Source organism: Mya arenaria, chromosome 3, assembly GCF_026914265.1.
Source record: "Mya arenaria isolate MELC-2E11 chromosome 3, ASM2691426v1".
In the NCBI taxonomy this organism is placed as follows: domain Eukaryota; kingdom Metazoa; phylum Mollusca; class Bivalvia; order Myida; family Myidae; genus Mya; species Mya arenaria.
This window is the reverse complement of record NC_069124.1, coordinates 84739334-84804231: the sequence shown is the minus strand read 5'-3', so window position 1 is coordinate 84804231 and position 64898 is coordinate 84739334. Positions and strand designations below refer to the sequence as shown.

Sequence of the window (64898 nt, the reverse complement as noted above, 5' to 3'; positions counted from 1 at the left end):
ACACAGATGAGACAGCAACATGATTGTTGCGTTTACCATTTTTAAAGATGCACTCTTACTCCCAAAAAAGATTTACCACAATTAAAACAATTGTTTTAATATACCAAAAAAGATGAATAAATATCAAAAGAAATGGTTCTTATGAAGTATAAAGAGATTAATTTGAAAGAAAGGTGCAGAAAACACGGTATTTCTTGAGAATATCACAGTAAATCTTTTAGCATTCACCAATCATTTGATATTTTTGCGTATTCAGCTATTAACTACACGGTTACAATCTTGAGGTCAGTAATTAATATTTTCTATAAATGCATTATTTAGTAAGTAGTTAAGAACATAGATAGATAGATAGAAGTCAAGTATCATCGGTCTCCTACGACGTACTAGCTCGCATTGACATTTCTAGGCTTGTTTTGAGGAAATATTGTATTTGCCGATTTCTGGACCATCTCAGCATCTGCAACATGATCACTTCAACAATTGTAATTAATACCAAAATTATTACGTCCTCATTGCGTGAGTTACTTGACTTGCATTACACATTTGAATATAATGTGTCACATATAAACAATTCTTCTTTATTGAAGAATGAACAACTTAAAGTTTTAAACTGGTAAAGTTACTTTGCTAATATGAAGTTATTCAGTTGTTATAATTTGTGTCAACAAGATTTGCCAACGGCATGTATCCTTTAGTAACGCTAAAACTAGTTTACGTTTTTATTACGCTTTCATTGCAGTATATATACCATTAATAAGAGTCTGAACTTCAGAACAAATTACAATAATTTCATTTTTTTGGCCTTAAAATAGTTGGACGTAACCACTGTGTATTCGATAGTGACCAAATCCGGTGTATGCGTACAAACATTGCGATTGAAATGTAAAAAAAAGTAGATAAAGTAGATCCAGCATGTTTTTGAAATCACAAATCATTCTTCTTCAAAACCTATTAAACCTCTTCAACAAATGAACACACTTTGTTTGCATGTCGGGCGGAATAGTTTGTAATCTGGAGGGTTTATCGTCGTCGTACTTTACGTAAAATACAACTTCAAAACTGAAATAAGATAACCTGCTTCACCTTTTGCAAATATATCTAAACAAAAATTCACGTTCTGTTATATCTGAAACCTTACTACAAACATTACTGAAACACTGTTAGTGTAGAACCGTAACATTTACTTGGCTCTATTTCGTAATCAATCTCCACTTGGCTAGTTTAGTTTAAAATTGTGCATTTTGATGTATTTGTATCATCATTTCCCCACAACTTTGGCATGTTCACATGTTCACTTGAATAATTTCAGGATGGGTGGGGCTGGCGGAATCGACGGCGCTAGTGCATTAGATGAACAGAAACAGCGTTATACAAGGAATGAGTTTCGGGATTGATGTCATTATCGGGGTATGAACGCAATTGGGCTGGTCAAAGTGTGTGGAGGCCGAAGGACTCCACGCGTACTTTGACCAGCCGAATTGCGTTCATGAATATCCCCGATAATGACATAAATCCCGCGATTCATTACTTATATTTACACCACTAGTTCATTATATCATTCAAGAATTGTTAAAAAATACTTCATTTCATTTAAGAAAACCTTTCAGTAATCCGTTCTTACCCATTCTGTAAATAGAACGACCCGACTATAACCGGAAACATTTTTTTCAAATGACGTCACAATAACGCGGGAAAAGATCAACCACTTGAAATCACTTTAAAACGTAAAATTGAAACACTTCTGGTACCAATATGTTTAAAATATAATAAACTAACACTTTTAAAAATGTTAAACTATATTTTACGGGACCTGCAGACACAATACAACCAATAACAAGATCAATATTTTTCATGTATATTGTTATGCAATGAATTACGATCCGAACATATATCCGAAGAGGTTGCGTTCATCGATTGATGAACGCAATTGCCGAAAGGCAGTTCATTTAAGGAATGGAAGTTGAAGTGTAAATATTGTCAAATATTTAGTGCCCTGGATACATTTGTGATCTGCATGCATGCAGTGTTTCTAAATAAAAACGAGACACCTTTTACAGCAGTTCGTATTTTATCCAAACAGCATGTTACAAAATGTATTCCCTTAAAATATAATATTATATGAACTCTGTTAACAGCGTTTTCATATTTAACGAAATTCTGAACAATCGGCCACAAATGTCTATTGTTGTTTGTATACAATAACTCTGCGATTTTGTGCTCAGATAGTCAAATACTTATGGATATATATATAATATATATAATTTATATATATTCGATTTTGATGTATTTTGAATTACCAAATAAACAATGATAAATAGTATACCTTACATAAAAGTGTCCCTTCTTTGTGTATACATGTATAAAGTTGATCGGTCCGTATATCAATGTATTTTAATAAAAAATACCGTTTTTATGACGTCAGCGGTCCATATCATGTTTTGGCCGGTCCAGACCTCACCAAAAATAATATGGAGCGCTGGCGTCATACAATATGGACCGCTGACGTCATAAAACTGGTGAGTGCTGCTTGTAATTTTTACAACTACATTTTTTTTTCGCAAGTAAACATTATGAGATTTGATCAATAAAACACATCAAAGGCATACAATTATTAAGTGGTTCGGTATAATATAAGAAATATAACACACAACTTCGGGTCATATGGCATTATAAGGACCGGCCAGTCAGCCCCCGAAGGTGAATGGACCTTCTTAATTGTGTTTCTTTATGGTGAGCAGTTGCCGTATTCATTTTGGGTTGAATTTACATGGAAAATTGACTTTTGACTTACTACAGCTGAGTCGAAGTTATATAACATTTACTATGACCTTATTCGCGCACCATAGGATTACCATGCATCAATGGGATTAAAGCTCACTTAAAGTTCACCGAACAGTTTTTTTTGTTTTTTTGTTTTTAAATCAAACACTCATTTTATAATGATTGCTAACAGTCAATTATTCGCTACAATGACTTTCATATCACTTTCTATGGTGCTTAATTAATCAAATATTTATTAGCTTACCAGGAAAGTAAACATGTGCAGCTCCATGGCTGGATATCCATATGCATTTACACGTATACTTCTAAAATCTAAATATAATATATAAAAAATATGTATTTACTTCGCAACACATGCTATACACAGGACTGATTGATTATATTTTATATCTAAAATACTGTGTGTCAGATCTTTATGTAACGGAAGCAAGTCGAAAATTATATCGATAATTTTAAGCATTAAACATTTAGAAAATATATATCACGTTCAAACTATGTTTAAACTGTACATACTACTAATAATAATTATATACTAGTTTAACGCAGTCACTTACATTTATTTTGCAGCTTAATAAATATATATAAATTGTTAAAGTTAGATGATATGAATTAAAATCTAAATTATTAAGAAGTTTTTTTCATGTCATCTTAATTACTGACTCAGAATACGTCAGTGGCAGTTGGCGGACATTTAAACACGCGCGAAAGTTGAAATTCTTAATGATTAAGCCTAGTACTTAAAGCTGCACTCTCTCTTTTTTGCGAAAATCCATGGAAACCAGTTATTTAAGACTGCTGACAAAAAAATTAGATCGCAAATTTTTATATTTAAGTTAAAAAATTGATGTTTATCCATTTTTCTTAAACCGTTAGTAACGGTTTAAGCCATAAAACGGAATTATGAAAATCTGCGATATGATATTTTGTCAGCAATCTTTTATCATTGGTTTGCAGTTAATTACGCAAAAAATTGCTCTTTCCGTGGCAATAAATGAAAAAGTTGTAAAAATGTGTAAAAATGTAAATCTGTGAGAGTGCAGCTTTGCCTATCTGCAATTTCATTACCTTAAAATGAAGGTATTTTCTTGCGTGTCTTCACAATAAAACTGGCTTATTTTACAATCACCAATACCATTCAGAGGTCTTGCAGAACTTTCCCCGTCTAGAACGGGGGAGGGAGTAGAGCCATTTCGGCATAATCATATTGTCCAGGAGGACTGGGACGGCGAAGTATTCTTACTTGTATTCGCAAAAATACAAATTCCAGTCGTTTTCTTTTTATGTATGTCGTTTAATAAATATTACAGCAACCACAACACAAGCCGTTAAATAAGTATTACAGCAACCACAACACAAATCCAGGGAAGGAAATTTTGAAAAGTTTTGCAAACACAAAAACCATCCATAGCATCCAGCTCTCTTGAAAGGTGGGGCACTAACATCTGGAAACAAGGCAGACTTACTTGTAGAACTTGCAGCTTTGGTGTGACTAGTAGATGCAAACCCACAAGTTACTGCAAGGGTACTGGGTGGTGCAGTAATAGTTAAAATTCTGCCTCCAAGAAAACTCACCAACACTTGAAGACTATTCTAAAACAGTATTCATGGCATACATTGACCAACAGATGGAACATGCCGATAGGATTGATTATCGTGCTGGATGTTTACACCCAATTGGATATGGAGGAGGGTGGAGCTTTCATCAAATATGCCAAATAACAAATGTAACTGTAAAAGTTTTCTTCGTGTTAATGAGAGCAAGACAGAATTGCTTCACCTGTTGTTGGCAGAAGAGGCTTCAGACAGAGACCTTCCAGATAAAAAACAAGTTTTCAGCACATACGGGGACAACCGGCTTTCAGCACCCAGGAGATGAGATATAGTGCAGATTTGCAGATTTAACCATGCACGCAAAGGCGTACGAGAGTTGAACATCACTCTGGTCATGCTTAAGACATGCAACTCTGATATAGTCGTGACCATTCTGTCCAAACTAGCAAGCATTCCAATGACACATGAAGTCTTGATATCATTTGGTATAGGGAGGGACCATAGGTAATTGACATCACACACTAATACAACTTCTTTGGGCCTACCACAAGAACCATCATCGACCTAATGCATGCGTTCTGGGGAAGTGACGCAACGTCCGTCATTGCAGGCATCGGCAAGAAGACAACATGGAAACGTGGGATGTATTTCTCCGGATGGTGCATTCTCGTTACTCCCTGCTGCCCCTCCAAATATGCTTGTCAGCACAATTAAAGTTCTAGAGAAGTATGTTGTACTGATACACTGAAAGTGTCGCAATGCATGCAGGGGTTTGTGCAAATGCAGCAAGGCTTGTCATCAATGCAAGGCCCTTTGTCGTTGTGAAGGCAATTGTTACCAAAAGTAACTATAAATGTGTAGATACTATGTAGTGAAATAAACCGTTGTTCGTAATTCTCATCGGCCAAGTTAATAAGGGACGAATGCCGTATGTATGAAACCCCTTAGTATTCTATGTTTTCGTACAATGTAAATATAAGTATTGATTCTTATTTTTGTGCGTTCATGCAGTATGAACGCGCGGCCACGATTTTGCATATCCATAAACCGCGCTAGCGGTTTTTGGAAAATATGCAAAATCGCGGCCGAGCGTTCATACTTCATGAACGCACAAAAAATAAGAATCAATACTTATATTTACATTTTCCCTTTTAATTTGTTTATTTTTTTCGACCTAATAATGTTTGAGAACAAGTCTACATTCCACTAAAGTGGAACAAAACGTGTAGAGCGAATGTAAATGGTAAGAGCACTTGTCGCCCTTGGTTGTGTTTTAGCTGGGCGTTCTTTTTATCCTCCGCATAATAAGTAGTCCATAAGTAATTTGCAGATAGAAATAAATAATCAAAGAATCATTTGGTAGTTTCTGTTAAATATGTGGAGTTAATACTGATTTTTGTTGTAATATGGTCATTTAATCAAGAGAACTTTCGATACATTTTAACTCCTGTTTTACATATGCATGACCCAAGTGAGTGGGCATAAAAAAGTGGTCATGGTGATTGCAGGTAGAAATAAATAATCAAAGATTTTTTTTAATCATTTGGTAGTTTCTGTTTAATATGTGGAGTTAATACTGATTTTTGTTGTAATATAGTCATTTTAATCAAGAGAACTTTCGATACATTTTAACTCCTGTTTTACATATATATGCATGACCCAAGTGAGTGGGCATAAAAAATGTGGTCATGGTGATTGAATGGATGACTTCCAGTTCAAGGTAATTATAACGTCATATGTTCGTGTTTTTTGTTGTCTTTTAATTTTTGCAAAGATATTGAAGTGTTGTGATGTGCTAGTCTTCTCGATTTGACAATGTTAAGACGTTTGTTCGAACTCACGAAAATACATGACACTTTGACAGTCTCCAATCATTTCATGTATTTAATTGTAGACGAAAATATCGCCTAATTCTATCGTAGAAATATGTGTATTGTCTGAATCCGAAAATGGATCATTCATTTGTCCTAGAAAGAAATCGCCGAACTCAGAATCATCGGCCATGTTTGTTTTGACAGTTGTTGTAGACGAACCGTAGTAAAAACCGCGTAAATTTTGTTTTTATTATTTGTTCAATGCGTGTTCTTTTGTTATCAAATGCAAATTCAAGCATTTTTCAAATGATATTTCTAGAAAATAATGTCTTTCATTTAAATCTTCGTAAAACATCAAAAGAAACATGTAAACAAGCCGGCATTCAACATGTGCCCTGCTATATTTAGCAATAAAGTAGATTGTAGTAAGATTCACCAGCGCCCAATCAGAGCGTTGCTTTCTTGCCAAACTCCGCCTTCAAAGGTCACGAAAGGTCGACCAGTTCGTGCAAAATGAACTCAATTTTAATCGTTCAGAAAATAAAGTACGGATGTAAATATAAACTTGTAATGTCGTTCGTATGGGACATGTAAAGTATTAATTCGACACTGTGGTATCCGCACTGCTGTTGTAAAACAAATTCTATAATTGTTTCAACATATTACATATATATATATATATATGTGGGTTGATTGGTTGGCAAAATTCAAACAATTATTCTATTTTTACTACGGACAATGATTCACAAGTTGTATAAAACTGCCATTTCAAATGATATAAACGTTTTTTGTTTTTTTTAAGTAAATACTTAGAAATACTTAGATATCAAACTAGTTTGTGTCCAGTGGCTTCCTTGGTCTAAAATCTGTATATTGAGACACCAAGATCATGAGTCTATGACATTTAGTTACAAAGATAAAAGCATTTGAAGATATTGTCGGCCATTTCGGTGACAGTCACCAGGGGGCGCTGCTGACTTGGGTCCATATCTTAAAATAATCAGTAGGGGATGTTTTATATGTGTGCCAAGTTTCATGCTGTTAACCCAAAATTTGCCCTTAACAGCCCCACTACCAGAAACATACTTATAATTCATTTTGGCCACATTTGATTTCGTCTAATCAATGAGATGGCATTAAAGTGGAGCAACTTATTAGCTGCTTATTTATTGTGTGTTTAATTTAAAAGAACCAGTTTAAATGATGATTTTAGCTTCTCCCCCCAATCCTCAAATTTGGAGCTTGCCCACCGCCTGATCAAGTTGACAACTGCCGCCTACTTCTCTCCCTCCGCTTCACATCGGTTTTAATGTTACTTATTTTTTTCTTGCACTCTTCAGTGTCCTTGACCTTAATCCTAGAGGCACCGAATGCAACCCAATGTTAAGCATCCATAAACACGTCCTATATATACCAAGTTTGGTTGCAATATGTCAACCCTAACAAAATTTATTCAGTACCAACCATTTTGCTTTTATAGTAACAGTGACCATGACCTTGACCCAATGAATCCAGCACGCAATGAAATGAAAGGTCACCATAATATCTGCCTATACACAAAGTTTGATCACCATTTTTCAAACTAACTAAACTTATTCTATACCATAAGTTTGACGCTGCCCTCATGCCGGCCCACCCCAAACAACGGCGTACACCATTCTTATAACCAGGTTTCAGTTTGGTTAAAAATATAAAAAAATGAATGTCAAAAGCAATAAGAAAAGAGTAAATCAATGGTCATAATTTGTATTTAGAGTAAATATGGAACAAACCTACACCTATGTCCGGTCCATACCTTTCTCATTTATGGCCGGTTTTTAAAATGATATGGCAGAAGTGACCACTAAAGCATGGAAATGTGTCGCACACTAGACCCTTGACCCTACCTTTAAGGTGAAGGTCACACTTGCCTTGTAAACTTAGTATGTGTCGCACGGTCCATTCCGTTTTTGTCCGGTCCATATCTTTCTCATTCATGGTCGGATTCTAGAATTATTTTACAGAAGCGACCACCATATCATGAGGCTGTGTTAACCACAAGACTCGTGTTCCTACCTTCAAGGCCACGACAACCTTTTTTACTAAGTATGTTTTGTTAAATAAGCCTTGCTGATAAAAGTTCGTGTTTGGTCCATATCTTTCTCATGCATGGACAGTTGTTAAAATTATTCGGCAGAAGTGACTATCATAATATGAGGATGTGCCACTCACAAGTCCCGAGTTCTTTCTTTCAAGGTCACAACAACCTTCTGAACTATGTATGTGTATAGCATGAGGATGTGTCGCTCACAAGACCCATGTACCAACCTTCAAGGTCAAAGGTAAGGTTACAGCAACCTTCTTAGTATAAGTTGCTGTATAAGCCTTACTGATAACTTTTCGTTTCCGGTCCATGTATTTCATATTTATAGTCAGATTTCAAAGTTATTTGGCAGAAGTGACCATCATAGTATGGGGCCATGTCGCTCTAGAGACTGGTGTCCATACATTCGATTTCAAAGTCACAGCATCCTTCTGAACTGAGTTTGTTTTGCTATATAAGCCTTACTGATAATGTGTCCGGTCAATATCATTGTCATACAATGTCGGATTTGGCAGAAGTGACCCCACATAGAATGAAGACGTGTCGCGCACAAGACCCGTGTACCAACCTTCAAGGTCAAGGTCACAGCAACCTTCTGAACTCAAAAGGTTAAGCTATTAAAGTCCTACTTAAGATCAAACTCCAAGCAGTGTTACCTCCCTTTCAGTACAATTATCAGTGTCACCATGCCATCTTCGGCAACCATGGTTTTTAATTCCGTTCAACTTCATAAAAGCATAGTGTAGTCGAGCATTGGAGGTATGCGACGATCGGAAATCACATGACTTTGGATAAATACCACGTGATACATGGATACAGATGGTAAATCATCATTGATTTTGAAAGTTTTGTTCGTATTCCATCCACTTCGACTAATTTATATTTAATAAAAACTACCCCCCAAAAAAGATGATATGTTATTTTGTTAAAAAGAATTTATAGCTAAATTCCAGCTATGCATATATCTAATCCGCTTGACAGGGGAGATCACTGCGAGGAGATTAACTTTGTGTCCAATCCAAGGTCATATTTTAAAATTATTTTGCATTCCCACACTTGGGCATGCGGGGTTATTTATCGCATTCTGTGATAGCTCTAGTTTATTATGAATACTGGTAGAAATGATATTCAGTTTTATTATATGCTATCCGGCTGTTTATAGCGATTCATCAGTGAAATACAACTGAAGTTTTACTGTTACAAATATTGAAAATATCAATTTGATATTTTTCCCTGTTTTGAAATTTAAGCCCGCTCTCGGTTCAAAAGCAAACGCTAGCGTACGCAGGGCGGAGACACAACTTCAACGCCGTTATTTCAAAAAGACGTTGGCGCGTTTTTCTTAACAAATGTAATCAAACGACTATTAATTCCAATTTAAGGCATTATAAAAGTACGTGCTGGAACATTTTTTTTCATTGTTTATTTAAAGATTAAATTCAAGATTGTGTTCAAATGGGTTGAAGGGCAATTATGTTTTCTTCTTTATATTGTTTATAAAAAAAAATTTTTTTTCTCTCCTCCCTCGCTTTAGTTTTTATGAAAAAAAATGCAGCCAGCTCCAATTTTTTGGTAGAAAAAATCCGTGGAACCAAAAAATAATTTGTTGTGTGCATTTTTTTCTCAAATAAAAAGCAGCCATGAAAAGGGCGAAAGTCGTTGTTGTATGGAAGGGTTCGGGGAATGGTCTAACATGATTCATATTGGGTATTGTTCAGACGAAATGTTTCACCCCTCCTGTCTATGTTGTCTGGTGATTATCTTTAAGACTAGTATTTGAGATATGTTGTCATAACTTCGGTAGATATATTGTTATTTCGAAGAATCTTGCAATTTAAGTGTAAAAAATTCACCTCTATTTCGGAGTTTCGCTATGTTTTTATTGCCCGCTATTATGGAAAATACGTATAAGAAAGTTTACACACAGTATGACAAGGGCTGGATTGGCACGACATGCCAGTACTTAACCTGACCTTGGTGTTTACATTTTGTTCCTTATGTTCATGGTTTACGTACTTCATGTTTCGAATTTGATACCTAAATTGTTAAAATGGCAAAAGATTGATTGCTACAAATATTAATTGTACAGACAACTAAGTGCCTTCTTTCATGATAGAGACTGGCCAGTCGCTCATAAGCATTATACGTTTGTTCAGGAGATCCGAAGTCGTATAATATAAGGCACTTAATCACATAGCTTGGCACTTAAATGGGCAGTTCTTACTACATGGAAAGACATCTTATATTGTAAAACAAGCAGATAGTTATTCAGATGATAGTCTTGTCTAGACTTATATTTGTTTTGTATTTGTCTACCCTCTAGTTACACACAAGTTTTCGTAAAAAATGACCGGTCCGCAAAACTGCATATTGAAAATTATACTGTAACGAGGCTCGCTGTCACTAGTCCCGTACGAATGTAAAGAAGCAGCATAATTATGGAAGGTTAAACATGTAAATGTGTCAAAATAAGCATCCAATTATGCGACATTGGTGAAAACTAACCGACCAATGAATTCTTATAAATGTACCTACATCAGCTTTCTATATATCGGTGGCGCTGTGCTTTCTTATACGGAAGATTAGTTGCAGCAATGCAAAAGAACCAACGTGATGTGCACTGAGCTTGACTGAGCGGCCTTCATGTTAGTGTTGATGGCCCCTCTGACGCCCCCTCTATTTCCGGTTGCGAATAGTGTTCGAGTATGCACTGTTGTTACACGATCCTGATTTCGGCTTTGCCACTCCTCCGCTAATGCGGGAAATTGAGCCTGTAAGTGTCCGTAGTGCTCCGTAAGACCGCACCGGGGATTCGGTCGAGTCGACCCAACGTGCAGCCAATGAGCACGGGAAGACGTTATTAACTCTAAAACCACTACCACTATCAGGAAAAAAGAATTCGTGAAGACTAGGTGTCCAATTTGGGGAAAAAAACCAAAGAGACTGCATTGAAATGCTGATTTATTTTCAAATCATGGCACATTGATATCCATTCCAACAACGAACACTCTATAACAACAAATATTAAACTAAATAAACACAAATAAATATTGAAAGCATCTGTGTAGATATTGCAGCTTTGGTGTGACTAGGAGATGCAAACCCACAAGTTACTGCAAGGGTACTGGGTGGTGCAGTAATAGTTAAAATTCTGCCTCCAAGAAAACTCACCAACACTTGAAGACTATTCTAAAACAGTATTCATGGCATACATTGACCAACAGATGGAACATGCCGATAGGATTGATTATCGTGCTGGATGTTTACACCCAATTGGATATGGAGGAGGGTGGAGCTTTCATCAAATATGCCAAATAACTGTAAAAGTTTTCTTCGTGTTATTAATGAGAGCAGGACAGAATTGTTCCACCTGTTGTTGGCAGAAGAGGCTTCAGACAGAGACCTTCCAGATAAAAAACAAGTCTTCAGCACATACGTGGACAACCGGCTTTCAGCACCCAGGAGATGAGATATAGTGCAGATTTGCAGATTTAACCATGCAAGCAAAGGCGCACCAGAGTTGAACATCACTCTGGTCATGCTTAAGACATGCGACTCTGATATAGTCGTGACCATTCTGTCCAAACTAGCAAGCATTCCAATGACACATGAAGTCTTAATATCATTTGGTATAGGGAGGGACCATAGGTAATTGACATCACATACTATTACAACTTCTTTGGGTCTACCACAAGAACCATCATCGATCTAATGCATGCGTTCTGGGGAAGTGACGCAACGTCCGTCATTGCAGGCATCGGCAAGAAGACAACATGGAAACGTGGGATGTATTTCTCCGGATGGTGCATTCTCGTTACTCCCTGCTGCCCCTCCAAATATGCTTGTCAGCACAATTGAAGTTCTAGAGAAGTATGTTGTACTGATACACTGAAAGTGTCGCAAGGCATGCAGGGGTTTGTGCAAATGCAGCAAGGCTTGTCATCAATGCAAGGCCCTTATCGTTGTGAAGGCAATTGTTACCAAAAGTAGCTATAAATGTGTAGATAGTGAAATAAACTGTTGTTCGTGATTCTCATATGCGAAGTTAATAAGGGACGAATGCCGTATGTATTAAAATCCTCAGTAATCTATGTTTTCGATTCATATTTTTGTGCGTTCATGCAATATGAACGCTCAGCCACGAATTTGCATATCCATAAACCGCGCTAGCGGTTTTTGGAAAATATGCAAAATCGCGGCCAAGCCCCCAATCCTCAAATTTGGAGCTTGCCCACCGCCTGATCAAGTTGACAACTGCCGCCTACTTCTCTCCCTCCGCTTCACATCGGTTTTAATGTTACTTATTTTTTTTCTTGCACTCTTCAGTGTCCTTGACCTTCATCCTAGTGGCACCGAATGCAACCCAATGTTAAGCATCCATAAACACGTCCTATATATACCAAGTTTGGTTGCAATATGTCAACCCTAACCAAATTTATTCAGTACCAACCATTTTTCTTTTATAGTAACAGTGACCATGACCTTGACCCAATGAACCCAGCACGCAATGGAATGAAAGGTCACCATAATATCTCCCTATACACAAAGTTTGATCACCATTTTTCAAACTAACTAAACTTATTCTATCCCATAAGTTTGACGCTGCCCTCATGGCCGGCCCACCCGAAACAACGGCGTACACCATTCTAATAACCAGGTTTTAGTTTGGTTAAAAATATAAAAAAAATGCATGTCAAAAGCAATAAGAAAAGAGTAAATCAATGGTCATAATTTGTATTTAGTGTAAATATGGAACAAACCTACACCTATTCCAGTTAATGAAAGAGTCTGTTTATTTTGTAACTCTTTAAAAGACGAATTTCACTTTATTTTCGAATGTGAATGTTTCATAGAACTAAGACAAACACTAATAAACAGATATTACCGTACCAACGCTAATGTTATAAAGTTCAAAGATGTATTACAATCAGAAAGTTGTGTTGTTTTGAAAAAATAGCAACATTTTGTCATAAAGCATTTGCTGCAAGAAATTTACTTTTTTACAACTAGTATATATATATATGTGTGTGTGCGTGTGTGTGCGTGTGTGCGTGTGCGTGTGTGTGTGTGTGTGTGTGCCTTCCTAAAACTTAAACATTGAGTAATGCCTGAAATATTTATTTATTGTATTGCAAGTTACTCTCCTTTCGCTGTATCTTACTACATGTACACACTACTCATCGCCAACCATATGAATGTACTAACCATTGTATTTGTATACTGTACTTATGGGCTTATGCCTACTGTATATGTTTTCCCAATAAACCAAACTATGTTACCATAAACGTATATAAAATAATTTACTCTACTCTACTATATAACATGACTATTTTTCAAGGTTTACAAAGTCAATGTGACGAAACACGTAATTTAGTTAGTGAGATTCTATACTTTTCAATGCTAACAATATCTAAATATGGTTGAAATTTAAAATCAGCAAACAGTCTATACGTTAATGCTCTACTTGAACTTTCTATATCTGCATTCCATTTTTGCTTATATTGATCACTTATTCTTTGTTTAACATGATATAAAAACAAACTTACATTTCCTACAGTCTGGAATAACCAAGTCTAACATGCTTTGCCCAAGATGGCTTATTTGGATATATATCTAGGTCATTTAACATCATATTCAAGTTTAGCATACTTAATATCTGATGTACATATAATCTTAGTCCAGTATCTTATGACATTGTACATAGTTCTATTTTTACATGGCATCTTGCCCAATTCACCATAGACAAAGACATTTTGCGTCTGCAATTTGACTCCAAGTACATGTAATTGCTTATAAAATCTAAGGTATAATCTCTCTAAGACTGGTGCATTTGAATATTCCCAGATTTCACTACCATAACATATCACTGGGTCGATAAGTTTATCAAATAAATCTAATCTGTGACTTACAGAAATGTATGGGAATTTAACAAGATACGATTTCATCGTGTAAATTGCTTTCATGGCTTGACCGGCTATACTTTCAAAGGCCGTATTAAAAGATCCACCTGTGGTGAACACAATTCCCAAATAATTAAATTTATAAACAATTTCAATTTCTTCATTGTTATAAGTAAACATAATGTTACCTAATCTCCGCCCTCCTTTTTTAAATATCATGATTTTTGTTTTACTGACATTTACTTTTAGCTTCCATGTATTACAATATTCTTCAAGTATGGATAGACCAGTTTGTAGTCCCTTTTCCGTTTCAGAAAAAATACATATATCATCTGCATATAAAATGAGATATAGTTTAAACATACCAATATCAATGCCATCATGGCCTTTCATGATTAAAGTTTCTTCCAAGTCATTTAGATACATAGCAAATAAAAATGTTATATACTCATTGGATCTTCTACACATTGTTAATGTTATCAATGCGAATTGGTCGCATGGAGAAACTTAAAACATAACAGTGTTGTGGATTTTCAGAATGTTCTTTAAATCATAAATATATAAATATTCCGTGCTGAATTTATTTGGTACAGTTCATATATATAAATCTGGCAACAGCACCAGAGTGTTTGCAAAATAACTATGTAAAAAGTGGCACTTAATATATCACATACTTCCAATTTTTTGTCGGTATAGACATTGTAAACAACATTAAAGGTATGAGGAAAATGTCGTTATATTCAGGTGTCGTTATAGACTGTACAGTACGTGCTAGCTTGCTTGCAGTGTTTCATATTTCTCTTGCATTGATATACATAGATATACGTATTTTAATGTTGGCATGTATTTCAATTTTTCTTTCTATTGGGTTAGCACATGGGTAGTTCGATTCTGACGGAAATAATTCCATGGATAGTTGGGCAGCTATCTAACTTGTAAACAATTATAATTTAGTGTATTAAAGGCGCTGTAAAGCTACGTCTCGCTTTCTGATTGCCACCTAGTTTATTCTAACCTCACAACATTTATTCCATTATTCCTTTAGGTTGCAAGCAATTTTCTCGAACATCGACACTTCAGCAGCTTCGATACTTTTATTTATCTACGCAGGCGACACAACATGGTTTTGCCTGTTGTGTGAAACACTGCAGACTTACTTATCGTCTGTGTGTGTCAATGCATGCAAACGTGCATCTTTAATTGATTTTGCAGTCTGTGTTTCAAAAAATGGTCAAGAAGCACAATCAACACCGTTATCGTCATGTTTCCTTTTTCTGTCGTCATTTTTTATTTCAATAATGTCACCGGCGTTTGCAGTGAGGCGCTCTCTGACGTCACAAACAGTTTGTATGATTGTCGGAACTTCAGCCATTGCACCTTGCCCTTAAATTTGAAAATACTGCTTTCTAAGAACACCGTCAAGACAAATTTCGTAAAAGGTAAAGTTTAAGCTAGACGTAGCTATAAAATAACAAGAAACGCCGCAATGTAACGAAACCAGGTTTTTAATGATTGACAAAAGAACTTCAGCCTGTGTCTGTTTTTCTAGTTTTAGTAACAGTGACCTTGACCCTAGGGACCCCAAATGCAATCCATTGAAAGGTACCCATAAACTCTTCCTATAGACCAAGTTGGGTCAGGATATGTCAACCCTAACTTAATTTATTCAGTTTCAACCTTTTTTTATTTTTAGTAACCGTGACCTTGACCTTGAATCTAGAGATCCCAAACGCAATCCCATGATAGGTATCCATAAACTCTTTCTATAGACCAAGTTTGGTCAAGATATGTCAACCCTTAAGTTATTCAGTTTCAACTGTTTTTCTATTTTTAGTAACAGTCACCTTGACCTTGAACCAAGGGACCCCAAACACAATCCCATAAAAAATCTCCATTAACTCTTCCTATAGACCAAGTTTAGTCAAGATAAGTCACCCCTTACTAAAGTTATTCAGTTTCAACTGTTTTTCTATTTTTAGTAACAATGACCTTGACCCTAGGGACCCCAAACAAAATCCCATGAAAGATATCCATAAACTCTTCCTATTGACCAAGTTTGGTCAAGATATGTCATCCCTAACTAAAGTTATTCAGTTTCAACCGTTTTTCTATTTTAAGTTACAGTGACCTTGACCCTAGGGACCCCAAACGCAATCCCATGAAAGGTCTCAATAAACCCTTCCTACAGACCAAGTTTTGTCAAGATATGTCATCCTTAACTAAAGTTATTCAGTTTCAACCGTTTTTATATTTTTAGAAACAGTGACCTTGACCGTGACCCTAGGGACCCCAAACGCAATCCAATGAAAGGTCTCCATAAACTCTTCCTATTGACCAAGTTTAGTCAAGAAATGACATCCCTAACTAAAGTTATTCAGTTTCAACTGTTTTTTTCTATTTTTATTAACAGTGACCTTGACCTTAACCGACCCCAAACGCAATCACATGAAAGGTATCCATAAACTCTTCCTATTGACCAAGTTTGGTCAAGATATGTCAACCCTAACTAAAGTTATTCAATTTCAACCATTTTTCTATTTTTAGTAACAGTGACCTTGACCTTGACCCTAGGGACCCCAAACGCAATCCCATGAAAGGTCTCCACAAACTCTTCCTATAGACCAAGTTAAGTCAAGATATGTCACCCCTAACTAAAGTTATTCAGTTTCAACTGTTTTTCTATTTTTAGTAACAGTCACCTTGACCTTGAACCTAGGGACCCCAAACACAATCCCATGAAAGGTCTCCATAAACTCTTCATATAGACCAAGTTTAGTCAAGATATGTCATCCCTACCTAAAGTTATTCAGTTTCAACTGTTTTCTGTTTTTAGTAACAGTGACCTTGACCTTGACTCTAGGGACCCCAAACGCAATGTTAATAAACTCTTCCTATTGATCAAGTTTGGTCAAGATATGTCAACCCTAACTAAAGTTATTCAGTTTCAACCGTTTTTCTATTTTTAGTAAAAGTGACCTTGACCTTGACCCTAGGGACCCCAAACGCAATCCCATGCAAGGTATCCATAAACCTTTCCTATAGACCAAGTTTAGTCAAGATATGTCATCCTTAACTAAAGTTATTCAGTTTCAACCGTTTTTCTATTTTTAGTAACAGTGACCTTGCCCTTGACCCTAGGGACACCAAACGCAATCCCATGAAAGGTCTCCATAAACTCTTCCTATTGACCAAGTTTAGTCAAGATATGTCATCCCTAACTAAAGTTATTCAGTTTCAACCGTTTTTCTATTTTTAGTTACAGTGACCTTGACCTTGACCCTCGGGACCCCAAACGCAATCCCATGAAAGGTCTCCATAAACTCTTCCTATAGACCAAGTTTGGTCAAGATATGTCATCCCTTACTAAAGTTATTCAGTTTCAAAGGTGAGTTTGACGCCGCCCGGCCGCCCGCCCGCTCGCCCGCCCGAACAACGACGTTCGCCATTCTAATAACAAGGTTTCACTATGTGAAAACCTGTTTAAAAATGATTACACAGTTATGAACAACACACATATAATATTACTGTATATGAGTTTCAATGATATGCCCAAACTGGGTGCATTTGACAGGCAGCACGTACCTGAGTCGCCACAGACAAGTGTCTTCTCCACCACAGGGATGTAGATGTAGCCCAAGCCCCTCAGGCGAACCAGCTGTTCCCGCGTGACCGGATGTTCCCACATACACGTGTTCATGGCAGGCGCCAACAGTAGCGGCTTGGACATTTCCCACGCCCGAACAACGCATGTCTACAACGCACAAACACCGCAGCATTAGTATTTGTATATACATATCTTTTTATCTATACATATATATTAAATATTATACACTTTGTCATGAATATGTTATTACACGACCAAAGAATAAAATTGATTCAAGAACAATCAATAGCATATTTACGAGAAGGTTATCACATATTCCTGTCGCGATTTTAGCCATGGTGTTGGCGTCTAAGGGTGCTATAAGCATCATGTCCGCCCAGCGACGTAGCTCGATGTGCAGCACAGGGTCCCCTCGCTTGCTCCAGCCCTGTAAGTGTTGATATGTAGAAATCATTTGTAATTGACGTATATTGGTCTATTACGCATAATCCGAATACAACAAACATTGAAGCACAAACATTATGTGGAAAAAATAATATAAGTATTGCCCGTAAAAGAAAAGAGTTTGCTTTAAACTTCAATCAAAATATCCACAGACACCGCCTCACCTTCCACTCTTCCGCGTCGTCAATGACCGGCACGGGAAATGTCGGTATGTCCAGGAAGTGTTTCGCATTCTCCGAGACGACAACCTTCACGTTGAACTGAAGGGGAAATGCACACATTTATTAAATTTGACAATTTCACGTTAAGGAGTTTATTAAAGACGCCAATAACAATAGTGCTGCTTCTGTCCATACATTGAACATAGTTACCGATTTAAAATATGACAAGGCAGTCCGATGGACGGCTATATCCCCCGCCGTTGTTTTTTAGTATATTTTGTTTTTCTCACAACCTGACTGGTACGTTAAATCTGACCGAAATTGAACACATCCACTGGTCAAGAGTGGGAATATAGGAAATACAAGTTGTTTGATCAGTAACCTAAACATTCTTGGATATATGAACATATTATAAAAGGATATTTGTTAAAGTTATTCATATTGTGTGTAGTGTAGGTCAGATCAATGTCAAGTTTTTTTTGGCTAAAATAAAAGAAGGAAAATGAGTCCTTGATTTATAACATCGATGAAATAGCAAGCCTTAAGTATTTTCGATAAAGTAATATGGTAATCCATCAATGCATAAGTAAGTTATAGCGCGGACACGAGCATGTGTACTCTGTCCTTTAAGTGTCTCGTGTGACCTTGACCTTTGAGGTATGGACCCGAGTCAAGGTCACTGCACATCGTCTTAATGAGGACAACATTTGTACCAAGTAATATGGTAATCCATCCATGCATAAGTAAGTTATAGCGCGGACACGAGCATGTGTACTCTGACCTTTAAATGTATCGTGTGACCTTGACCTTTGAGGTATGGACCCGGGTCAAGGTCACTGCACATCGTCTCAATAAGGACAACATTTGTACCCAGTAATATGGTATGACCTTGACCTTTGAGGTATGGACCCGGGTCAAGGTCACTGCACATCGTCTCAATAAGGACAACATTTGTACCAAGTAATATGGTAATCCATCAATGCATACGTAAGTTATAGCGCGGACACGAGCATGTGTACTCTGATCTTTAAATGTCTCGTCTGACCTTGACCTTTGATGTATGGACCCGGAGCAAGGTCACTGCACATCGTCTCAATAAGGACAACATTTGTACCAAGTAATATGGTAATCCATTAATGCATAAGTAAGTTATAGCACGGAAGCGAGCATGTGTACCCTGATCTTTAAATGTCTTGTGTGACCTTGACCTTTGAGGTATGGATCCGGGTCAAGATCACTGCACATCGTCTCCATGAGGACAACATTTGTACCAAGTAATATGGTAATCCATTAATGCATAAGTAAGTTATAGCGCGGAAACGAGCATGTTTTCTCTAGCCTTTAAATGTCTTGTGTGACCTTGACCTATAAGGTATGGACCCGGGTCAAGGTCACTGCACATCGTCTCCATGAGGACAACATTTGTACCATGTAATATGGTAATCCATCAATGCATAAGAAAGTTATAGCCCGGACACGAGCATGTGTACTCTGATCTTTAAATGTCTCGTCTGACCTTGACCTTTGATGTATGGACCCGGAGCAAGGTCACTGCACATCGTCTCAATAAGGACAACATTTGTACCAAGTAATATGGTAATCCATTAATGCATAAGTAAGTTATAGCACGGAAGCGAGCATGTGTACCCTGATCTTTAAATGTCTTGCGTGACCTTGACCTTTGAGGTATGGATCCGGGTCAAGATCACTGCACATCGTCTCCATGAGGACAACATTTGTACCAAGTAATATGGTAATCCATTAATGCATAAGTAAGTTATAGCACGGAAGCGAGCATGTGTACCCTGATCTTTAAATGTCTTGTGTGACCTTGACCTTTGAGGTATGGATCCGGGTCAAGATCACTGCACATCGTCTCCATGAGGACAACATTTGTACCAAGTAATATGGTAATCCATTAATGCATAAGTAAGTTATAGCGCGGAAACGAGCATGTTTACTCTGGCCTTTAAATGTCTTGTGTGACCTTGACCTATAAGGTATGGACCCGGGTCAAGGTCACTGCACATCGTCTCCATGAGGACAACATTTGTACCAAGTAATATGGTAATCCATCAATGCATAAGAAAGTTATAGCCCGGACATGAAATTTTACGGCCAGACGGACGGACAGACAGACAGACAGACTGGCAGACGGACGAAGTGCATTCCTATAATCCCCTCCCCACTACGTGGCGTGGGATTAAAAATCAAATGATTGAAGGGGTACAATACAGGTTGATGCCCAAAAATCATTATATTGCATTATCATGGTTAACTGAATTGACATTAATGATCAAACAAAAAAGCATCAATGTTATGTGTTTAATAATTTTGTGGCCACAAATTCTGCATTTGAAAAGGCGCCAAAATATTGCATATGTTCCGTCATCTTTACACAAATCATATGTATTTATTTCTGTTTTGATCACTTAGTAAGATAAGTTTAACAGAGTAATGCACTTAAATTAAAAAAAATATTGCATAATCCTATTTTGCGCCCCTTTAAAACATTAAAATGCAAAGCGTGTTGCGGTTCATGAATAAATACATTAGCATAGCATTATTTTTAATTTCAATTGAATATTAGAATAACAGCAAAACATTCCTGTGAAAAGGGACTTATTCAATCTTGTTGAGAGATACTAAGTCATTCTTGAATACAGAGACCGAGTCATTTTTGAGAACGGAGACTAAGTTATACTTGAGAACATAAACTGAGTCACTCTTGTGAACAGAGACTGAGTCATTCTTGTGGACAGAGACTGAGTCATTCTTGTGGACAGGGACTGAGTCATTCTTGTGGACAGAGACTGAGTCATTCTTGTGGACTGAGACTGGGTCATTCTTGTGGACAGGGATTGAGTCATTCTTGTGGACAGAGATGGATTCATTCTTGTGGACTGAGACTGGGTCATTCTTGTGGACATAGAATGAGTCATTCTTGTGGACAGAGATTAAGTCATTCTTGTGGACAGAGATTGAGTCATTCTTGTGGTCAGGGAATGAGTCATTCTTGTGGACAGAGACTGAGTCATTCTTTTGGACAGAGACTGAGTCATTATTGTGGTCAGTGACTGAGTCATTGTTGTGGATAGGGACTGAGTCATTGTTGTGGACAGAGACTGAGTCATTCTTGTGGACAGAGACTGAGTCATTCGTGTGGTCAGGGACTGAGTCATTGTTGTTGATAGGGACTGAGTCATTCTTGTGGACAAAGACTGAGTCATTCTTGTGGACAGAGACTGAGTCATTCTTGTGGATAGGGACTGAGTCATTCTTGTGGACAGAGACTGAGTCACTCTTGTCGACAGGGACTGGGTCATTCTTGTGGACATAGACTGAGTCATTCTTGTGGACTGAGACTGGGTCATTCTTGTGGACATAGAATGAGTCATTCTTGTGGACAGAGACTGAGTCATTCTTGTGGACAGAGACTGAGTCATTCTTGTGGACATGGACTGAGTCATTATTGTGGACAGAGACTGAGTCATTCTTGTGGACAGAGATTGAGTCATTCTTGTGGACAGAGATTGAGTCATTCTTGTGGTCATGGACTGAGTGATTCTTGTGGACTGAGACTGAGTGATTCTTGTGGACAGAGACTGAGTCATTCTTGTGGACAGAGACTGAGTCATTATTGTGGACAGGGACTGAGTCATTGTTGTGGATAGAGACTGAGTCATTCTTGTGGACAGAGACTGAGTCATTCTTGTGGATAGGATCTGAGTCATTCTAGTGGTCAGGGACTGAGTCATTGTTGTTGATAGGGACTGAGTCATTCTTGTGGACAGAGACCGAGTCATTCTTGTGGATAGGATCTGAGTCATTCTTGTGGACAGAGACTGAGTCACTCTTGTCGACAGGGACTGAGTCATTCTTGTGGACAGGGACTGAGTCATTCTTGTGGACAGGGACTGAGTCATTCTTGTGTATAGAGACTGGGTCATTACTGGGGACAGAGACTGAGTCATTCTTGTGGACAGTGACTGAGTCATTCTTGAGCACAGGGACTGGGTCACTCTTGTAAACAGAGACTGAGTCATTCTTGTGGACAGTGACTGAGTCATTCTTGTGGACAGAGACTTGGTCACTCTTGTGGACAGAGACTGAGTTATTCTTGTGGACAGAGGCTGGGTCATTCTTGGGGACAGAGATTGAGTCATTCTTGTGGACAGAGACTGAATCATTCTTGGGGACAGTGACTGAGTCATTCTTGTGGACAGAGACTTGGTCACTCTTGTGGACAGAGACTGAGTTATTCTTGTGGACAGAGGCTGGGTCATTCTTGGGGACAGAGATTGAGTCATTCTTGTGGACAGAGACTGAATCATTCTTGGGGACAGTGACTGAGTCACTCTTGTCGACAGAGACTTCAAGTCATTCTTGTGGACAGAGACTGAGTCATTCTTGAGGACAAAGACTGAGTCATTCTTGAGGACAGAGACTGAGTCATTATTGTGGACTGAGACTGAGTCATTCTTGTGGACAGAGACTGAGTCATTCTTGTGGACAGGGACTGAGTCATTCTTGTGGACAGAGACTGAGTCATTCTTCTGGACAGGGACCGAGTCATTCTTGTGGACAGGGACTGAGTCATTCTTGTGTACAGAGACTGGGTCATTCTTGTGGACAGAGACTGAGTCATTCTTGTGGACAGAGACTTGGTCACTCTTGTGGATAGAGACTGGGTCATTGGTGTGGACAGAGGCTGAGTCATTCTTGTGGACAGAGACTGAGTCATTCTTGTGGACAGAGACTGGGTCATTTTAGTGGTCAGGGACTGGGTCATTCTTGTGGACAGAGACTGAGTCATTCTTGTGGTCAGGGAATGAGTCATTCTTGTTGACAGAGACTGACTAGTGATTCATTCTTGTGGACAGGGACTGAGTCATCTTTATGGACAGAGTCATTCTTGTGGACAGAGACTGAGTCATTCTTGTGGAAGCCTCGCTGTGTTCGGATAATGAGACTAGTTGGGAACAGGGACCGAGCCTTATTGTGAATAGAATCCCAATAATCTTGATTTCATAGAACAAATTTTGTTGTTGAAAGTGACTTGGTCTTGGCCAATAAGTAAGTCTAATATAATGGAAAGGGCCAGAGTCTCGTTGTGGACATTGACTGAGTTTTGTTAACAATGACTCCAGGGAATGAATCTGGCTGAGCAGAGGTACATGTACGTACATCTATATAAACTGAGACTCGTTGTGAGCTGGGTCTCGTTGTGGAAAGGGATGTAGACATGTAACATACCAAATACGAGTACAATTGCCTCAGTATTGTGACGCCTTAATATAGATAGATAGAGTTATATGACATGTCTTATATTGTAGAAGATTACGATCATTTATTCTACATTTAAATGTCAGCACTTGTTTTAACCCACCTTTTCGTCAATTAATGAAGATACAATCTGAGAAGCCTTTATACTTGCAACACTTCCAGTTAAACCAAGTAAAACATTAAATTTGCCGGAGTTGGCCATTGGGATCTTTTACCACAGTAACATTGAACGCTAGCACCGACAATTTTCTGAACCGAAAGTAGGTCGATAGCGATGGAATAAAGATAAATTTAATACCATACCATCGAATTGACAGATGTTTTGACAGTTTTCTGTACACCACATATCGCTTCGTCACTCTTGTCTGCGGGTTTGGTAGGTATATATTGATTTGCAGATTGAATACAACTAGTTAAATGCGTGATCCTGCAATACATTCGATGAACTTTATATCCATATTAGAAAAAATCATCACAAGAATCATTTTTAATCTACAATACGATACAATACAATACAATAAGTTTTATTTCAAGTCGGCAAGACACAAACATATGTAACATAAGCTCTGATGAGCTTTTTAACCGACCGTTAACAAATGTATATGAGATCAACAAGAGTAAAAATAGCTATAAAAGGAAAAAGTATTAGATATTTCTATATTATATATCATCTAAAAGCACACATATTAAGCACATCTAAAGCTGCTGATCCTGACCAGTGGCCTAAAAACTGCTATAAGAACTTGTGTAAATAAAACACTGAATTATCAATACCAGCACAAAAGTGCGACTGCAAAGAAAAATGGTTTTAAGAAATCAATTATCGCCCCAAATCAGATTTGAGAGGAACTGATCAGCAACTTTCTCACAGAGGGTAACTACATTAGCTTAACATTCTCAGGAACATATTAAAACATTTAATGAAATCAGAAATAAGATTATACGACACATATAAAACAGAATGGATGTTATGATGTCCTAAACAAGTTTACATGCATGGAACAAAAGCAGAAATATTGACTACAAAGATGCAACAACTTTGTCACAAGCAAGCACAAATCAAAAATAATAAGCACAAGTTGACATGCAAGTTAAGTTAGAAAAAGAGAAAACAATAATTTAATTTGATGAGGAATTACAGGCAATGCATCTACAGTTTTGACCATTCCAAGAAGCCATAAGAGATTTAAATTGATTAAAGTTTGAACATGTTCTGTAGTTTTCTGGTAGTGAGTTCCACAGCACTGAGATTGAACAGTGTTACTCTTATGATCTGGCATACCACAACGAGTTTCACTTGTTTGTTTTTTTTGTTTCTTTAAATGATGATACATACTGTTTGCATGTAGGCCAGAAATCATGCCAACACAATTTGTTTCACATTTTCAAAACAACCGGTATGTAGAAAGGTTCAATGTAAGGACGTAAATCATCGAAACGATGGCACATTCAATTTCAAATGGTCCTTAGTTGTTGTATAGGTTTATCAAGGGTCACAAATTGAACTAACGCTCATAAATTATTATGTTATGAGCTTTTCGGACATATGGATATTGTCACTGGTAACATTTGCTATGTTTCATGTCAAAACCTTGCACAAATGATGTAACACATATATATATATATATATATATATATATATATATATATATATATATATATAGCAGCACTTAAATGGTCTTGCTAGCAAGCTTTTAAAGCAATGCGGTAGCGTGTCTGCCTACAGAGCGAGAGGTCATTGGTTCAAACCTCAACAGGTGCACATAGCACTTTGTGTAGTCTGTTACATTTGGCGCCCAACGAGGGACCCATGTTGGTGAGGCCTGTGTTGAAAGATTAGCCTCAAGGTCATTGCAAATTGACCTTTGTCTCTGAAATACGAATACAAATTTCAAAATGGAGCGGAAACGTGTAACCGGGTAATGGATATGTATATAGTGGGCTTAGTGGCACAGTGCCACTGGCACTTGTATTGTCTCGCAATAGGTCACCATAAAAATATGTTAGATACTGAAGGCTATCTGTACAGACAGGTCAAAATACTCATGGCTATCTGTCCAACAAGGCCATCCAGGTGCATTTGTCACGTTTCTGTGACATCTCTTGTTTGTATTATATGTACCACAGAATGTAGATTCAATAGCACAAATTTAATTCAGTTACTTGTATTCTTCTGGGTTGAAGCAAAAGTCTAAATAATAATTATACATACAATACTTTTTAAGGTTTTCACATGTTATGAGACTGCCGACATTGTTGTGAGGGCAGGCAAGCGGGTTGTCAGGTGGGCAGCGTTAAATTCACCTTTGAAACTGAATTACTTTTACTCTTTAGTTAGTGTTGACATATTGTGACCAATCTTGGTATATAGGAAGAGATTATGGAGAGTTCCGAGACCTATACTGGGATACTGTTTGGAGCCCTTAGGGACAAGGTTACTGTTATGAAAAAGGTTGAAACTGAATATCTTTATCAAGAGTTGACATATTGTGACCAAACTTGGTATATAGGATCATTTAATGGAGACTTTTCATGGGCTTTTGTTTGGTGCCCCTAAGGTCAAGGACCCTTTTACTAATACTTGTAGGAGAAAAACAGTTGAAACTGAATATCTTTAGTAGGGTTTGACATATTGTGACCAAACTTGATATACTAGTATTATAAGAAGAGTTAATGGAGACCTTTCATGGATTGTGTTTAGGGCCCTTTTACTATATATAGAAAAATGATTTAAAATTGAATATCTTTGGTTAGGGTTGACATATTGTGACTAAACTTGGTATGATTTGTTGCCGGTATATATTTCATTAAATTTAGAATCTTTCCAGTTTTTTTTCTTGATAACAGTGTGTCAAAAAATTTTTTTCACAGTTTATAATTTAAATTAAAAAAAAAATGTTCAGTGATGGAAAAAAATAATTTTCAAATTTGTATTTATAAGCAAACGCTTGATTTGGTTTATGATTTGTAATGCACTTTGCATCCAAGCACCAAAAAGCACTGGTCCTACCACATCTATGCCTTTTTCTGGGCTGATAGCAGGAGCACTTTTGAAAGAAAGTATTCCATCTTTTACTAACATGTACCTTGAACTCAAGTGAGATTTGCTATGATTCAAGCCTGTATTAAAGACATAAGAATATTAGATGATTAAGAAAATACTTCACTTACAGATAAGGAGACGAATGAAGCCATAAAGTTTGAGTAAGGATGTGATGGGGAGCCAGCAAAGTGGGCTAGGCGGCAATCTGCTGCCATCCACATGTGTGCAGGGACGCCGCCGCAGCCTTCAACACCAGGTACACATATGATTTATTTTGTTCATAAATAAGAACACTATTTGAACTATTTTATCTAGAAACAAAATACTACCATAAATTTATGAACAATATTTATATTATACAGCTGTGCAAAAAGTGTTGGTCATACAGTTGTATAACCCTCTAGTACCATCTGTTGTGTGATTATAAATTGCTAGATTAGATAAACATGCATGCTCCAGTTCATATAGCACAATGACAAGAATCAATCTTTTTTGATATAGTAACTTTTAGATTAATGCTGTACCTGTATTCATTCAATAAACTTTAAATGGAATAACAAGTCTAAATATAATACTCTTACAAGTGCTTGGCAAAAAAACAAAACAAGCCTTGCTATATAAAATACAGAATTTTAGAAAGCCTGGAGAATATTTTACATTTATTAGTGCAGGGTTCATGGGCTTATTGTTTCCTTATACAGATAGAGGAGCAAGTTGGGATGTATTTTCTTTGGACAATTTTTAGGCCAAAGGACAACTGGTTCTTGACATTGTAAAAAGCAAATGTATTACCAAATGTTTAATTTGTTATTTTAATATCAAAGAAACCTGTTTAAATAGTGATCTATGAAAAAAATGATTACTAATTATGCTTTATTATATTGCCTTCGGGTGGTTTATAGAGATCAGTGAAATAGAATTAATATTTCACTGTTTCTAACAGTGAAAATATCAATTTGATATTTTTCATTGTTTTGAAATTTTGGCCCGCTAAAATCAAAAGTCAATGTGTACAGGGCTGGGACAAAATTTCAACAACTTCATTTTCAAAATGATGTTATGTGTGAATACAAATTGGCGTTGTTATTTTAAAAGTGTAATTAAATTACTTTTAATTGCAATTTTAGGGATATAAAGAAAACAAAAATTGTTTGTTTCAGTGTAAGATAGCAATATATTTCACCTCATGAACACTAGAAGTGAATATTTCACTCATGGTTAAGCCACTTGTGAAAGGTAAATTTTGGTGCTCACTTGGTGAAATATATTACGATCTTACACTCTGGGTACAAACAATTATCCTCTTTATCATCATTTTTTTAAAGTCTTAATATAAAAAAGAGACTGATGTTACATAAGTGACAGATACATGTACATGTATGTTACCTTATGAGGATTTCATATTTAATCTATTCTTAAATTTATTGATATTTTTTCAAAGGTCAATCGTTGTTTCTAATTCTTATATATATCCAATATATGTGTGAGTAAGCATGTTTCTTTTAATTACATGTATATATAAATTATGGTACTGAAGAAAATATTTAGGGAAAGAAATAATCAAAACTTGAAAAGAGTTCTTGTATTTCCATTTTAGGATCCTTAAAAAAGACATTTGTTTTTGGTCTAAGATATTAGATATTTCTTTGTATGTTGGTATAACAACAAATCAATTTGTTCATAAATCAGTCTTTGTTTACATTGTTGTAATCCTTTGTACATGTTAAGGTATATAGCTAGGTCTATATCACATTCTTTGTGATATTGAAACGGAATATAAATCATGAACAGATATGTAATGGCAGACACAGGTACATCAAACGTATGAAAAAAATCTGAAGAATAATTAGTTCTTAGTAAAAAGCTGAACTATTGCAACTGGGTCATGTTCAAAATGTTTTAAAAAATAGCTCATAATGAAAACAAACACTGCACTTCTGTGGAATGTTTTATTTCCTGTTTCAATCAGTTGTCGCATCCTAACAAAAATGAAGTAACTAGTGCACTTAAGAAGAATGCAATGTATGGTACATGAAGAGAAATGTAAATATCAGTCAAGAAGACACATTTATTAGTGCATATAAGCGATAATAGTTTCCTCTTTGAAACTGCCGCTGTTATGTATCTGGTACTATTACGTGCTGTCTATCATTGATCAGTTCTGGTAAATGCTAGTAGATGTTTCTCTGCTCTTACCTTGTATTTGACACATTTGACATCTTGCTTTGGTTGGTGCCATACATTTGGGTAGTCAACATTTACAAAATACATGTTACATATCTGTTGTGTTATAAAGAATTGGCAATACTTTTATAAAAGATGATTCCTATATAATAATGCAAATGAATAAAATTTTGTGTGCCAAAGATGTGTTTATGTTAAAAGGTGATATAAATGCCCATCCGATACTCCATTAGTACGGAGGATATAGATGTTTTCAAGCCTTTCTTATAACTTCTTTAAACTAGTGCAATTTATCTTTCACAAATTTTGATGACAGAGGTTAAGCATGTTTGATTGAGATATTTAAACATCAGAATGCCCCTGAATTGAAATTTATATGAACAAGAGTGGTCACAGACAGCTATATCCCCCGCCTCATGGGGGCATTTTTTGTAACGAAAGCCAATCAATGGTAAGGGTAGTTTCTCAGGAACATACCAAATGCGTAAAATTAAGAAAGGGCAATAACTCTTTCAAAAAAGGTCAAATTGCAAAAGCCTGACAATATGCGCTGCGTCACTATAATCATAAATGTAAGAGGAGTTGTGAAGAAACCAATTTTAAATGTAAAATAATGATAGGGCAATAACTCTTTCAAAAATGGTCGAATCACGAATGCCCGAGAATATGCGCTGCGTCACAATATAGTCATCAATCTGTGAAAGTTTGGTAGAAATTGCATGAAAAACGTAAGAGGAGTTGCAAAGAAACCAATCTTAAATGTAAAATAAGCAAAGGGCAATAACTCTTTCAAAAATGGTCGAATCGGGAAAGCCCAACAATATGCGCTGTTTCACTTAATGATCATCAATCTGTGAAAGTTTGGTAGAAATCGCATGAGAAATGTAAGAGGAGATGCAAAGAAATTAATGTGGGACGGACGAACGCACACACACACGCACGCACACACACATGCACGCACAGAATTGCCCCTACCATTTTTATATCCCCTCGCAGGGCTTTTTCTATAGTACCCACGGGTCCGACTATCGGACCCATTCCCAAAGCAAAATATAAGATATTTTTCCCAATCTTCAGAAAAAAATCCCAATCCAAAATTTTTTTTTTTTTTTTTTTTTTTAGAAATTCTTTTTACCTGTACTGGTTCATTTTCAACATCCTAATAAATTATGTGATTGTAAGTTTTTTTGGTAATTGAACTGAGAAATCATTGATTTTCATTACATTCAGACATATGAACTATTATATGTCATGATTTATTTCAATAGATATTTACACCCCAAGGTTTGATATTTCAGCCATTGTGGGTCTTTTCAAGGGAAAATAAACTAATATTAAATCATTTCCTTATTCACAGGAGACTAGACAGCTTTTTCTTTTCACTGTAAAATTTCCCAATTTCCGCATTTTCACGACGCAAAATTTCCCAAAATGTCTAGGGTCTTTTTCCCAAAATGGGCAGAAAAAGCCCTGCCTCGCCTTTTCAAGGCGGGGGATAAAAAGCATGCAGAGTGTGATGAATTAGACACAACAACAATCCCCTGTATGATAGGTGTACAATAGAATGTACCTCCCACAATTCCCTGTATGAAAGGTGTAGAATGTACCTCCCACAATCCCCTGTATGATAGGTGTAGAATGTACCTCCCACAATTCCCTGAATGATAGGTGTAGAATGTTCCTCCCACAATCCCCTGAATGATAGGTGTAGAATGTACCTCCCACAAGCCCCTGTATGAAAGGTGTAGAATGTACCTCCCACAAGCCCCTGTATGAAAGGTGTAGAATGTACCCCCCACAATCCCCTGTATGAAAGGTGTACAATGTACCTCCCACAATCCCCTGTATGATAGGTGTAGAATGTACCTCCCACAATCCCCTGTATGATAGGTGTAGAATGTACCTCCCACAAACCCCTGTATGAAAGGTGTAGAATGTACCTCCCACAATCCCCTGTATGATAGGTGTAGAATGTACCTCCCACAATCCCCTGTATGATAGGTGTAGAATGTACCTCCCACAATTCCCTGTATGAAAGGTGTACAATGTACCTCGCACAATCCCCTGTATGATAGGTGTAGAATGTACCTCCCACATTCCCCTGTATGATAGGTGTAGAATGTACCTCCCACAAACCCCTGTATGAAAGGTGTAGAATGTACCTCCCACAATCCCCTGTATGATAGGTGTAGAATGTACCTCCCACAATCCCCTGTATGATAGGTGTAGAATGTACCTCCCACAATCCCCTGTATGAAAGGCGTAGAATGTACCTCCCACAATCCCCTGTGGGATAGGCATACAATGTACCTCCCACAAGCCCCTATATGATAGGTGTAGAATGTACCTCCCACAATCCCCTGTATGAAAGGTGTACAATGTACCTCCCACAATCCCCTGTATGAAAGGTGTACAATGTACCTCCCACAAGCCCCTGTATGAAAGGTGTAGAATGTACCTCCCACAATCCCCTGTATGAAAGGTGTAGAATGTACCTCCCACAATCCCCTGTATGATAGGTGTAGAATGTACCTCCCACAAACCCCTGTATGAAAGGTGAACAATGTACCTCCCACTATCCCCTGTATGATAGGTGTAGAATGTACCTCCCACAATCCCCTGTATGATAGGTGTAGAATGTACCTCCCACAATCCCCTGTATGAAAGGTGTAGAATGTACCTCCCACAATCCCCTGTATGAAAGGTGTACAATGTACTTTCTTACAATCCCCTGTATGATAGGTGTAGAATGTACCTCCCACAATCCCCTGTATGATAGGTGTAGAATGTACCTCCCACAATCCCCTGTATGATAGGTGTGGAATGTACCTCCCACAATCCCCTGTGGGATAGGTGTACAATGTTCCTCCCAAAATCCCCTGAATGATAGGTGTAGAATGTACCTCCCACAATCCCCTGTATGAAAGGTGTAGAATGTACCTCCCACAAGCCCCTGTATGAAAGGTGTAGAATGTACCTCCCACAATCCCCTGTATGAAAGGTGTACAATGTACCTCCCACAAGCCCCTGTATGAAAGGTGTAGAATTTACCTCCCACAAGCCCCTGTATGAAAGGTGTAGAATGTACCTCCCACAATCCCCTGTATAAAAGGTGTACAATGTACCTCCCACAATCCCCTGTATGATAGGTGTAGAATGTACCTCCCACAATCCCCTGTATGAAAGGTGTAGAATGTACCTCCCACAATCCCCTGTATGATAGGTGTAGAATGTACCTCCCACAATCCCCTGTATGATAGGTGTAGAATGTACCTCCCACAATCCCCTGTATGATAGGTGTACAATGTACCTCCCACAATCCCCTGTATGATAGGTGTAGAATGTACCTCCCACAAACCCCTGTATGAAAGGTGAACAATGTAACTCCCACTATCCCCTGTATGATAGGTGTAGAATGTACCTCCCACAATCCCCTGTATGATAGGTGTAGAATGTACCTCCCACAATCCCCTGTATGAAAGGTGTAGAATGTACCTCCCACAATCCCCTGTATAAAAGGTGTACAATGTACCTCCCACAATCCCCTGTATGATAGGTGTACAATGTACCTCCCACAATCCCCTGTATGATAGGTGTAGAATGTACCTCCCACAAACCCCTGTATGAAAGGTGAACAATGTAACTCCCACTATCCCCTGTATGATAGGTGTAGAATGTACCTCCCACAATCCCCTGTATGATAGGTGTAGAATGTACCTCCCACAATCCCCTGTATGAAAGGTGTAGAATGTACCTCCCACAATCCCCTGTGGGATAGGCGTACAATGTACCTCTCACAATCCCCTGTATGAAAGGTGTAGAATGTACCTCCCACAAGCCCCTGTATGAAAGGTGTAGAATGTACCTCCCACAAGCCCCTGTATATAAGGTGTAGAATGTACCTCCCACAAGCCCCTGTATGAAAGGTGTACAATGTACCTCCCACAATCCCCTGTATGATAGGTGTAAAATGTACCTCCCACAATCCCCTGTATGAAAGGTGTACAATGTACCTTCTAACAATCCCCTGTATGATAGGTGTAGAATGTACCTCCCACAATCCCCTGTATGATAGGTGTAGAATGTACCTCCCACAAGCCCCTGTATGATAGGTGTAGATTGTACCTCCCACAAGCCCCTGTATGATAGGTGTACAATGTACCTCCCACAAGCCCCTGTATGATAGGTGTAGAATGTACCTCCCACAATTTCCTGTATGATAGGTGTAGAATGCACCTCCCACAATCCCCTGTATGATAGGTGTAGAATGTACCTCCCACAATCCCCTGTATGATAGGTGTAGAATGTACCTCCCACAATCCCCTGTATGATAGGTGTAGAATGTACCTCCCACAATTTCCTGTATGATAGGTGTAGAATGTACCTCCCACATTCCCCTGTATGATAGGTGTAGAATGTACCCCCCACAATCCCCTGTATGATAGGTGTAGAATGTACCTCCCACAATCCCCTGTATGATAGGTGTAGAATGTACCCCCCACAATCCCCTGTATGATAGGTGTACAATGTACCTCCCACAATCCCCTGTATGATAGGTGTAGAATGTACCTCCCACAATTTCCTGTATGATAGGTGTAGAATGTACCTCCCACAATCCTGTGTATGATAGGTGTACAATGTTCCTCCCACAATCCCGTGTATGATAGGTGTACAATGTACCTCCCACAATTCCCTGTATGATAGGTGTAGAATGTACCTCCCACAATCCCCTGTATGATAGGTGTACAATGTTCCTCCCACAATCCCCTGTATGATAGGTGTAGAATGTACCTCCCACAATCCCCTGTATGATAGGTGTAGAATGTACCTCCCACAATCCCCTGTATGATAGGTGTAGAATGTACCTCCCACAATCCCCTGTATGATAGGTGTAGAATGTACCTCCCACAATCCCCTGTATGATAGGTGTAGAATGTACCTCCCACATTCCCCTGTATGATAGGTGTAGAATAAACCTCCCACATTCCCCTGTATGATAGGTGTAGAATGCGGTGTAGAATGTACCTCATACAATCCCCTGTATGATAGGTGTAGAATGTACCTCCAACAATCCCCTGTATGACAGGTGTAGAATGTACCTCCCACAATCCCCTATATGATAGGTGTAGAATGTACCTCCCACAATCCCCTGTATGATAGGTGTAGAATGTACCTCCCACAATTCCCTGTATAATAGGTGTAGAATGTACCTCCCACAATCCCCTGTATGATAGGTGTAGAATGCAGTGTAGAATGTACCTCATACAGTCCCCTGTATGATAGGTGTAGAATGTACCTCCAACAATCCCCTGTATGATAGGTGTAGAATGTACCTCCCAAAATCCCCTGTATGATAGGTGTACAATGTACCTCCCACAATCCCCTGTATGATAGGTGTAGAATGTACCTCCCACAATTTCCTGTATGATAGGTGTAGAATGTACCTCCCACAATCCCGTGTATGATAGGTGTACAATGTTCCTCCCACAATCCCGTGTATGATAGGTGTACAATGTACCTCCCACAATTCCCTGTATGATAGGTGTAGAATGTACCTCCCACAATCCCCTGTATGATAGGTGTACAATGTTCCTCCCACAATCCCCTGTATGATAGGTGTAGAATGTACCTCCCACAATCCCCTGTATGATAGGTGTAGAATGTACCTCCCACAATCCCCTGTATGATAGGTGTAGAATGTACCTCCCACAATCCCCTGTATGATAGGTGTAGAATGTACCTCCCACAATCCCCTGTATGATAGGTGTAGAATGTACCTCCCACAATCCCCTGTATGATAGGTGTAGAATGTACCTCCCACAATCCCCTGTATGATAGGTGTAGAATGTACCTCCCACAATCCCCTGTATGATAGGTGTAGAATGTACCTCCCACATTCCCCTGTATGATAGGTGTAGAATAAACCTCCCACATTCCCCTGTATGATAGGTGTAGAATGCGGTGTAGAATGTACCTCATACGATCCCCTGTATGATAGGTGTAGAATGTACCTCCAACAATCCCCTGTATGACAGGTGTAGAATGTACCTCCCACAATCCCCTATATGATAGGTGTAGAATGTACCTCCCACAATCCCCTGTATGATAGGTGTAGAATGTACCTCCCACAATTCCCTGTATAATAGGTGTAGAATGTACCTCCCACAATCCCCTGTATGATAGGTGTAGAATGCAGTGTAGAATGTACCTCATACAGTCCCCTGTATGATAGGTGTAGAATGTACCTCCAACAATCCCCTGTATGATAGGTGTAGAATGTACCTCCCAAAATCCCCTGTAGGATAGGTGTACACTGTACCTCCTACAAGCAGCAACAGCACTAAAGCTTTGTTTTGTCCTTTCATGGCCTTTCTCCAAACTACAATAACAATTGAGGCCATACATAAATATTAAAAGGCTGTTTTATAAGCTTGATGTCAAAACCTTTGAATGCAAGAAAAGTGTCTTTATATAAATGGATTAAAATGAAGGGTGACCTCATGAAAATATCCATTTTCAGTGTAGAATGGATGTAATGCTCATTTCGACAACTGTGTCATCATTGTAAAGAGAACAAAGATGCATATTTACAAAATTTTGTATAAAGATATTTTTTTAAATGTATTTCAGGTTGGTCGCTATCGTTTGTTAAGCTTTGGTGAATCTGAGACTGCCAGTGTTGGAAGTACAGGGAACACCGATGAGGACGCAGCCTCCTTGCAATCTGAGGAGGCTGATAGTGCTTACAATGAGTGGCTTAGTGACACAGCAGAACTTGAAAATGTCATCCTTTCAGATGACATAGAACAGCTTCAGAAAATCTGTGATGAAAAGAAGATTGATATTAACATTCAGTTGAATGATAAAGGAGAAACAGCATTAATACTTGCAGTGAAATTAAGCAAAATAGAAATGGTGAAAACTCTCCTGCTTACGCCAAATATTGACAGAAATTGCCTTAATGTTCAGTACTTCTCACCTTTAGATGTAGCATTAGTGACAGCATTTGACAACCGGCTTGAACCACGACAGACTGTGTGCTGGGAAATCATTGAGTGCCTTCTGCAAGTAGACGCGGAGCCCAGCAGCAAGGATGCCATGATGTACATTATCAGAACAGCATTAAAATACTGTGATGAAGAATTTATCTACAGACTCATTTTATTAGCCAAAGAATTCTCCAACTCAACCATGTTACATGAGATCATGCTACAAAAGCTGCACAGACATCAGCCTGTCTACATTGAAAGTCTGGATCCCTTTTTTATCTGTATTTCAGAATTTACAATCAAACTCCTCAAAAATGCAAATGGCAGCCGTCTGTGTGACATTGTGAACTCTATGATCTATTACCTGGACTCGTACTGGCACTGTAGAACGAACAAGATGACCACGTTCCAGAAGTTGATTCTATATGCTTCAGCAGCAGGCTGGGACTGGACCCCGCAGCAGATGGACTACATCAACAGGGTGTGTCCTTATCTCCTATCCCGCTGGTGCAAGATCCAAAAATTGTACCCTATTTCCTTGAGTCACCTTGCCCGGAAGTCGTTTAGGCTCAACACCCAGAGCCCCGTGCCGGAGAGCCTCCTGAGTCTGCCATACCGTGTGCCAGACGCCCTCAAGGACTACATCATGCTCAAGGATGTGGACGAATTTCTGGATGGTGATGAAATCAACATCAAGGACATCCGACTGTAAAGTTTGCTCTTTTGCAGTTGTTTGAAACTGTAAAATGTTTGGTGTCTTATTCGGTGAAGTAACTTAGAAAGAACACTTTTTCATTAAAAGGTTAAAGATTAAAAGGAAAAAAGGAATAATTTGTGCAGTCCGTGCAGTCCGCTTTGAAATGTATAACTGAAGAGAGCTGCACATTACAAATAAACAAGCACACTATGTTAAACTACAACATTAAAATTGGCAATGCAGTTTCTTGTTAAATTGTTGATAACCTACAAGTTCATTTTACATAGGGCATATTCTTTCAGGAAATCATTGTTTTGTAACATTTTAAGTGTCATACATATAATAATATATCTAAGCAATCCTTGTTTGTTGACCTGTGATGACAGCAAATAATTCCTAATGGGAAATCACAATACTATGCGTTAATGATTTAGCAATAATTTCACGGAAGTATTAAAAAATCAATTGTTAGCTGTAAGAATTTTACTGTCGATATAATGTACTTTATAGTTTATAAACTCTACGCAAAGCAAATCAGTGTAATTCTTTGATCAGTATCTATTATATTTTAAGTGTGTTGTTTGTTTGTAGAGTACTGTAAACATTAGCTCTTATTTTTTTACGAGAAAAACTATCTACAGTATTAGAGTAATTTTGCAATCAATTGTCTGTCATATTTCTGCATATTGTGTCTGTTTGATATAGATCAAAATTATTGGTATGGTATATTCTGCCAGTGTTATTCCAGTTAGTTGTTCATATTTCACCAAGGGTAGTGACACCAGTTTTGGAGAACAGTAGTTCCAAAAATGCCTTTACAGACTCTAAGACATTCTCATTTTAGTGTTTGAATCCTTAGCAGAAGTTTGGTGATCACTGTCAACAATATTGAGGCATGTTACGAAAAGTGTAGAGCTTAGGTCATGACTGTTGGCAATAACTCTGAAGCACTCATCATATGCATTGAAAATGGAGCATAATATTCATGTTGTACATGTCAAAATATATAATTCAAACATATTTTCATTTTTTTTCATTTAGGTGCTACACATATACATTGTCATTTGTGTATTACATGTATGTTTGTGAAGAAACTAAATTCATTTTCCAATAGATTTATTGTAGAATACCACTTTTTCCTGAAATATGAATAAAAGACCTTATTTGAAACTTGATTATTCTGGATTTTCCCGTAATTTCAACGTGCCATGCAGTAAAAACAATAAGAAATCATTATAGATTTAATTTAAGTTTAAACTTGCTGGAAAATGTTAAATGTGATTTCATTTTATAGATAATATGCATGTAGAAGATATAAAAGGCAACTCTAGGATATACAGGTTTCTACAGGTAGGGCAAACTAGAATCCAGGAAAAAATGATAAGATTGAGTTCCAAATAACAACTGTTAAAAGCCATCACACATACTTCTAGTGCTCTGGCAATTCTAAACCCACTTTTATTGTTGAACAACATCTAGGCCTATAATTCAATGCCATATATGTTTACTTTTTAGGGTTCCACTCAGGAATGTACTTAATACACACCCATCACATTTCTTTTCATCACCTGTCAATTATATAAGCTGTACCTATGTAAAAAGTTATCCTTAAATTCAGCTTGTTAAGGGCTTTAATTTCATTTAGCCATAGTACGTGAAGTGTTAGAAATTTCCTCATATTTTTTATATAAATTTACCCTATTCATAGCATGATTAACAAGCAAGCTGTGTATAGTATATATAGCTACATAAATAGCTTTGTTTAAAGTTATAATGTATTTATGAGAATTTTATAATTTTGTTAAATCTTTAAGACTTGTATATGTGACAGTTTTTATGTTCTTAAATCAATAAAACTAAAAATTGCTTAACTACTGTTTGCAAATAAACATTGCAAAGCATACTCACCAATTAGTTAATAAAAGCACAATGAAAAGGCCTTTTTGAAAAGGAGACATAGTCAATTTGTACCAAAAACTGATTTCAGATTTTCAGCACTTAAGAGCATTATTTAAGGCTTAAATTTATTTGGCTGGCTGATGTTCATTGTAGGATACACTACTTCATATCATTATGAAGTGTAACGGAAAATGTACTGGTTGCCGACGATGTGAAACCAATGTACAATGGGCCATTTCCAGGTGTATAGCCTTCCCCAAATTAGTTTTTTAACAGGCTTAAAATGCTCCATTTGATTAAGAATTCACTTGGTGTATTTGGGTGGAGTAAAAGCCAGGATCATTCAACGCTCCAAAAACTTTGAATGCTAAGTTTATTTGCAAACAGTATAATTGTACTTACTAATATCAAGGACAATGTATGTTGGAATTTTCAGCAAAAGTTCATTATTTTATGTCAAAACTCCACTTAGTATCTTGTGAAAGTGCTCAGTACTTAGTATCTTTTGAAAGTGCTCAGTACTTTCAGTTGGTATATTTGTTTTGGTTCGTCTGTTTTAAGATGAACATCCAGGTATTGTCACTAAGGTTTGGTATTATCATTCATAGTTGTCATCCAACTTGTCACCATATAGCAAACACTTGTTTGGCATAACATGGGAACCATTGATGGAAATTATATGAAATTGGTAACTGTAACAGTGACTATCCAGTCCCATAATTCTGACTAAAATATTGCACATGTTATACCCCTTAATTTTACCTCGAAAAGCAGACAGAATTAATGTGATTGTTGTGCTTTTGTTAACATGCGGATGTGTGTTTATGTTAAGTTTATCTGTTATATAGCTTTTTCAACCTCAGATTATTTTGTATACTCCTTGATGCTTTTTTGTTTTGAATGCAAGCACTATTTTGGCATTAAACTGTTACAATGACATATCTTGAACTTTTGTTTTAACTTTTCTTATCAAGTTATTCAAAATGCAAATGATTTACCGACCAAACATCTTTTTTTCCGAGAAACTTAAAATCAAAGAATCATCTTCCAAAGAAACCATAGACAGTCATTATGCCTGTAGAAATTGCTATTCTTTTTTAAATTTTAAACAACAAGATTGTAAACACATTAAATGAACACTATTTGAATGGTCTGTGTAACAGGCTGTAAGACATATGACTCAACTATTGTTCATTTATTGTCAGGAAGTCAGTTACATCTGGCTTCTCATTGTGAGCATCTGAAATTACAATCCACTTAAACTTCTTAAGGATGAATCACAAATGAAACATTATTCCTCCTGAGAAGGCCTCTCATGTTAACAAAGATAAATCGTTAAGACTGTCAGATACATCACAAAGCAAAAAGAGAAAGTACAAATGTACCAGAAGAAATACTTTTATTTGTTCAACATAGAACAGCAACTAAAGGTATAAATAAATACATATATATATATATAAATAAATATTTGATAAAATTCATTAAAACCATGAAAACAATGGCATGGATCGGCTTCTACATTATGTGTGTTTGCATTGAACAATTTTAATAAGCGCACTTTTGTGCACAGATTATAATGAAAGTGTGTCTGAATCCAAGGCATGTGTTCTAACACTATCTCTGAAATTTCAAAACTCCCAAAATTGCAAAATACAAGCATTATCTCACAGATATACCGTTTTTACAACATTTTTATTTTTTGTCTTGGAATGAGTAAATTTTTGCGTAAATAACTGCAAACCAATGATAAAAGATTGCTGATAAAAGATCAGATCACAGATTTTCATATTTCCATTCGAAAATAAATGTTTTATGGCTTAAACCGTTACTAACGGTTTAAGAAAAATGCATAAAACATCATTTCTTAAATACAAAAATCTGCTATCTAATTTTTTGTCAGTAGTCTATATTACTGGTTTCCATGCATTTTCGCAAAATTTGGCTGGTTCAAAAAGTTGTCAAAACATTCAATCTGGACTATTAAGCTCTTAATGTACAATTGCAATAAGGTCAAGTTATCTCTAAATGCATGACATTGCCAGGTCCATCTCAAACATTAATACATATACAGAACCTGAAATAGCCTAAACACACGCACAAAACTGTCATTATTAATGCATCTCATGAACAAATGAACATAGGCAATATGTGAAACTTTGATGCATGATGACCCCATGAAATGTTGGTTCCATTCCGAAGGTTTTACTCACTGGCTAATAACAGATCAAGTTATGGAAGTTTGTATTGTTAACCTGTTTTTCTTTTTCTAGGTTATAAGTTTGGGGTATGTCTCCAGGTGGGCAGTGTGTCACCAGCAACACTCATGTCTGAATGTTGAAGGTCAAAGTCACACTGATGGTCTTAAGTCAAAATGGACACTCTCGTTTTACCTTAAGGGAGCATATAAACCTTTCAGTTTCCCTTCTCCATCTGTATTCTTATCAGTCACTTATTTAATATGCCCAAAGCATATCTGTACAGATGTTAAAAAAACTTGGTTTTCATCGCATAGCAGTGTTGCTAGTTGTTTTTTATTTCAACTGAAATCAACGTTTCGAGGTCAAACCAGGGTGTTTGTAATCTCTTTATTGTTATGATATTTACATGTTATTCCCATTCACATTAGTCCCTTTAAATGATATCACAATAATAAGGAGTCACCAGGCATCTAATTTTCATATTATTATAAACCAGATACTTAGAACAATATAAAAAATATGAAATGCATTATTAATTCTACATTGTAACAGCCCATGGTGGTGTAAAATATACCAGGGGGAAAGTGCACTCAATGGGAGGACGGATCCAAATGATGATCAGGGGGAAAGTGCACTCAATGGGAGGACGGATCCAAATGATGAACAATAAAATAGTGCCAAATATTTACACTTATGAGTATCATGTTTAAATATATGGGATGTTATCACAGTTATGACCCAATGAGGAATGGATACAATCATTGTTTTTTGTATAATTGAAATGCTCCTAAAACAAAGTCACAAGGTCCAAAATACACTTGCAATATATATTATAGTTCATGGTGTTTGATAGTGATAAATGGACGATAGCCTTACCACATTTATTCATCTGCCGGTAACAAAGATGTGTTATCTGCACATTTGCCTCCAAATTATCTTTTAAATAACTTGAATTTTGATAAAACAACATGTTTTGAAATTTTTAAACTTGTTTCTGTGACATCTGGCCCCTTCAGGCTGGCATCCTGGATGCTGACATCTCACCTCTAAAGGCTGGCATCCTGGATGCTGACATCTCTCCCCTACAGACTGGCATCCTGGATGCTGACATCTCACCTCTAAAGGCTGGCATCCTGGATGCTGACATCTCTCCCCTACAGACTGGCGTCCTGGATGCTGACATCTCGCCTCAAGCTGGCATCCTGGATGCTGATATCTTGCCCCTACAGGCTGACATCTTGCCCCAACAGACTGGTATCCTGCAAGCTGATATCTTGCTCCTACAGGCTGGCATCCTGGATGCTGACATCTCACCTCTACAGGCTGGCATCCTGGATGTTGACATCTCACCCTACAGGCTGGCATCCTGGATGCAGACATCTCACCTCTAAAGGGTGGCATCCTGGATGTGGACATCTCACCTCTACAGGCTGGCATCCTGGATGCTGACATCGCGCCTCTAAAGGCTGGCATTCTGGATGTTGACATCTCGCCCCTACAGGCTGGCATCCTTGATGCTGATATCTTGCCTCTTATGGCTGGCATCCTGGATGTTGCCTGGATGCTGACATCTCGCCTCTAAAGGCTGGCATCCTGGATGCTGACATCTCACCTCTACAGGCTGGAATCCTTGATGCTGATATCTCTCCTCGAAATGCTGGCATCCTGGATGCTGGTATCTCGCCTCTAAAGGCTGGCATCCTGGATGCTGACATCTCACCCATACAGGCTGGCATCCTGGATGCTAATATCTTGCCTCTACAGGCTGGCATCCTGGAAGCTGACATCATGCCTCTAAAGGCTTGCATCCTGGATGCTGACATCTCACCCCTACAGGCTGGCATCCTGGATGCTGACATCATGCCTCTAAAAGCTGGCATCCTGGATGCTGACATCTCACCTCTACAGGCTGGCATCCTGGATGCTGACATCTCACACCTACAGGCTGGCATCCTGGATGATGATATCTCGCCCTTACAGGCTGGCATCCGGGATGATGATATCTCGCCCCTACAGGCTGACATCTTGGATGCTGACATCTTGCCCCAACAGACTGGTATCCTGCAAGCTGATATCTTGCTCCTACAGACTGGCATCTTGTGTGCTGAGCTGGTAGGCCATGATCTGGTCTTGTAGCAGCTGAATGGCGGCCATCTTCTCAGTTAACACCTCACTAACTTTCTCCATGTAGTCACCAAATGACTGAAACATAATACAGCGAGATATCTCTTTCATGTTTGCTTTTAACATAAATATTGATATGTTGTTTGCATAATTATGTAGTGGAAACAACACTAGTCGTACTCCTTAACCAGGAATGACAATGTAGTTGGTAAACCTAGTGTTTTTCGTTTATAACACAAGTAACTCATGAAGATTAGTTTCATAACAATGTATTTTAAATTTTAAATATAGAAAGCAGTGGTATATCAATAATAAGGAATTTAAAGAAAGTATGTTGTCCAGCAGAATGTTACAGGTCTGCATTAAAAAATAACATGTCCTCATGTATTGCATACCTTATTTCCAGCCTTGGCTCCCAGCAACAGTTTCATCTCCTGTTTACAAAGGGAGGTCACTGTCGCCAGTTGATCCTCGTGGGAACTGATCAGCTGAGATCTGAAGTGGGAAAATCTTACTGTTCAAGGATTTTTACTTTACAAAACATGAATAAATACAATACATGAGAGATTGAGTGAAAGAAGGAACATTAATTTTAAATATTAATCTGGCGAGTTTAAAATCAAATCAGAATTTTTTTGTGGCAACATAATTTTTAACAATTTCTTTAATATTCTTATTTCAAACTTTACAATAAGTTAAATTTAAATCAGTTTAAAATAATCAATGTTTGAGAGAAGACAATTCCTACTTGAGGTCGAGTGTCTCACTGCTATCACTGTCACTTTTCTGTGACCCAGGCCTGTCACTGGCAGAGGAATGGCGGCTCACTGGGGTTGGATGTACAATGTCCTTGCTGAGGACGGCAGTGGCCTTGGTCTGCTTGTTGGTGGTGAGAGGCTGGGGGTGGATTGGGGAGAAGCATGCCCCTGCCTGCAGTTTCTCTGTTGTCAATGCACCATTACCTGCCGCTGCATCAATAGCAGAGTCTGACAGAGTTCGGTCACGTTTGTCTCTACAATAACTGTCCTGACCTGGCACCGGAGAATGAGACACATAGTCCTTTATCACAGGAGAACTGTTGTTTGTCTGTCGTGTGTTCACTGGAGAATGTACTACACGTGATTTCACAGACTGGAACACATTTCTACCAGCTTGGTCACTGAAGTAACCAGGCTGCGAAAAATCAGAGTTTTGGTAATTTGTCGTTTCTTTCTCTTGTTTAGTCAAGGGCCTGTGTTGAGTGGCCCTGCTGTGTAGAGCACTATCTGAGGCCACAGATACAATGCCACTATCACTGTGGCTAGACTGATTTTTGTCCAAGTTTCTAGGCAAGTGCATGTACTCATCATCTCTAGCTGTGGTCACTCGGTTACTCCTCTCACTTCTTACTGGAGTCTTGTCACTATGCTGTGAGAGACTGTCAGCATCACTAACATCACTTGAGTTAAAGTGTCTCTGACCAGAACATTTTGCCAAATGGGTTTCAAAGTCAGCTGGGGTATCAAACCAGTTAGCACTTATGGGTTCCTTGCCAGCCTCTGCCTGCTGAATATTAAGGCATGGCTGCTGTTTTGCCTCAGACCTTCCACTACTAACCGCAGTATTAGAACTGTTAGGAAAGTAACTACTTTTCTGTTTTGGAACCACATGGAAAGGAGTTTTCCCACTACTATTGTCCTTTGCACTTGAAGGCCTAACACTACCATCATTTCTCTCACTGTTGGTCTTGGGGATGGTTCTGACAGGATCAGGACGGAATCCCTGCTGGGGCTGGGGAGGGGTGACAGGGTTCTGGTTTTTGTTGAGGTGCCAGCGTGGGGACTGGGAGAACGTTGTGAGCTCAGTGCTCTTGGCTGGAAGCACGGCTGGGATTTCTGGCTGGAGAGATGGGTCCTGGGGAATACGGGGCTGAGTTCCGGAGTTCTCACTAGGGGTCCTCGGTGTCCAGTTACGCTGGTCCATTGACGGAGCATCAAACAGCAAGTCATCTTCTATAGTGTCGGATAAAGATGATGGTATCCTTATCTGAGGTCGTGTGACTTCAGACTTCTGTTTCTCTATATCTTTAGTTTTTGATCCGGAGGCAGCATTTTTTGCTTTGATGGAATCATCAGTTCTTTGTAAACCATTTTGTTTTTGATTACCATAAGATGGTCTCGATTTATTTGCATCATATTCCTGAAGAGTCACTTCACCACTGTCATCATGTAAACCTGCCGGAGTATTATTTGAACCATCATTGTACACTTTCTTTCTTAATACTGGGACACTGGCAGAAACAGCCGACATTCTGGGCTGAGTGGTGGGAGTGTTTTGGACTTCCCCCTGGTAGCTGGGCTGACCGAGTGTTGAGGCCGGTTTCCTACCAACTCCCACAGGGAACACTGGTGTGCTGGCAGCTACAGCACTCTTCCCATCTGTGCGGTTTAAATCATTCATCTCTTCTTCATTGTTGAAATCAGTGGTTGGAAAGTCATTGTCTGTGTCTGAGGACTTTATCACGGGAGGGATGTTACGACTAGGTGTGATTATTTTCTTTCCATGATTATCAGTCTTTGTACTAAATGACTTCACATCAAAGTTTTTCATTTGCTGGAATGCACTCGTTTGAGCCACGGGTTTCTGAGGTCCTGTCACGTTACAAGAGTCTGTGTCTGTCTGATCAGACTCACTGTTTGAAGACATGTTTTGCTTGGAGACAAGATTTGGAGCAAAATGTCTTGTTATTGGAGCTTTATTACTTGACTTTGACACAGAGGCACTGGGCACAGCACTTGCAGAGCTTGCCCTAGCCCCAGAACTGGATGCGCGTGTTTCACTCCTCCCAGCAACAGTGGCTGTCTTCCTTCGCGCCCCAGGGCCTCTTAAAGGGGTTTCACTGGGGTCAAGGTGGAGATCAGCATTTGAGTTACGGTTAGTGAACTGCTTGGTGCTCTGTCTCATGGGTGTGGAGGAGCAGAGGATGTTTGAGGGCTGGAAGATGGAGGGGGCTGAGGCTGGGATATTCATCAGGATGTTGGACATAGCCACGTTAGTGCTTCCCCGTGTTGAGGATGCCTGCTGGCTGCCCTGGCTGGAACGACGCAATTCCTTTACCCTGCAACAAGAAGGTAGTGACATTATTTAATTATCTTTTGCAATACACTGATGATAAATCATATACTTCTAGTGATGAGAACAGTACCAATACTGCACACATCAGGTTATACATTTCACACTTTGTACAGTTATTTCCTTCAAACAAGCTCACAAATCTTCAATATTAATTTAATGTCTGTTATTAAATCTGATTAATTTTTACTAAAAGATGATCTATGTAAATTTCAAAATCATTTTTGTTAGGAGTTTTTCATAAATTTATATATAATACGATCATATAAATATCAAAACTCTGGTACCGTGAAAACCTTATATCCAACATTGAACCATTTGAACAAGTATGCATGCATGTCAAACCTGACATCATTGTATGTATAACCTACCTGTCAGCGTATCTGAGGGTGTTGAGAGTGTGTTCACACGACGTGCTGCCTGGAGATATGTTTGCAATCATGCAAGTGCGTGAATTCCCTATGAACGAGTCCTTGAGGATGTGTGTCAGCTTGCTCTGTCTGAATGGCTTGTGACGGCTCTCCTGGTCAATTGACCGGATACATTCCTTCAGCTGAAAAAACCATCATCGTTAATAATGGTATAGTTTGCTGTAATCTTAACTGTTGCATTTTTTTATCATCTACACCATTCCTACCTGCTCTGTGGCCAAGGGTGGTAACTCTAAACAAGTGTCAAAGAAAGAGATTATACAAGAATTACAGCGAACAAAAAAGATTACCAAGTGATTATATAAAATTATTGTGTCATATTTAAGATTTTTGTTTAGAATTCTAACATCTTCAAGGTTTGATTTCCCCTGTTTGCGCTATATTAGAACAAAATTGACTTTTAATTAAAAGTGACACTCATATATAAAATCAATACATTCACATGATAACAAACATAGATTTGAGTGATAAAGCTTTAACTACTTAATAGTTTTACAGTGATCAACTATCATCTCATATGGCAGAAATACCATGGTTTCTGCACCTTTCCTTCAAATTTAATGCTCTATTAATCCAAAACAAAAATGAAGTCCTTACTGCAAGAAGACTCTGGTTGATTTCTGCTCCCTCCATGCGCGTCTGTTTGTCTGGATCCCCTGAGTCTGAAGCTCGCTCACTCCCAGCCAGGTCAATAAACGAAATTCTGTCAGAAATAAGTACAACAGTAAACATTAATCTGTACAGACTTCTTTGATGAAAGATATTTTTTCCTTAAATGTTAAAGTTCTAGTAAATTGCTTCGAAGCTTGTAGGGTATGCAAATCAATATAAGTGGACTTTATTTAATGGGCTGCACTGTGTGTTTTGGGGCCTTCAGACATACATGTGATCTTACTGGAGTTTGTATAGAACAATTAAGTCAATATATGCCTCTGTTAAAGGTGTTGTTAAGACCAAAACAAGACTCTCCAATGTTTTTGATTGTCCAATAGGATTACGTCAAGGTTGTAGTTCAAGTCCAATATTGTTTGCCTTGTTTATAAATGAACTGCATAGCTTGTTTTTAAACAACAATGTAAGAGGTTTACAACTTTTCCCTGATATAATTGAAATATTTTTAATTATGTTTGCAGATGATATTGCATGTGTATCTGACACCGTTGTAGGCCTACAAAGGCAGTTAAATATTTTACAGGATTTTTGGAATGAATGCAAGCTTTTTGTTAATATAGACAAAATGAAAGTTATGGTATTCAAGAATGGTGGACAATTATCAAGACATGAAAATTGGTATTATGCAAATAATAATTTAAACTTGATGTTGTAAAGGGTTTTGATTATGTTGGTGTTTATTTCTCAAGTACATTATATCTGTATAAAATGGCTGAACATATGTCAATTAAGGCAAAACGAGTACTTTTGCATGTTTTAATATGTTTCAGAATTATAGTTATGTACCATAAAGAACATTATTTGATGCAAAAATCATGCCAATTATGTTATATGGCTCAGAGTTATGGGGACTTCAAAACATGGTTTGCATTGATATAGATGTACATATGTTGGGATGCAAGAGGTTCTTGAATGTTCAACAAAACGCTTGCAATGATGTGGTTCTAGGTGACTTGGGACGTTTTCCTATGTATATATATTCATCTAAACGTTGTATTAAATACTGGACTCGTCTTCTTAATATGCCAAAAACTAGATACCCTAAATGATGTTATAATATGATTTTATATTATGATAGTATTTGGCTTTTGTAATTGGGTGACTACTGTTAAAGAAAATGTATATAGTAACAGCTTTGGCTACATTTGGGAAAGCCAACATGTCAATAATGTTAAGTTGTTTTTATTCCAGTATACTAATTTGTTATACTAATAGGTTAAAAGATCAGTATTTGCAAATATGGAGAGCCAGATGATACAGAGAGAAGAACGCACTTGCCCATACTGCGAATGTTATATTGAAGATGAATTCCATTTTTTGTTGATATGTCCTTTATATAGTGTTTTGAGGAATGTTTATATTGCAAAATACTATCGAGAAAACCCTACTTTTGATAAACTTTATGATTTAATGTGTAATACAAATGCTTGGAATTAATTTAGCAATGTTTATTTATTATGCATTTGAAGAAAGAAAATATTTTATGGACATTTGAGTTTGATATCATAACATGTCACTATCACTATCTATCATGATTGTTTGATATATGTATGCTATTGTGTTTGTGTATGGGCCGAAGGCCTTTTGTACAATATACTTTGAACTGAACTATTTATTGCATTATCGCTAGATGACTTTCTGAGAGCAATTAAGAACATTTCATGATGATATCTCTAAAATTGTGTAAGATATGTGTTTACAAGTAAGATCATATATTGCACGTTTTGTATACTAAATTTGACATCACACACATGAGGTCATAACAAAAGTACATTATTGAAACAGACACATTGAATACATTCGAATTAAGTAGGGAAGAAAGTTGTGGTGACTTTGGAAAAATTAGTACGGTAGTTGTCATAAATCATCAAGAAAATAATGCACCAAAGACAATCCTGAGATTGTAATAAGGAAGAAAATTACAACATATTGAAAAAAACAAACATTATTTTTGGCAATCTTTATTATTATAAATGATTATAAGGCCAAAGTCACTCGCAAAATGTAGAAGATTTACAGATTCAATTGTACCTGTCTGAAGAAACAATTGAATTTGATCAATTATTATGAAAAACAGCTTAAATTGCATAAAATTCTTGGTTTAATTCATTTTGGAGTATGTTTTAGTTCTTAAATTTTCCAAAGTTAATTATCATTAATATTAACTTTGTTATATTTTGATGCTTAGCCTCATACCTGCCAAGTCTCCTATCAGTAGAGTCACGTATCTCCATTTGCAGGATGGCGTGAGAGCGTGATGAGTCAGGGTTCACACCACTGGTACCCTTGCTGCGAACAGAATTACCATACTCGAGCACCTAGGAAAAACAGGATGCATTGACAAAGTTCAGTTTCCATTGATGCAAAATTAATTGTTTTACTTTGTACAATTTGTTTGCCAAAGCAGGCATACTCATTTGAGAAAACTTAATAATCAGAGTCAGTTACAGTTTCTAAATTTAGCTTAAAACACAAACTACAAAATAATTAAGTATAAACTCCATCAGCAGCTAAATGTATATCATGACTACAAATCTTGCAATAACCAAAAATGATAAAAGTGTATATAAATGTAGCGCTCACCTGCATGAGAGACTGTTCATCTGTGGCCTCTGTCTCAGTAAGACCTGCTATACACACATGATTAGAGCCATCTTCCCGTGCATGCAACCTGCAAAAACACATGAGTTTAGAAAATTAATAGTTTCTCACAGTAAATAAAACAATGTGTTAACTTACATTTGGGATTAATTTTGGTAAAAGTTCTTGACAACAAAGTAATAAAGTATTCACAGATGTTTTCCACTTATTACAATGTTATAATGGTAATCCTGATTGACACCCTCACCTGTTTCTCTTGTTGAGGAGGTCAAACAGCTGTCCACAATAGATTTCAAAGAAGCTGACCCAGACCTTGATACCTGTGCCATACTGGCCGCTCTCAACAATGGAGAAGATGTCATGGGCCGCCAGCAGGTAGAGGCCCGGCACATCGCGTCCACCAATCATTGTGTGGGTCTTCCCAGCTCCTGTCTGTCCGTATGCAAAACATGTGGCACTACCTCTGTAATATTACACCAGCAATTAAAGGAACAGTTCCATAATGCTTATTATCCATTCTGGTTTGAATTTAATACATCTAACATTATTACAAAACATAATGTATTATCAAAACAGCCAATATCTACAAACAGCTCCTGAATCTCACAAGCTCCTACAGAATGAGGACTGGACACCTACCCATCAAACACACAGCTTATAAGCGGTCTGGCTGCCCTAATGTAGACATCCTCGTTGGAGCACTTCTCGTCAAACACTTCATCAAATATGAACTCATGCTGAAATAAACATAATGCCACATAGGATAGATCACATATATAGGTCTTGTAATTGTACAGCATTATATGACATGTTATAAAATCCATTGATAATGGTCTTTAATTTGATGTGTTCTTTCTAAGGTTAGGGAAACATTTCATAATTTAAAACACATTATTAAATGTCTATAATAAGCACCAACTTTGAGGGTGTAGGCTGTGAGATCCACAGCCTGTTTGGGCTCAGAGACCACAATGGTGGTTGTGCTGCCAGCGTGGACCATGTCCTCCTCCCCAGACCGTACCTCCCGCTTGCTCAGGGGACGCTTACGAACACAAACCTTAATACGGTCAACATTCAGCCTGCTTGAACCTGGCCTTGACTTTGGACGAGCAGTTGTACTACTTCCTCCTGTGTACAAGTATTATCAGGGTAAAACGTATGATATAGTTGTTTATCTTTAAATTATGTACAAACACTGTGTTATGGATATACATTTTATTTGTGTTATTTCAATATAAAAAGTTGTTTATCATCTTTCTAAAGAAAAGAAAAAGGCATATGCATTTCCGCATATAAAAATCTTTATCATATTCATCGAAACTATACATGTTAATGTTTCTGTACAACTTACCAGGGACTCCATAATTATATCCAGCTCCATGTTTGACTTTTTCTACAGGGACTTTTCTCACTTTACCAGGAAGTTCCCTAACAGATGTGGTCACGCTGTGTTTCACAGCTGGCTCATAGTCTGAGTGCTCCTCTGACTCAGCAGTGGAGGAGTCTGTAGACTCATCATCAGAGTCGAAGTGCAGGCCAGAGGCTCCAGCAGCTGACAACTGGTGACTGCTGGCCGAGGTATGCGACCGGTCTCGAATACGAACATCATTTGTGGCTGAAAATGACTTCCCAGCTACCTGAAAAAATTTTCAAATAATACATATATAAGTTTATTATTAACATAAATATAGTAAAAAAACAAAATAAGCTCACACTTCATGTTTCTGCACACTATCATTCTTTCTTAAAAATAAATTCAATTCTAAAATGTACTTAAAACTTAGATATATTTGCAAGCAAAAGGTTTGAAAATTTCATTTAAAAGGACAATGATCAAGTGCAGGCAATATTATTTATAAACAAGTTATTTAACTGGCATTATTGCTTCCAGAATACAGTAACTGTACCAGAGTTAATTTAACAATACTTTTAACAATTACACCTCAAACTGCTTAGAATAAAGTATAAAATATTACCTGCAAAGGGGTCTGGGCTGGGCTTCTGTTTCTTTTTCTAGCAGACTTGTTTTTCACATTTTGTACTGATCTATTAATGGCTGAGGGGCCAGAGAGATAATTGTCCCTCTCTGTATTATGAACAGCCTTTACGATACTGATAAGTTCTACCAGCCGTCTTTTGTCTTCCGCTGAAGTTATTCCGAAAGCTGGGCAATCGTTCACAGTCAATCTGGTCAATGCTTCTGACTTTGTTATTCCATGTGAACGGAATGAGGGGTAGTACCTTTCAAGTTTGGCCTCTCTGAGGCATTCATATAATGTCCCCATGTTAAATTGAAAGAGCTAATGTTATGTACCTGAAATTAAAATATACACTTAAATGAAGACAGAAAAAGTCCTTTCATTATTATGTTAATACTATATCAGACAAAGTCAATCCTAGTCGACTGATCTTTTTGACTTCTCAAACTTATTTAATCATAACCAGTATTACGTGTCATCTAAAGAAAACTTGCATTTGTTTACAAATAAATTTATATTTGGAAAATGTCCAAGACATCATACATACTAATTATATTTAAAAGAACAAAGCTATACGATTTTTCAATAGATACATAAGTACAATATGTACAATTTTAATATATAGTTATCAACAAACTAAAAAAATTAATCCAATCTACCTTGGTATTTAAATCAATAATAATTAGCTTCAACAGGAAAATGACTGAGCTAAGCTCAGCTTACTCCATTTCAGTTGTGACCTCACAAGTTCGTGTCTAAACTTGAAACACCAAGTGCATTTTCCAGTTTCCTCCCTTGTCTTATACTCTTATCTACAACTCTGGAAATATTCAAGATAATATATAAATCTTTAATGATACAGTATTTAAAAGTGCAAGTCTACAAAAATAAAGCATTTACCACTGCAAGCCCCGACAAATGCAAAAACAAATGGCTCGACATAGAACGTTTACTTTCAGTTTCATTTCACTCTTGAAAAATCATCATATTGCAAACTTTTAATGAAACATCCGACTACAAACAAAAACATATATAGAAAAATATGATAAATGGACAGTTAAATATTTGCAGACAGTATTGTACACGATTTATCGATTACCAACAATAACTATGCGTTTTTATGTCGCCGGTAACGCTTTGGACGCCATTTGTAAACAATGAAGTGTACTTCACGGATTGCGGTTACAGTGGACTGAATTTCTGCGATACCGGTGAAACGTGTACGCTCGTATCACAAACTAACAATGTTTGAAAGAAAAATTTAAATGTCAAACTGATTACTCTGCTGTCTTCTGATGCAAAGAAAAACATCACAAAAATATGTTGATGTGACTTTGGACAATAAACTAAGTTTTAACTAGGAGATGTTTTTTTCAACACATGTCTGAAGTTTAATGTTTGTACTTACATGTAGTAGATTTCCTTCTCCAACATTTGATTTCACGTCGATTTCACGAACTAGACGCCGACCCTTTTTATAGTACGTTGGTAAAAAAAGTTTGTGTTTAAATATGTTGTTTATAACCTTTAAATAGAAGATTAATGTAACACCATTACCCAATGATGACAATAAAATTATTCCATAACGCCTAACAAAAATAGCCTACCTACCATACCTGTTTCTGAAAAAATATGTAACTCTAACCAAACCTTTTTATTAAACGTTATTGTCCGCCCAATGTTCTGATGACAAGGTTGTCGACACAAAAGTAATAACTATAGGTTGCCTCTACAGGTGACACAACACTAAATTTGGCAATGCCCGAGAAACTAGTTATTTAAATAATTATAGGGCCCTGCAAAAATGCAGGTGCCCTTAAGTAATAATCCTGTCTGTCTGGCAGTCGGTCTGTCCACATTTTTCATAATAACATTACAACCACTGAAGATGTCAACTTCAAACATCCCCCCTCCCAACTTTAATATTGTAAGACTTATAGCTCTTTGTAACTTTTTTTAAAACTTATCCTTTCCCCCTAGCTTTACAAGATATCCGCTTCAAACTTCATAAACTTACTCACAGTTACACTGCGCTCTTTGGAGGCAAGTTTTATAATTTCAATATCAATTTATGGCCCTTTGAAACTTTTAAAATTACACATGTCTTTTTGTGTCTCTTAATCACTTATAAACTATTGAAGATATCAAAAAAAATAACTTCATACACTTACTCTCAGTAACAATATGGTCCAAGTCAAAAAAATACCTCCAGTTTTTCATATCATCAGATTTATGACACTTTGTACCTTATTTCAATAGAAATCGAGAGGTTTTGAAACATCAATATAGAAAAGGAAATGTAGCCTTATTTGAAAGCTCAAAACCACAAATCCAATATGAACATGTGATTTAAGTGGATGCAACTGACTTCTTTTAAAAATGTGTATGTTGACCATCTCCCTTTGCTTATATTCCTTTGTTGTTTTTTTTTTATATGGTTTAGATAGTGTATATAACAACTTCATATATAATCCAATACAAATTTAAATATATATGAATAATAAAACAGTCCTGATTAAAGAGAAACGTTTTCTCAGAACAGCTCGTATTTGTTTTTCGAACATTAACAACCCTAGATTGATATCTTATGTACAGCACAATGATCTGTGACAAAATTCAATGAAGGCATCAGTAGGACATGTAAGTCGAGGACTCGGGTATTATTTCAAAAACAAATATGTTTCTCCATCATTATTTATTTCTTAACAAAAGCAAGATTTATCATAAAAAAGGAGACATTTCACAATGAACACATCTTATAATGGAAATGATAATTTTGGTATTATGCCACACTGTGTGTCAACAGTCAAAAAATGTGTATAGTTCTGATCATGAAAATATATTTATATGAACAACCATTTCAAAAAAGTTTGTTAGAAAATACACTTGATGCAGAACTGCTGTGTGTATCTTGGTCAGACATTAAAAGTATACTGTATGACATTTTAAGTATTTTTAAAAAATGTAAAAAACACACTAGATATGAATCCCATGTACACAGAAGAACTCAGTTCTATACATGTATGGTGGTGGTGATGAATATGTACAGAAACGAGTGTCATCCACGTCTTTTTGTTGTTGAAATGTACAGCACTGAAAAAGAAAACCATAATATTATAAATTTTCAATATTAGATTAAACTAGAAACTAAAGTAATATATTATATATATGTACATTTTTTTAAGATGTGCTGTAAGTATTGTTCAGAACCTTAATTGAAAACAAAATTATTTAATTAATCTTTTTAATTATTTTTAAGGCACAACATAAGACATTTTAACAGAAAATATAAATAAGAAACCCAAAGAGCCATTGGGTTTGTAAAACAATATAAACCAAACATCGCCAATGAACAAAATGTAAACACACACACACACACATATATATATATATATATTTATATATATATATATTGTGTATCAGATACATGTAGTCCACTAGCACCCTTTATCCTAGTTCTGGATTCCATAACTTTAATGTTGATATTTATTTTTTTGATGTTTACAACACATTAAAGTTATGGCGTAACCCCCATAGTAAAGTCAACCAGAATCAATTGAGTGTGATGATGCAATGCAATCACATGACCATGATGACGTCGATGGGTTCTATTTATAGCATCGGATTCACATTGTTCATTTAGTTGAAAACAATTTCAGTAAGGCTGAAAATACCTTTTGATAGTAAAAACAATTTATTAATTCCAAATTTTTTATTAGTTATTTACTAATTATTCAAAATAGAAAAAATAACAGCAAAATAAACACTACATTTGTGAGGTCAAATGTAGCTCACATGGGTATTTTCTGAAAATCTTGGTGTCACGTGATTAAATTTAAACACAACTATGACCTAGTTAAGGAATGCTTGTAATAGGATTTATTAAAATGCTAAATCAACTATCTTTAAAGCGTTTTTTGGTTTTGAAAATGTGTTTATGAACTACATTTTACTTCATTTACCTGAGGATACAGTTATTTTGTCTGTACAATGCATACAAGTGAAATGACAGCTGGTAGGGTTTGGATATGGCGTTCTCTTCAGCGAACACATCCAAAAAGGTATAACGTGTTCGCAGAAGTTCTTTAGCTACGTTTATCCCATCTTCTATTTAAATATGTATAGTCTTGATTACATTGTTTATGTATATATCTTACAGATTACAGGTCTTCAGAATCTGAATTGCGTTGCTTTTATACCCGGAAAACCATACTGTTATATATATACAAAATGGAGATTCTCTTGAGTTTAACAAACACTACACATAGTTCATATCTCACCGTTGTTTCCACGGATGAAGGCATCTCCATATTTGTTTTTCAGCTGTCCATTCACATACTCTTCTGTCTGCTCAAGGGCAATATTCATGTACCCATCAAGACATGCCAGCACTCCTGTACACAGAAAGGAGACAACAAACTTGAAACTGTCTTTTGGATTGGATTGAAAAATGACACTTCATAAAAAGTAAAGAGACAGGAATAAAAGAAGACTAACAGATTTGCTCTACAATCCTTTCAGGATAAGCTGGAATTAATATTTACCAAATGCAAAAGCTAAAGTACTGAAGACCTATAAAATGTAACTTGACTTAAAGTTGTCGTTTATCAAACCAATTTGACTGACAATTACTATAATGTTATTTAGCTCAAAAGTCAAGGAAGTTAAGTTTATTCTTAAGAAAAAAAATAGCACCAATTATATTACCTCTGTAATCCACACCAGAATTAAGCTTCACCACCACTGGCCTTCCTATAATTTTCTTCAGAAATTCACTTGGAGTTTGTTTACGACTCATCTGCAATCCGGACAAAGACAATGAAAAAATATGACATCATGAAAGAGATAATCAATTATGTATAACAGGGCCTGGCAAAATTAAACAAAATTTACATAAGAAACGTATTTGTACAGTACTGATGAAGAACTTGAAAAGAAGATATTTTAAAATGGAAAAAATACGATACCTCGAAAATAAGGGGCACACAACACTTTTACAAGAACGGGAGCAGACAATGAATGAATGTTAGGACTTGGCATGTACGCAGTGTTCTCCTCCTGGAACTAAACTATCAAATTCAGTATACTCCCAGTCTCCTTAAACCAGAAAGTCTTTTCATCTTTCAATACTGGGCATTTTATTTATACGTCGGTTTCGGGATAGGAATTATAAAAAAACAACAGAGTGGGTGAAATTGTTCCTGGATATCATATTCATTCTAAAACCATCGCCATTTGTTTAGAGCGCTCTATTAAAACAGCAATATGGTCAAGCATTCCATTTGCACTAGAACGTAATGGTGACGTCCACTCTGAGCAGCTAGTGGTGTAGCTACATATAGATTGTAACTGGTATGATGGCATGTTTCTATGGAAATTGTTTTATTTTAGAATACACGTAAAAGCGTTTTCCAGCATATGAAAGACTACAAATCACACCCTTTTGAAGCACTGTATGCACACCCTACGTAACAGTGCAAGAGAACATCACAATTGTTGCTGTAGTTAGCGTTGTAGTTGTTACAGACACTGAGGTTCTCGAGAGTAAAAAATCAGATTATCCTATATAAAACTATTTAAAACAAGTGACCCAGCTGCGGGAACAGTTTTGACCCAAAGGTAGCCATTTGAACAAGCTTGGTAGAGAAGGAATTAATGAGCATGGCTTTATACAATATGTTAAGATTTTAAAAATGTTCCTATATACTACACGCGTCACCACTTGAACAAACTTGAAAAGGACCTCTAGAAAGACAATGCTTTGTGCAAAAATAACCTCCATATAGTGGTTCAGGATAAGAGGATATTATCTTTCATTTTATTTTTTTAGCTCTGTGACTCCTATGGACCGAAAGCCTTTGAACAATAAGTTTGATCCAAATCTGCCCAGTGCATGGTTTCTGAGAAGATGTAACTTGAAGCCAAAAATTTTCATGACGGACTTCGGACGCCGGACACAGAGTGAAAACAATGCCTCAACTTGAGCACTGTGTGATCATGTCAGCTAAACATGTGATTGAAGAAGAAAGCATACAATTTTGAGAGAGAAGTATGTGAAGTCTGGCAGAAGGAAAAAGGGTTAAGGATATGAAATCGTCAGTCACTTTTAGGGTTGGTCCGTCCCATGAAACCGAAAACAATTAATCGTTAAACCCATTACACTGAAATGTGTTTTTTTTACAATGTATCCATGCTTTTTTTCATCCAGACAAACTTCATTTGTATCATACACACTGTGTTAAAATTGCAATGAACGTATGTCTTCATTGTCGACTTTTGTCGACTTACACTTATCTGCCCACTCATTTTTATCAGAGTGCATGTTTCGAATTTGACATAATGTTTCTATATACATGTATATGCATATGAATGTTCTGCACATTAAAAGTTGCAATGTTTGATAATAAGTCTTGCGATACATTAACTTAATGCGCTTTCTTTATTATAAAGCCGATATAAGGTATGTATCTATATAAATTAAGATATCATATAAAGTATTATGGAAATATTATTTTAAAATAATTTCCACTAGCGGATCCAGGGGGGGGGGGGCGCACCCGGCGCACGCCCCCCCCCCCCCCCCTAAAATTCCCGGAGCTTACATGTTCTTTGGTATGGAAACAATAAAATATACTATATTTTCCTATTTTTTCTTCGCTCGCTTCGCTCGCGTATCTTTATACAACATTGCCTTTTGAGATGTACTCGTACACAACACAGAGTGCACCCGCACAGGAGTACCATGGGCCAGAGCCGGTTCAACGCTCTCATGCTACTCTTCATTCATAGGGACATAAAACTGGATATTGAGGAAATTGTGAACATCTACGCCAGGAAATATCCTAGGCGCATGCTACTGATAGATCCATTGTGCGAATAGATACACATAGATAGCTATGCACTTAGAATATGTTGAATAGTAAAAGTATCTGAACATGGGTTCACAATTATACATGTATCTTCCCTCGTTTTTCCCGCTTAACGAAAATATACAAATTATATAAGCCACTTAGTCGTCCTAATAGAAACCTCGTTATGATATTAGAACTATAGGTATACCCCTGGATCTGCTAGTGCAACCTTTAGAGTGATTAAAAGTTACGCCCCCCTAACCCAAAATCCTGGATCCGCCCCTGATTTCGTTAATGTTTATTGCGTCTTACATGTTGTTGTTTTTTTGTGTCTGTATTTCACTGTTTGTCTATTATCTTACTGCATGTCGCCCATGTTTCCGTTGTTGAAAACATATACCGAAATGAAATATAAGAAACAAGTATTGGTTATAATACGTAGAAATTATATAACCGACCGTGATAGGTTTCCTTACATGTAAACTAAGGTTACTACAGTGGTCATCTAGATGTATCATATAAATCGGCGTCTTCGGACACAACAATATCAAATCAAGTTATGGGATGGCTACACATGCACTATACACTGGTGCACGTTAAAGAACCAGGGTAGCTCTAACCAGGGTTGCATTCTGTCTATGCACTATGCTCCAAAAACATAAAACAACTAGAAATCTTATCGGAGCACTCACCGAATAGGCAAGGCCCGAGTGCGAGTATAAATAAGCTTACGCACCACCACCAACGGCCAAACCGACTGTTTATTTCTAGGAGTGAAAATTAATGTTTGAACATCTATATGGAAATGCAGAACAATAAACACATTTTTTATTCGCTATAACGATATGGATTTATCCTAATCATTCTGTAACCACAACGTTTACATTTACAGATTATACTGCCCACATTGTTTCCAGGTTTCATTTTGCGAGCAGGAATGGGAAAACATGCGACATAAAGTGAATGATTAAAATTATAGATTTCATAGCATTTATTGGAGCAAACAACACAACGCTGTTCCCGCTGTTCCCACACACGCAATACTGTAATTAAATCCAGCTCCTCAATCAAATAATGCACTCGCAATTATAATGAAATATCAATTACAATCGCAGATATTAGATAGCTCGTAAAACACAAGTTATGATTTCGCCACAGCAAGAAGCACGGCCATAAAAGCAAATCCTACAAAGGTGCATGAAATCTTCTTAACGTCTTTATTTCCGTCAAGCTCTTTAAACAGAATGTTTAGAAAAACGATACAGAAGATAGTACCAGTGGCCAGACTTTGCAATATTGCATTAGGGACGTCAACATCATTATATAACTGAGCCCCGGCTGAGATTGCAATCCCGATAATTATACCAACAACACAAATAATTGAGAACGCGCTAATTGAGAAGACGATAGTGGAGGGTTTTTCCTGTTCCCGCGCATACTGTAGGCTCATACCGAATGCGAGGATGGCGCGGTGGACAAGGACTGCTACACACATCAGCCAGGCATCACTGACGGCCGCCTGCAACCCCAATGCCATGCCTTCGAACACGCCGTGGAAGGAGAGAGCTGCCAGTAGGAAGGCAGACCGGATGTGGCCGCGGCCTTGCTCATCCTGGCGGCTCAATTCCGTCACCACCGTCCGCACCTCGAGGTCTTGCATGGGCAACGGAGGCACCGGCTCCAGGTCGTACCACTCGTGCCTCTCCACAGATGACGGGGCGGAATGGATTGGAGGAGGGATCGGGGCACCGTGTTCGCTAGGTAATGAGTTAGAGCGATTTACATTGTTGAGATTTGCTTCGTTAAATGATGTTATAGTTTGGTTAATGGGAGTTAAACCATTGATATGAATTCTAGGCACTGGCGTTATAATGCTTTCGTCTTGAAGTGTTTGTGGAGAATTCATTTGATTTTGTATGTCATCCTTACTGTAACTTGTTTGTGATAAAGAATGAAGACTTCTACACTCAATTAAATCACACCCTTCAAAGGCCGGGTCCTCAGTCGTCGGTATGTAATCTTGATCAAAGCTATAACTGTCGTGGTCAAACCTTGGAAGACACGAATCCTCTTGAAACTTGTAATACAAACACCTTATCACATGTTCCCCAAATATGACACCAAAGAATCCGGCCATTGTGAGTAACTCGGCCACCGGGTAGTGAGACCTTGACCCTACATGCTCCAGGACCGCGTCTACTTTATGTCGCGTTTCGGGAATCAGGTGGAGAAAGCAAACACCAAGATACACACCGCCAGAGAAGCACTTCCCCCCGGACACCATGTCGTTAAACATGCGTCTGCGCTTGAGCATGGGTCGGCGGCAATGCCTCATGAGGCGACAAGGGAGCAATCCGGCGAGAACGGTGAGGCTGGTGATGATGACAATAGCGAGCACCTTGGCAACGACAACGTCCATGTCCACGTGTGGCTCTTCATTTCCGGCAGCCGTCATTGGGTAAGCTCGCGGGCTAGACTCCGGATGCCACTGGACTGCCACATCTCAGACGAGACTCAACTTCTCGTAGACACTTGTCAACAATGCACAATCACACTTTTATTATATAAGGTCGGTTACACTGAGTGCAATTTTCAGTAGAAGTGAGCCTTTTATAAACGCTCTATATCCGGCGTTGAGCAAGGAGTGATGCATTCGTTTACTAAGACTGAATTCACACATAAATGATACAGAACGACGAGGTCTATTTTCCAAGATAGCCAACAACGCCTCTTTTCCATGAAATGGTAATTTTAGTGGATTACAAAGGACGCGGCTTGCCACAGGTGGCCTCCGTTTAAAAACATGTCCCCTTTTCTTAAATGTTTTCGTATTTCTTTTATTTCTATAGTTAGTTTAAGAAAATGTTTAGCTCTGTTCATGTTTTTGTCATATTTCCTTTTATTATAGTTCGTATAATTTCCGGCGATGTTTGTATTCAATAACTTTTCTTGATTTAATGGCAATGCCGGAAAGGGGGGTATAATATTTCCAGACACTGATCTCAATTAGTTGGAATATATGATCGTATGAAACTCTAATAAGGTAATTCCTGCTTTCCTCCTATGATCGGGTTTTCTTCTTCAGATGTCTGAGTTTCCCTGAAATTAGAAAAAAACTTCTATAATTTAAACTTCGTCATATCACCATGCCATACCGTATGTAAACTGAATAGTGATGTAAAACCATCACGCTTTTGTCAATCCGAACATATTTAATGAAGTTGGGTTAGCTAAACCAGCATCTGATGAACAGACACGATCATTATATATGTGTACATGAAAACTTCTACGAGTAAATATGTGCCGACACTACCATTATATAGACGTGATGTGCTAACACAACCGCTCAAAAGATGTGATAGAATCACCGTTATATAAATGTGCTAACACAACCGCTATATTGATGTGCTAGAATCACCGTTATATGAATGCGCTAACACAACCGCTATATAGATGTGCTAGAATCACCGTTATATGAATGTGCTAACACAACCGCTTGATAGATGTGCTAGAATCACCGTTATATGAATGTGCTAACACAACCGCTATATAGATGTGCTAGAATCACCGTTATATGAATGTGCTAACACAACCGCTTGATAGATGTGCTAGAATCACCGTTATATGAATGCGCTAACACAACCGCTATATAGATGTGCTAGAATCATCGTTATATGAATGTGCTAACACAACCGCTTGATAGATGTGCTAGAATCACCGTTATATGAATGTGCTAACACAACCGCTATATAGATGTGCTAGAATCACCGTTATATGAATGTGCTAACACAACCGCTATATAGATGTGCTAGAATCACCGTTATATAAATGTGCTAACACAACCGCTTTATAGATGTGCTAGAATCACAGTTATATAAATGTGCTAACACAACCGCTATATGGATGTGCTAGAATCACCGTTATATAAATGTGCTAACACAACCGCTATATGAAGTGCTAGAATCACCGTTATATGAATGTGCTAACACAAACGCTATATGGATGTGCTTGAACCACCGTTATATGAATGTGCTAACACAAACGCTATATGGATGTGCTAGAATCACCGTTATATGAATGTGCTAACACAACCGTTATATTGATGTGCTAGAATCACCGTTATTTGAATGTGCTAACACAACCGCTATATTGGTGTGCTAGAACCACCGTTATATAAATGTGCTAACACAACCGCTATATTGATGTGCTAGAATCACCGTTATATAAATGTGCTAACACAACCGCTATATTGGTGTGCTAGAATCACCGTCATATTAATGTGCTAACACAACCGCTATATTGGTGTACTAGAACCACCGTTATATGAATGTGCCACTGTTATATAAATGTGCTAACACAACCGCTATATTGGTGTGTTAGAATCACCGTCATATAAATGTGCTAACACAACCGCTATATTGGTGTACTAGAACCACCGTTATTTAAATGTGCCACTGTTATATAAATGTGCTAACACAACCGCTATATAGATGTGCTAGAACCACCGTTATATAAATGTGCTAACACAACCGCTATATTGGTGTGCTAGAACCACCGTTATATAAATGTGCTAACACAACCGCTATATTGATGTGCTAGAACCACCGTTATATGAATGTGCTAACACAACCGCTATATTGATGTGCTAGAATCACCGTTATATAAATGTGCTAACACAACCGCTTTCTAGATGTGCTAGAATCACAGTTATATAAATGTGCTAACACAACCGCTATATTGATGTGCTAGAACCACCGTTATATAAATGTGCTAACACGACCGCTTTATAGATGTGCTAGAATCACAGTTATATAAATGTGCTAACACAACCGCTATATGGATGTGCTAAAATCACCGTTATATAAATGTGCTAACACAACCGCTATAATGATGTGCTTGAATCACCGTTATTTGAATGTGCTAACACAACCGCTATATTGGTGTGCTAGAACCACCGTTATATAAATGTGCTAACACAACCGCTATATTGATGTGCTAGAATCACCGTTATATAAATGTGCTAACACAACCGCTATATTGATGTGCTAGAATCACCGTTATATAAATGCGCTAACACAACCGCTATATTGATGTGCTAGAATCACCGTTATATGAATGCGCTAACACAACCGCTATATAGATGTGCTAGAATCACCGTTATATGAATGTGCTAACACAACCGTCATATTGATGTGCTAGAATCACCGTTATTTGAATGTGCTAACACAACCGCTATATTGGTGTGCTAGAACCACCGTTATATAAATGTGCTAACACAACCGCTATATTGATGTGCTAGAATCACCGTTATATAAATGTGCTAACACAACCGCTATATTGGTGTGCTAGAATCACCGTCATATTAATGTGCTAACACAACCGCTATATTGGTGTACTAGAATCACCGTTATATGAATGTGCCACTGTTATATAAATGTGCTAACACAACCGCTATATTGGTGTGTTAGAATCACCGTCATATAAATGTGCTAACACAACCGCTATATTGGTGTACTAGAACCACCGTTATATAAATGTGCTAACACAACCGCTATATTGATGTGCTAGAACCACCGTCATATAAATGTGCTAACACAACCGCTATATTGGTGTGCTAGAACCACCGTTATATAAATGTGCTAACACAACCGCTATATATATGTGCTAACACAACCGCTATATGAATGTGCCACTGTTATATAAATGTGCTAACACAACCGCTATATTGGTGTGCTAGAACCACCGGTATATAAATGTGCTAACACAACCGCTATATAGATGTGCTAGAACCACCGGTATATAAATGTGCTAACACAACCGCTATATTGGTGTGCTAGAACCACCGTTATATGAATGTGCTAACACAACCGCTATATTGGTGTGCTAGAACCACCGGTATATAAATGTGCTAACACAACCGCTATATTGGTGTGCTAGAACCACCGTTATATAAATGTGCTAACACAACCGCTATATTGGTGTGCTAGAACCACCGTTATATAAATGTCCTAACACAACCACTATAATCGTGTACTAGAACCACCGTTATATGAATGTTCTAACACAACCGCTATATGTAGATGTGCTAGAATCACCGTTATATGAATGTGCTAACACAACCGCTATATGTAGATGTGCTAGAACCACCGTAATATGAATTTGCTAACACAACCGCTATATGACGATGTGCTAGAACCACCGTTATATGAATGTGCTAACACAACCGCTATATGTAGATGTGCTAGAATCACCGTTATATAAATGTGCCACTGTTATATGAATGTGCTAACACAACCGCTATATGACGATGTGCTAGAACCACCGTTATATGAATGTGCTAACACAACCGCTATATGTAGATGTGCTAGAATCACCGTTATATGAATGTGCTAACACAACCGCTATATGTAGATGTGCTAGAATCACCGTTATATGAATGTGCTAACACAACCGCTATATGACGATGTGCTAGAACCACCGTTATATGAATGTGCT

The 64898-nt window shown here is 37.5% G+C and overlaps 5 protein-coding genes across 5 annotated transcripts in view; 1 reads left to right on the top strand and 4 right to left on the bottom strand.

The window, feature by feature from the left end:
- Positions 1-12538: 12538 nt before the first annotated feature.
- LOC128228224 (phosphopantothenoylcysteine decarboxylase-like) lies at positions 12539-23860 on the bottom strand. Its single transcript, XM_052939393.1, has 5 exons — positions 23728-23860; positions 18342-18437; positions 18032-18160; positions 17712-17880; positions 12539-15512 (listed from the first exon to the last, which is right to left on the bottom strand). The coding sequence occupies exons 1-5, from the start codon at positions 23824-23826 to the stop codon at positions 15361-15363; spliced, it is 645 nt and encodes a 214-aa protein (XP_052795353.1). The 5' UTR covers positions 23827-23860; the 3' UTR covers positions 12539-15360.
- Positions 23861-23863: 3 nt separating this feature from the next.
- LOC128228223 (uncharacterized) lies at positions 23864-39375 on the top strand. Its single transcript, XM_052939392.1, has 3 exons — positions 23864-24000; positions 26798-26923; positions 35482-39375. Exons 2-3 carry the CDS (start codon positions 26840-26842, stop codon positions 36550-36552), a joined length of 1155 nt encoding a protein of 384 aa, XP_052795352.1. The 5' UTR covers positions 23864-24000; positions 26798-26839; the 3' UTR covers positions 36553-39375.
- Positions 39376-39838: 463 nt separating this feature from the next.
- Positions 39839-52698, bottom strand: LOC128228789 (uncharacterized). The gene is made up of 14 exons (XM_052940290.1): positions 52652-52698; positions 52212-52372; positions 51550-51887; positions 50925-51210; positions 50493-50701; positions 50213-50310; positions 49821-50036; positions 49556-49643; positions 49169-49290; positions 46898-47003; positions 46241-46422; positions 43507-45855; positions 43154-43253; positions 39839-42836 (listed from the first exon to the last, which is right to left on the bottom strand). The coding sequence occupies exons 3-14, from the start codon at positions 51856-51858 to the stop codon at positions 42717-42719; spliced, it is 4185 nt and encodes a 1394-aa protein (XP_052796250.1). The 5' UTR covers positions 51859-51887; positions 52212-52372; positions 52652-52698; the 3' UTR covers positions 39839-42716.
- A 1534-nt stretch (positions 52699-54232) lies between these two features.
- On the bottom strand, positions 54233-56657 carry LOC128228790 (U6 snRNA-associated Sm-like protein LSm6). The gene is made up of 4 exons (XM_052940292.1): positions 56520-56657; positions 56260-56350; positions 55833-55946; positions 54233-54645 (listed from the first exon to the last, which is right to left on the bottom strand). The coding sequence occupies exons 2-4, from the start codon at positions 56348-56350 to the stop codon at positions 54611-54613; spliced, it is 240 nt and encodes a 79-aa protein (XP_052796252.1). The 5' UTR covers positions 56520-56657; the 3' UTR covers positions 54233-54610.
- A 2655-nt stretch (positions 56658-59312) lies between these two features.
- Positions 59313-64898, bottom strand: part of LOC128229185 (uncharacterized) — a 13119-nt gene continuing 7533 nt past the window's right edge. Inside the window, exon 2 of the mRNA XM_052940913.1 lies at positions 59313-61502. Coding sequence (XP_052796873.1) covers positions 59545-60858 — 1314 coding nt within the window. The 5' untranslated portion in view covers positions 60859-61502 and the 3' untranslated portion in view covers positions 59313-59544. The remainder of the gene's footprint in view (positions 61503-64898) is intronic.

Coding starts and splice junctions, on each gene's coding strand:
- LOC128228789 (XM_052940290.1), bottom strand. CDS start 51,858: ATGGGGACATTATATGAATGCCTCAGAGAGGCCAAACTTGAAAGGTAC. Junction 49,644..49,820: donor CTCCTCAACAAGAGAAACAG/GTGAGGGTGTCA, acceptor GTGTTTTTGCAG/GTTGCATGCACGGGAAGATG. Junction 46,423..46,897: donor TCAACCAGAGTCTTCTTGCA/GTAAGGACTTCA, acceptor TGGTTTTTTCAG/CTGAAGGAATGTATCCGGTC.
- LOC128228224 (XM_052939393.1), bottom strand. CDS start 23,826: ATGGCCAACTCCGGCAAATTTAATGTTTTACTTGGTTTAACTGGAAGT. Junction 18,438..23,727: donor CTTCATTAATTGACGAAAAG/GTGGGTTAAAAC, acceptor TTTCCCCTTCAG/TTCAACGTGAAGGTTGTCGT. Junction 17,881..18,031: donor GAATATGTGATAACCTTCTC/GTAAATATGCTA, acceptor TGTGCGTTGTAG/ACATGCGTTGTTCGGGCGTG.
- LOC128228790 (XM_052940292.1), bottom strand. CDS start 56,350: ATGAGTCGTAAACAAACTCCAAGTGAATTTCTGAAGAAAATTATAGGA. Junction 55,947..56,259: donor TTCTGGTGTGGATTACAGAG/GTAATATAATTG, acceptor TTCTGTGTACAG/GAGTGCTGGCATGTCTTGAT. Junction 54,646..55,832: donor CTTCATCCGTGGAAACAACG/GTGAGATATGAA, acceptor TTTCTTTTTCAG/TGCTGTACATTTCAACAACA.
- LOC128228223 (XM_052939392.1), top strand. CDS start 26,840: ATGGGGAGCCAGCAAAGTGGGCTAGGCGGCAATCTGCTGCCATCCACA. Junction 26,924..35,481: donor GCCGCAGCCTTCAACACCAG/GTACACATATGA, acceptor AATGTATTTCAG/GTTGGTCGCTATCGTTTGTT.